General features: G+C 41.0%; 2 protein-coding genes across 5 annotated transcripts; both read left to right on the top strand.

The window, feature by feature from the left end:
- The first annotated feature begins 767 nt into the window (after positions 1–767).
- VPS36 (vacuolar protein sorting 36 homolog) lies at positions 768–30,739 on the top strand. Its single transcript, XM_044249648.1, has 14 exons — positions 768–904; positions 7,285–7,353; positions 8,945–9,015; positions 12,407–12,521; positions 13,574–13,663; positions 14,383–14,469; positions 21,080–21,112; positions 21,221–21,298; positions 21,930–22,064; positions 23,649–23,714; positions 25,266–25,330; positions 25,831–25,915; positions 27,234–27,310; positions 27,396–30,739. The coding sequence occupies exons 1-14, from the start codon at positions 809–811 to the stop codon at positions 27,487–27,489; spliced, it is 1,161 nt and encodes a 386-aa protein (XP_044105583.1). The 5' UTR covers positions 768–808; the 3' UTR covers positions 27,490–30,739.
- A 4,066-nt stretch (positions 30,740–34,805) lies between these two features.
- THSD1 (thrombospondin type 1 domain containing 1) lies at positions 34,806–62,243 on the top strand. Of its 4 annotated transcripts, XM_044249644.1 has the most exons (6): positions 34,816–34,830; positions 35,590–35,879; positions 37,663–37,801; positions 42,349–43,314; positions 53,850–54,008; positions 60,622–62,243. In XM_044249644.1, the coding sequence occupies exons 3-6, from the start codon at positions 37,744–37,746 to the stop codon at positions 61,989–61,991; spliced, it is 2,553 nt and encodes an 850-aa protein (XP_044105579.1). In that variant the 5' UTR covers positions 34,816–34,830; positions 35,590–35,879; positions 37,663–37,743; the 3' UTR covers positions 61,992–62,243. The 4 variants fall into 4 exon arrangements, with proteins under 4 accessions (XP_044105581.1, XP_044105582.1, XP_044105579.1 ...); XM_044249646.1 differs by lacking the exon at positions 35,590–35,879 and having other exon boundaries at positions 34,806–34,830; XM_044249647.1 differs by lacking the exon at positions 53,850–54,008 and having other exon boundaries at positions 34,815–34,830.
- Positions 62,244–71,646: the final 9,403 nt, after the last annotated feature.

Genomic DNA, 71,646 nt, shown 5'->3' with positions numbered 1-71,646 from the left:
GCACTGTGTCCTTGTTAAGAAAGTTCCCAGTATGCAACAAGCTGTCTAAAATGTGAGCAAACTCTTTAAAGCAGTAATTCTATTTCAGGAAGACACTCTTAAGAAAATAATTCCAAAGCCCCAAACTACATCAGTTGTGGGAGTACAAATATAGGTACTCGTTTATAACGTAAAGATGTAAATAGAATGAACAGGGACAGCGAAAGAAGCCCAGCCCATGCTACTGGCAGCCATGGATGGGTTTGTGGGAACAGCACACAGATAACTTATGGAAGATCCATAGATTAAAATAGTGTGTAGAGTAAATACGTGAGGTCCGTGTTGACGCTGAAAATGTTTAAACGAAAATGATCTTAATGGGGAAGAAAGAGGGGCACAAAATGGGGCTTTCATACTGATGGCAGTTGCATAAAAAACCGTTCAGGCCATAAATCCTTATTTGAAAAGAAAACAACCTTTTATGAACGTGGCAACACGCTGGGCCCTGACAAGGAAATGGCACAAATATACAAGAATAATGCACAATTAGAAAGTACGGGCTGTGGCCTGGCCTTTGTCAAAGTCTCTGTTAAACTCTGGGTCTGCGCCCCCAGAAGAGCTGGACAAAGGGGGGGGGGCGTTCCCGCCGGACCACAAGCCGTCCGCCCGCCAGGGGGCACTCCACGCACGACCCCACGGTCCCAGGCACCCTCCCCTCCCGGTCTCCGCCCCGCCCGCCGCCAGGGGGCGCCGCAGGCTGCCCAGCGCTCAGCTCGCCGCCCCCGAGCGTCGGCGCGGGCAAGCGGCAGAGGCCGGCCTTTCCGCGGCCATGGACCGCTTCTTGTGGACCAGCGGCCTCCTGGAGATCAACGAGACCCTGGTGATCCAGCAGCGCGGAGTGCGCATCTACGACGGCGAGGAGAAGGTGAGGGCTGCCTCCGGGACGGTGCGCGGTCTGGCGGGCCTGCGGGGCCTCCCCGCCCGGGCCCCGGGTCCCCACCCCGCGGCGCGCGGGGTGCGGCGGGGACGGTAGACGAGTGGCCGGGTGCCGGCGCCTCCGGCCCGGGCTCGGGCGTGGTGACGGCGGGCCGCACCGCGCCGGGCCGGACAAACCGGCCCGGCCCCCTGACCCGGGGTGCCTCCGTGACCGGGTGCGGCCGTTGCGCGTGGGGTCTGCCCCACAGAGCGGGCGGTAATGCCCTGCAGGGGTTTCCGAGAAGCGCGTCCGGGTCTCACCGGGACGCCTTTCTGAAGGCTCTTCCCCCCCGCCCCCTTTTTCCGGGAATGACTTTAGAAAGGAGTCTAGGGCGTTTGTTTGGGAAAGTGATGTGGTAGGCCGTGCCGTGTCATGCGGGCGGAAACCTCAGGAGATGATCTTGCGAATGCGGAGAAGTGTTCCCAGCGTGAGCGTTCGGGGCAGCCTTCCGTCCGGCTGTTAGCGCCGGGGAGCCGGGGCCCGCGCGGCTGGGGCTGGGGCTGCGACCTCCCCCCCCCCGGAAGAGCCGCACTCTAGAGACGAGCCTTCTGGAGAGGGCGAGGAAGGCTGCTTTCCCCGGGAAGACGGTGGACTAACGCCCCAGAGACCATCCTCCCGGTCCAGGCGAAGCCGGAAGGGCTTCAAGGGGAAGGCAGGGTGGGGGGACGGGGAGGCGGGGTACTCCGTGCAGGGGAAGCAGGTGCCGAGGCGGTTAGTCCGAGGGGGACATGACCCTGAACCGACTTGCTGGCATCAGCCGCAGCTGTTTCCCAGTGCGGTCAGCCTTTATTTTCAGGGCAAGTCTGGTCCACCCCTCAAGGCCAGGGGTCTGCAAGTCTCAAGGGAGGTAGGTTCGTCTCCTGCACACCAAGGGAGTTTGGCCAGCCCGCACGGAGCGCCGAAGCTTGAGGTTAGAGGGCTGTTGCGGAACTGCTAACCTCCCCTGGATGAGATGTATATAAGCTGGAATCAGAAAAATGTCAAAAACCCGTTTATTCAGCCACGTTTTTAGTTTCCAGAAGTTTTCACTTGCTCTCTCTTCTTCTTTGTGGTTTCGATCATGAAACTTCCTTCTCTACTTTTGCGTTTGTTCCTTGACTCACAGCTTTTCCTGGTCCGTGTCGGCAGAAGCTTGAGACTTCTGTCCTCCTAGGTCATGGAGGGCAGGGGTTACCCAGATATCTAGGGGCACAGTGGACACGGCATAGGACCCAGGTGTTCTGCCTCCCTGAGGGTATTTTCCGTGTACTTTGTTGCCTCCATTATCAAGTCCAGGTCTTTTTCTTAAAATAATTTGCTTGGATTTGCTTGATTTCCTGCCTTAGCACTTTTATTGACTTGATCTCAAATTGGGTTTACATCTTTTGGTTGAAGTGACGAAACTAAACGTTTTTAACAACAAGGTTGCCATCTCTGGAACATTTTTTATTTTCATTTATTCATTCTTAAATTTTACTTTATTTTTTCAGTGTTCCAAGATTCATTGTTTATGCACCACACCCAGTGCTCCATGCAATACATGCCTTCCTTAATACCCACCACCAGGGCAACACGCTGGGCCCTGAAAAGGTGGGTATTAAGCTCACCAAACCTTTCACCACCCGCCCCCCCCTTCAAAACCCTCAGGTTGTTTCTCAGATTCCACAGTCTCTCATGGTTCATCTCTGATTTCCCCCAGTTCGCTTTTCCTTTCCTTCTCCCAATGTCCTCCATGCTATTCCTTACGCTCCACAAGTAAGTGAAACCATATGATAATTGACTTTCTCTGCTTGACTTATTTCACTCAGCAAAACCTCCTCCAGTCTTTGGAGCTTTTTAAATGGGAAGCGTAATCAAATTCCCCTCCGTCAGCCGGTTTGATGATGCCTCCCTCTCAGTACTGAGTGACAATCGTAGATTGGTATTCAGAGACTCCACTAAAGACAGTCCGTGCTGGAAGTCACACTTTTGCAAAACATCACACCCTGTTCTGTGTAACTCCAGTATGCAAATTAGGAACATCTTGGCTGGCACCTAATAAAACTATGATCTTTTTACCTTTATTTAAGACAACAAAAAATCAAAACCATGAGTACCTGTATATGGAAGAACCATTGCTAAACCAGTGTATTCTAATGTTTCCTTTTAAGTTTTTGCTTCTTTTAGCAGACAAGTAGATATAGTTATCAGAGGATTAATAAAAAAGTATTGGAAAAAAATTAGTAAGACCCTTTGGTCTATTGAGGAATTCTTAACTGTTCTAAAAGCTGAAGATGGTGAGGGAGGGATGTAGGTGTCCTGAAACTGAAGCAGAGCTCTAAGACAAGCCTGCTCACCGCTGCAGTCCCCGAACTGCAAGGAATGAGTCACTGGCTGAGCCATACCCAGTGTGGCTGAGGGCTTAGGCTGATTCCTGGGGGAAAGTCCCGTGTCCTGGCTTCCTCCATCTGCTGGAAGGCTTCCAGACCTCATGTGGTCTGAAGACTCTAGGAAGCTCCCTATCGGCCTCCAGGAAACTTGAACTCTGGTTAAGTTCCCTTTCAGTATCTTGCACTGGCTCCCTTGGTCTAGGGCACTTGAGTCCAGTCAGTGTGGCCTTCATAGCTGTACATCCTCACACATTCTGGAGGCAGGTGTGCACATCCCAGGGCAGGGGTGTATTTGGCCGTCTACTAGATCAGGCGGTCGCTCCCGAGGGCAGAAAGCATGCCTTACTCATCCTTGCATCTTTTGGCTCATTGAGGGTATGAAGTACAAGTGGGGGGGAGAGAGACCTGAGTAATTAGAGCACCTACTGTGTGCCAGGAGCTTTACATATAATCTCATTTAATCTTCTCTGTGGGCATAGGAGGTGATATTTTATGGATGAGACAATGACTGTTAGAAAGGGGCCTGCCCACCCACACACAGTTAGTTAGCAGGAGACACCAGAGTGAGATCTCTTGATCAGACTCCCAAAGCCTGCACTCGGTTCACTTGGCTGCGATGCTTCATGAACACAGTAGCCACCAGCGTCAGACTCTGTAATGTTTAATATAGTCGATACTCCCAGAGATGAAGACATAGAGGCTCTTAGTTGATAGCTGAGGAAACTGTGACCTGTCTGAGGTCACACACTTAGTATTTGGTGGAGCCCCAGTAGACTGCTTTTCCCACCGCCCCAGCACCCAAGCACCTCTTGTGAATAAATGCATGCCTGCTTGTTTCTACAGGCATAGTTTTCATGGGCCCATTATGACGGGATAGTGTGTTGTTTTCTTAAGCAGCGTAGACAGGTCATTTGTTTAAATTCACACAAGCCTCTATAGCCTCAGCTAATTTAAAAATATAATGAAAGCAGGTTAGTAGTGTATAAAGAGGCAAGTTGGCAACATAAACTGGGAGACTTGGAAAATGTGTATTTTTTTTCAGCTAGGTATTTCACTTTTAGGAATTTACCCCTGGGAAATAATCAGAGATGCATAAAAATATAATGAATGAGGATGCTCATCTCAGCATTGTTATATATATTCTATATTATTACATGTATAGAAAATTGGAAGTAATCTGAATGTCCCCCAGAGTGTTTTGTTAATTAAATATGATATGCCCTAATCAACATGAGAAATTGTTAACGATAGGCCACCAGTTGAAAAAAGCAAGTTATAGAACTAAATATAACGGCTTCATTTTATTTAAAGATTATTCACACATGCACACACACACATATAATATACATATGTATACATGTGTGTATTCTTTGACTGGTGTGATTATGAGCGATTTCATTTTCTTTTTTAGACTTAAACCTTTTTTCCCCCAGATCTTCAATAGTATATTGCTTTTATAACAGAAAAATGTTAAATAATAAAACAGGGTAAGAGCTTATCCAGCTAATGCCCAAGTTAGATCAACCTTTAAGTAGTTAAAATTATTCTAGCTCTGAGTGGCAGGAGCAAGCCAGCCTAAACTTGTCTATCAGGTTTAGCTCATAATCTCTTGGAATCCCTGAAGGGAAGTATTACACAATTCTTCACTTAGAACAGCAGCATTTTACGTTTGCACATTGTTAATTGACATAGCAATGGAACAGACTCTGCCTTCAGCTTTATAATCACATCCTTATGCTTGAACTTCAGTAAGAGAAAGTGCATTTTCTTAATCAGAACTGTTAGGCTGTCATGTAGCATCGTGTACTCTCAAGTTGATAAAATACTTGTTTTTGGAAAAGGGAAATCTTACACATTGACAAAAAAGAAGTTTTTAAAATCTCTTAAACTCAGTTATTTGGTTTCGCATAAACATTTGGATCCAGACTGAATTAAGTGCCAGAAGTACATGTATTTAACTTCTGATTCAGTAGGAAATATGGAACTCATCAAGTTTTTTCTCTGAGGGGTTGAAGTGCCTTTGTGGAATGATAGATACCTCACAGAGTGTATTTAAACTAGATGGCTCAGTAGGTTTCTTACCATCAAAGCTTATTAACCATATTGATAATGACTAACATATTAGTAATATAGTCACACCTTACTCTTAGAAGACAGTTTTTAAAAATTGATATTAAAAAGAGGATTGGTTTTAATCCAAGAAGTTTTTTTTGACAGAGAAAGTGTTTCTGTATATGTTTGATTTAACAAAAAATAATTTATGTATATTTCAAACTACACAAAGTTATGTATGTCTCTAACAAATTTCTTATCTTTTTCATTAGGCAAATAATAAAGTGGTTAAATATGGGTAGGCCAAAAGAAGACACTTGACATAATTAGTAATCCTACTACCCATAAACAATTGCTTTTGGCACATTATCTGTCTGTTTGTGGCTGTTTGTGTGTGTGATCATGTTATGTATACCACTTTGAAACCTAGGTTTTCTTTGTTAATATCATGAGTATCTTGTAATATATTAAATGTCAATTTGCATACATAATTATGTATGCATCTTTATGATTATTTTTGCTTAATGATATATACATGTTCTAATCAGTTATTCATTGGCTTTTTAACCCGATTATTTTAAATTCAAAAGGATTGTTTGTAATAAACTGGACCCCAATGAAAATGCTTTCCTTTGAATTTTTTTTTAATTAAACAATTTTTTTTATTTGAGTACAGTTGACACATAATGTTATATTAGTTTGGGGTGTACAGCATTCATAGTGATTTGACAAGATTATACATTGTGCTGTGTTCCGCACAAGTGTAGTCACCATCTGTCTGAATGCAGTATCATCCTTCCCGCTCTGAGTTTGTCTTGTAAGGTGGCCTTGATATGGGACCAGCCTTACAACTTCAGAAATAACTAACTATTCCTCAAAAGGATATAAGCAAGTCCTACCTTATGACAAATTCTACTTACTAGTAATTAATTAGAAGCTTCCAATATATTTCTTAATTTTAACAGAAATGAAAGAATTTGATATATTATCTCTTGGATTCAGACTCTAAAATTTGCTTATTTGTATGATTTTCAATGCATAATAACAGAGGATGAGGATTAAGGGTTTGGTCCTAACGACACAGCAGGCGTTTTGTGTGTGTGCGATTGTATTACAGTTTTAAGAACTTTTTTACATTTATATTTTGTGTAGGTGACACAATGCCATGAGGGAGAGGGTGGTGGGGTTATGGACATTGGGGAAGGTATGTGCTATGGTGAGTGCTGGTGATTCACAGACTTGTACCCCTGGGGCTAATAATACATTATATGTTAATAAAAAATTTAAAAAAATTCAATTGATAGTGAAGTGGTTAGTTTTAAAAGGGGGTCTTTGCTTTTCTTCTTCCCATTTCCTCACACTTTTTTAGAGATAATCTTTGTTAACAGATCAGTGAGTATTCCTTTTATATCTTTTCCTACTACTTGGGGGTGTGTGTGTGTGTATGTGTGTGTGTACACACACAGACATATACATATATCTCACAATGTAGTTTGGGGAATATGGAGATTATCTCCATCTTCTATCTGATTACATTATATGTGATGTGCTGCAAGTTGCTTTCGCTCCCCACTAACTCTGTCACAGAATTCTGTGATAGTCCATGCAGTTCTACCTCATTCTTTTTAACCTCTCATGGATTCCAGAGTATGAATGTATCATACTTAACTACTACCCTATTGTTACACATCTAGGTTGTTTGTGATTTTTTCCTAATTTTATTAAGGCTGTATATATATATATAGAGAGAGAGAGAGAGAGAGAGTGAGCTTACAAAATGTGTAACATTGCTTCTCTTTAATTTGTGGTAAGCCTAATTCTTTAGTGTTTATATGATTAATTTAACTATTGTGCAACTTGTGAGGAGGAAAATCTGGACCACATTGAGTGATACATCATTAATGTTTTGTGATGATCTTGTCTTTCTAGATAAAATTTGATGCTGGGACCCTCCTTCTTAGTACACACCGACTAATTTGGAGAGATCAGAAAAATCATGTAAGATAAAGGGTTTTTAAAAAAATCTGTTTTAGGTTTTAAATCATTGAAGTCTTTCTTTCTTTTTGTCAAAACTAAAAAATGCAGTAAATTTCCATTTGCAGAATGTTTAAGAGTGTGTCTCATGTGATCTTTCTGAATGGAGTGCAGAGAAAGGAGTTAGGGGTTGTCCCTCATTCAGCTCCAGAAAAGTCTGTAATTGCTGAGTAGAGAGAGAATCATGGTCACTCCTGTTTTAAAACACCAGTCAGAACCTACCCCATACCCGAATGTTCTGTGTGTAATGAGAATATTTCTCCCAGTCATTGTCAGGGGTCTTCAGAACAACCTGTTCCTGAGACTCTGGGAGGAAAGGTCTGCTGGGAAGTACATGCTTTTACCTAGATACTGAGAAGAATGACCTCTAAGTCACTCAGCACGAGGAGAAACCTCCCTGTTGTTTCATTTCTAGGAAGAGAGAACAAGTTATGTGTATAAAGCTATTTTAACTCCAAAGAGCTTTAACTTGAAAGTGTATGTGTGTATTGTTGCCAGTAAAAGAAGTAATCTATGGTATTTTCATAATTGCTGCCCATTCCACCATGAAATTTGAATTTTACAGTCAAACTATATACTGAGGCTCTTTGAAAGGCCACAAACTGTTGCAAAATCTGACTCTTTTTGTCCCCCAAGAATCAGTATTTCCTCCCTTAGTGGTGACATCGCTATTGTTGGTAACGCATACCTTCCAACTGTTAATCACGTCTAATTCTTCTAAAAGAAGTATGTATTTAGGAAAAAGTCTTTTTGGAAGATAGATGTCCTTAAAACATATGTTTATAAACTAATCTTAGTATCATTTTTTGATTTTCTTATCAAGAGGCTAATTCAGAAACCCTTAGACCTATTGAATGCCATTTATAGTAACTTAAAATTAAATGTACTAATAAAGGGAACCTACGTCAGCATTTTCTGTTAAAAATGATGAGTGAAGTGTAGAAAAAAAGAAAAAAAGATCACCTGTGTAGCACTCCTTAAAGTTGTTTTGATTTACCTATTCTGTTTTTCTTTTTTTTTTTTTTTTGTTTTCCATAGAAGGATAGCTTACATGTAAAAAGTTTTCATATAAATACTACTTTTAAAAAGATGTACCTATGGTAAAAACGAAGATGGTTACAGCAGCTTTCTTTTTTTTTTTTTTTTTAAAGATTATTTACTTATTTATTTGTCAGACAGAGATTACAAGTAGGCAGAGAGGCAGGCAGAGAGAGAAGGGCGGAAGCAGGCTCCCTGCTGAGCAGAGAGCCCAATGTGGGGCTCGATCCCAGGACCCTGAGATCATGACCTGAGCCGAAGGCAGAAGCTTAACCCACTGAGCCACCCACACGCCCCCAGCTTTTAAAACTCTTACATTCTTCCATGTGGCAAAATGCCACCACGTTACTGTTTTCATTCCATTTTCCTTCAGTTTATTTAAGGAATAAAATCATTTTATTATTTTTTAAATTGTTTTTATTATTAAGTACAGGTGCATGACACTCTATTAAATACTATAAAACAAGGTTTTCTGATGAGGAGACTTTGAATCACATTTTGTATGGTTTCCTTCTAGGAGTGCTGCATGGCCATTCCTCTTTCCCAAATCGTGTTCATTGAAGAACAGGCAGCTGGAATTGGGAAAAGGTGAGGTCTCTGGTGCAGTCTTTTTTCACAAAAATGTCCCAGTCAAGCTATTATTACCAACTTAGTAGATTTATTGTTGTGCCATGGCTGCATATGTAGGAATGCATCTGATGATTGTTTTGGGGGGCTTTATAAAGAATAGTCGTTGGTCAGTAGCTCCCCTAGGAAGATACTACATTAAACTCATGGATAAATGGACAGATTAAGTACTACGATTTGCTGTAATATCCTTGGGTTAAAATAAGTGTCGGCCAGCTGTCATTGCATGTCTTTCCACAAGCATTTCGCTTTGACATGTCTGTAAATCTAGTACTTAAAATCAGAAGTGACTCATCCGAGAAAAATGACTGATTTTACTCCTATTTCTAGTTGATCATTAAGTTTCTTCACTTTGACATTTTTGGATATCAGTGTTAAATAGAGTTTCATAATATTTATTGTCCAAACTGGGACATTTATAAAAGTAATAGGCGGTGCTGTTTATTATATTTAATCATTTTTTAAAAAGATTTACTTATTTGAGAGCAAGAGAGCAAGTCAGGACGATGAGGGGAGTGGCAGAGGGAGAGAATCTTTCAAGCAGAAAGACATCTGCTGTCTTTAAGGACATCTATCTTCTCTCCATGGAGCACAGAGCCCAAAGAGGAGTTTGGATGAGGAGCTTGATCCCACAACCCATGAGATCATGACCTGACCTAAAACCAAGAGTCTGATGCTTAACTGACTGAGTCATCCAGGTGCCCTGGGGGTGCTGTTTATAATTGGATCAAGGGAACATAAAATGGGACAGTTTTAGGCAAATCAGGACATGTCATCACCCTGGTTTAAAGCTACACGTTAAAATGTTTCTTTTTAATCAAGTACAGAAAAATCTGGCTTTTATTTTAAGTGCATGTAATTGAGGGCAACTTATGAACAAGTATTGCTGATAAGAATTTTGTTTTCCTTGTGGGCCCATTTTGAGCTTTAGTATAGTTATTTCAGTAGAGGTGAAACAAATACAGAACTTCACTGAAAATGCAATGCATGCGTTAGTTGTAGTGTATAGCTAGCATGCAAGATTGTTTGTTTGACATAAAAGAAACTGACATTTTAGAAAGGTTAATAAAAGTACAGACTTTAGGTTATTTCTATAATTTTTATTTTTCTCTTTCTCACTTTTTTCCATCTGAGTTTTTTTTTTTTTTTAAAGATTTTACTTATTTATTTGACAGAGAGAGATCATAAGTAGGCAGAGAGGCAGGCAGAGAGAGAGGGGAAAGCAGGCTCCCTGCTGAGCAGAGAGCCTAATATGGGGCTCCATCTCAGGACCCTGAGATCATGACCTGAGCTGAAGGCAGAGGCTTAACCCACTGAGTCACCCAGGCACCCCCCTTCTTTTTTTAATGAAGGTACAATTGCATACAATATTGTATGAGTTTCGAGTGCACAACATAATGATTAGATATTTGTGTATATTGCTTTTCTTAAGTTCTACAAAGTAAAACTTGAAGGTGTTGCAAATCATTTGAATTTTCCTCTGCTGTGTTCCAAGAAAATTTAAACTGTATAACAAAAATTGTTTAAAATATTTATTTTCCTGGGTGCCTGGGTGGCTCAGTTGTTAAGTGTCTGCCTTCTTCTCAGGTCATGATCTCAGGGTCCTGGGATCCAGCCCCACATTGGGCTCCCTGTTCAGCAGGAAGCCTGCTTCTCCCTCTCCCACTCCCCCGCTTGTCTTCCCTCTCTCGCCATGTCTCTCTGTCAAATAAATGAAATCTTTTAAAAAAAAATATTTACCTTCCCATTAGTATCTTATTTTTTAAACATCTCCAGTGAGGAAGAATTTAATAATATGTCACGTAAACATTTCTCAGATATTCTCTTTATTCTTGGCCCCCTTGCCCCAAGCAATTACCATATTTCATTGATTCAAAATTGTCCATATAGTTTCACCTTTTAACCTGTCCCCTCCCAAGATCCTTCTCTGATTGGGTGGTTTTTAAACTTGAAATACGGTAATTGAATGACCTGCGAAATGAATATATCTAAAAACTGGCCTGGATCTTTTTTGCCGACTTGGAGATTTTTTAAACTTCACTTTGTCTTATAATCTTCAGTTCTTCACTGAGTTTCCTTTGACAAAATCTGATCGTGGGGCTCAGGTTTTTCTGTTTTAAAGATTATGTAATTCTTTGCTCAATTCCCTTAATCTGATTGTCGTATTTGGTTGCTCTACCTGACAGTTCATGTCAGACAGTCCTGTTACAGTGACTGCAGTTTATTTGCTCAGTCACTTAAAGAAGTTCACCACAAAGGAATAGGTGAAGAGTCCTTACAAGTCTGGCCCCAGTTTACTAACCAAAGCATTTATTACACTGAGGAGGCCCCACACACGGTATTTCAATTTCACAACGATATTTAGGAATCAAATGGGCCTAAAGGAAATGGAATAATAAATAAGCGGACCTGTAATGTGGTCATAAGGGAAAAGCTCTACGCTGCATATCCAAAGTATTTTGACTAAGTTTTTTGGTTTTGCTAATTTATGGAAGCAGACTGTTTATTGAGCAGGTTAGGGAAAAAGACTTATAAAACTGAACAAATATACCAGTGTTTTTAATAGCACAGGAGACAACGGTAGTCATAAAGATTATGGTAGTTTGTGTTTCTAGCACAGCAGCATTTTGAGACTTGTTTTTGCTGTTGGATTATCTTCTAGATCATGCTGTTGATTGAGTGGCATTTTCCAAAAATGATACTGTAGAATGTTAGTTTTGGATGGAGTTTTAATAAAATGTCAGCTGGCCAGTTTTACACAGATAAGTTTTCACATTTTGTTTTCAAATGACTAGGGTAGTATGCTTTGGCAGAAAGTATAGGCCCCCTGGTAACCTTTGGGTTTGACTTTGTACATGGAAAACCCTAACTGTAAACCAAAATAATGAACTGTCACACATTTGGCCAATTTATTTTGAACTTATTATTTTTGAAACCACATTTTTAATATATAGAGCTGGTAACTTGAACTTCTTGATTCAGAGCTTAAAAGCTGTAAGTAGAGGTGTTTTGTTTTTGTTTTGTTTTTGTTTTTATAGAGAGAGGGAGATCACAAGTAGGCAGAGAGACAGGCAGAGAGCGAGGGGGAAGCAGGCTCCCTACTGAGCAGAGAGCCCAGGGCCCTGGGATCATGACCCAAGCCAAAGGCACAGGCTTAACCCACTGGGCCACCCAGGCGACCCAGTAGAGGTGCTTTTGAAAGTTTCATTAATACTGAATTAATACACAGTTTATAAGGATTCCTTTCAGGATGTATATAAATTTTAAAAGTGAACTTAAATATATTAAAAATAATGAAAACAGAATTAGTGATTCTTAAAAGGTAATTAAATTCATTACATTTATTCTTTAGTGCCAAAATAGTGGTTCATCTTCACCCAGCTCCACCCAACAAAGAACCTGGTCCATTCCAGAGCAGTAAGAACTCCTACATCAAACTCTCCTTCAAAGAACATGGCCAGATTGAGGTAGGTTTTTATATGCGTAAAATTGGACTAGAAAGGTGCGCTTGTGTGTGTTTTTGTTGTTGTTAATATGATGTAAATTGTTACTGTTCAACATACCAGGTTTCACCATATTTTTACAATAAAATTTTTATATCTTAAGCCTTAGCAGTAGAAAATATGAGGTTTAGGTTTTGGTGGGAATGGGAGGCAGGAGTGTGTGGTTCCAAGGAAAAAGCAGAAGCTGGAACTATGCTAAGTCAATTCTATTAGGCTACTAGTAAAGTTTTCAGTGGTTTGGTTAAAGAGGCAGAGGATAAAGCAGTGAAATGTTGAACCCTCTCAGTATCTGATAGCTCACAGCCTTAAGGCAGGATCTCTTTCCTCCTGACTCCACACAGATCTAATCATGAAGTACTTACTCCATAGTATGGTAGTTTACATGTTCTGATTGGTAAGTCACTGGATAAGTATTCTTCAGACATTTACAAGTGTATATTTATCTCCTCATTGATACCCTAAATTATTTATGTGGTTTTCTATGGCACTTCACCCAGCCCTCCTCACACAGTAGGCACTAAGCAAATATAAGCGACTAACTGAAATTCTCACAGTAGTTAAACAATATAGTTGATTTTTTTGTGAGTGTAGGGATGTTTTGGCCCTAGTTTCTGGCTTCACATTTTACCTAGACAAATTATTCTCTACTTCCTTCATGGATAATGGTTGTATATTTTTCTTGGCACTATATCTGTTTCACTATAGATTGAAAACAATCCACATATGTGGGATTGTTTAAAGTAGGTCTATTTATTCATTGTCACTCATCTCTTTGTTGAGAATAGCTCACTTTATATAGCAGGTCAGTTTCTTTCTTTTCTTTTTTTTTCCTTTGTGCTTTATGAAGCTGATCCAAGAAGAGAACTTCCTTTGGTTTCCTTTGATGTTTCTGAGACTTCTAGGCTTGTTGTAAATGACTGAACAGGACTTTCAACTAAAGAAATGTTAAGTAATGATTTCTATGAGGATATTTTAACCTGACTGACTCACTTAAAGTGAATATATGTGTACAACAGTTTTACAGGCGTTTATCTGAGGAAATGACACAGAGAAGATGGGAGAATATGCCAGTTTCCCAGTCATTGCAAACAAATAGAGGACCCCAGGTATTGTTAAGACTATTTCTTAATCCAATAGTTTTGGTTCTGTACTTGCACCTTCATTAAAGGAAAAGATTTCTGTGATTATAGAACTTTGCCAGAAGCAAAATAATGATATTCTGATTAAAATCATTTGTATTCATAGAACCTAATTTAGTGCTCTGCAGACAGCAGACACTTAGCAAAAATAAACGACCAGTTACCAGAGTGATTCTTGGGGTGGTAGAAGTAAGATTCTGTTCATTACATTCTGTTCTTCATAATCAGTGTGGCATCTGAGAGAACGGACAATGTCTCTGGGTGATGTTTTTCAGCCAGTCTAAATTAACCACCAGCCATGCGCAGACATTTAAATGTGTGAAAGTAGTTTGTGTAATAACTGTCAAATACCAAAATTTTAACTATAATTTCTTGCCTGTTTGAGACCCTATAAAATACATACATAATAGCTTGCCAAAGAACAAACATGAATTTAATTTATATCTAAAATACAGGGTAAAATATGCCAGTTATTGTATGTTTAGTTTTTTTAATAATGATTTGAAAATCATTATGTATGACAAGAAACTGACAAATGTTTTGAAAGGAAACCAGATGTAATCGTGTGCTGGTTTTCTTTGGTTCTTTGTGGGTCCCTTCCCACCATTGAAAACTCATTGTGGTGGGTTATAAAAGAGTGGGTCCTTCCTATTTTGTATGTTTTATTTTCTACTTTTGTTTTTCAGCCAGGAAGAATAAGGGCTGTAGGAATTGTAGGCATTGAAAGGAAATTGGAAGAAAAAAGGAAAGAAACGGACAAAAACATTTCTGAGGTAACTAATATATAAGTTCCGGTCAGGTTTTTAGGTCATTTGTGTGTATTCTTTTGGATGTAGCTGTGACTAATTCCATTCTGTGTATTAGAATATGATTAGTTTGCCTGAAGCCACAGTCTCTTATTCCAAGTCTCCTTCAAGTTGGTATGATTTGGTTAAAACATGTTTTAGAAACCTTTTTTCAAAAAGAAAAATGAAACTCAAATTTGTTTTCTGTGATGTTAGAAAACATTGTGGGTTGCTGTGTGTAAATTTTAAAACCTAGATGGAATTGACCAGAAATGAGTTCTGGTCCTCTGTATAATTATTTGGACTTTTGGTTAACTTAGTTGAGGGGAAAATGCTGTTCTGTGGCTGTTAACCTTGCCGGACACCACACAGTTTTCTACCACTGATGCTCAGGGACCAGACACAGACACAATAAGAAAGGCACAGACCAGCCCATCCCTTCCACCAGGAGAACAGCCACGAGCATGTACTTTGCGGTGTTTCTGCAACTTCATCATATTTGAGGAAATGCAAGTGAAAGGGAAAGCAGTCTAGTTAAGCAGTTACACGTGCTGGATTCTGCGGTTAGCTACTACATCGCAGCATGTCATTGGTCTTCCTGTGTTTATATAAAACTGGTCTGGGATTTTTTATGAAATGACTCTATGAAATAATTCTTTAATTTTTAATACGAGTTTATAAGTAAAATCCCATTGACTAGTGCTGTTCATAGAATTTCAAAGGTGGTATATCAATCAAATAAAGTCTAAACTGCAAATAGTTATGGGATACCTGTATTAATCAAGAATTCAATATTCTCCAAAGAAACAACCAATAGTAGATATATAGATATTGATATATAGATGTAGATATCAATGTATCCCTCCCTCTATATATACACATACAATGCCATTTAATATAAGGAATTGACTCATGTGATTGTGGGGACTGAGGAGTCCACAATCTGCCACCTGCAAGCTGGTGACCCAGGAAAGCTGGTGATAGAAATCCTAAACTGAGTCCGAAGGCCAGAGAACCAGGAACGCTGGTGGTTTAGGTCCAGCCCAAGGGCAGTGTAAGACTACTGTCTTGGCTTAACCAGTCAGGCAGGGAAAGCATGAGTCATCCCTCCTCCAACCCTTTGTTCAGGCCTTCCGTGGATTGGATGATGCCCACCCCCAGTGAGGAGGGTAGTTCTGCTTCTGCCCACCAGTTCACATGCTAACCTTATGTGGCAGTACCCTCACAGACCCATCAGCAATGTTTGATCAAGAACCTGGGCACCCCATGATCTAGTCAAGTCAACATATAAAATTAACGACTATATTACCAGTTCTGGGCCCACTAGCTTGAAAATACAGATCCTTGAGAAATCAAGGTCATTTGACCTATTAAGTGCCCTTGGTCTAGGTTTTGCTGGCCTCATATATATGGTAAAGTTGTATGTGTTCCCCCTGAGTATTTCCTGCAAAATGGCAACTGGATCCAGAGGCCTGGTCAGATGCATGTTTGATCTCTTTGCTGAGACTAGCGGTGATGCTGTATTCTTTCCTAAGGAGGCACACCATGTCTTTGTGAACAATGGCAGCAGCTGTTTGTGTTCATTGCCTGCTTTGGCTGGTCCACCGGTGGTTACAAATGGTGATATTCTAGGATTTATTTTTTATTATTTAGAATACATTTTGAAGAGATGCTTCCCTTCATCTACTGTTTGAATACTCAGTGATGTAGCTCATATAGGGAAGCAGAGTAATTGCCTTTTTCTTTATCATTAGGGTAATAAATTGGTTCCTTATCATCCTTTAATGGCAACTCATTAGAGGTCTTTTTACATAGTAGTATGAATTTACAAATCTTAACATATTTGATGGGTTTCAATCAGTTGCAGTTATTATCCTGTTTAAAGCTCATACTGTCCCATCTTTGGCCAGTGGGAGCCTCTTTAGGTTGGCTCCTGAGTGCTTTTGATGTGACTTGGTGGACTTTGGTAGCTTCCTTACTATCTAGGGTGGCAAAAGTTCCAGGACCAGCTTGTGTATTTCCTGCCCCAGATTTGGAATCAGCCATTACCTGAAAAGTCACTGTTTTCCCTAGATGCCCAGAGGCTTTTTCCCCCTTCTCCGTTTTATAAAGCCCAGTAATTTTGCTAGAATGTGTTGATGTGTTAGTCATTCTGGATTGTTATTCTCAGGTATACAATATGCTCGTAGTATTTGGTTCTAGAAATTGTTTCTTTTAATTTCAGGGAATTTTTAAAAATTTTATAAGTTTTGATAATTGTTTCTTATTTTTCCTCTCTGAGACTATTAGCTGTATGTTACAGTTCTACTTCCCAGCTTTACCTTTTGTGACTTTCTATTTTTTTGGATTTTACTTATTTATTTGTCAGAGAGAGAGCACGCAAAGCAGGGGGTGCAGCAGGCAGAGGGAGAAGCAGGCTCCCTGCTGAGCAAGGAGTCTAGTGTCAGACTCGATCCCAGGACCCTGGGATCATGAGCTGAGCCAAAGGCAGACGCTTAACCAACAGAGCCACCCAGGTGTCTCCCCCCACTTGGTGACTTTCAAGCCCTTTTTTATCTCTTTCATTTCTTTTTTTATCAGGAAATTTCCTTCTTTCTAACCTGTTGTTTCTCTGAAGATTCTACCTGTTGTGTTTATTCATTCTTATGTTCCAATACAGTCTTTATTTCTGAAATGATCTTTCAAAAATTCTTTCCTGAATCATGGCACTTCATTTCTGATTTATTTTATCCATTCACGGCTTATGTCATTTTATTAACATCTTTTAGCTCATGTTGAAAATAAAAGGTTAAATTTTTATCTGATCTGTGAGCATGTTTTTCCAGCTTGCTTTTGTTGTCTGTAATATTATTCTACTCCTTATTTTCTTTTTTCTATAATAACTTTGTGTGGCATTTGACCTTGATACTTTGTTATTTTTCATGTGAAGTTAGTTTTCCTGCACTTTGAGAAGAAGGCCTGGTAGCTTGTCTCTTCTACAGAACTCTCTCTTCTCGTGTATTCACGCAGCGTAAAAAAAGGTGATGGCTTGCTCTCTGATTTCCTGGCCCTATATTCTCTTCCCCTATTTTTATCTGGACCTTTATTTTGCCCTTCCTCTCTTATTCTTATCTTGCTCAGTTTTTGAATCCTCTGTTAGCGGTTTCTCCCTGGTGTAGGATCCCCTCCTGGAAGGGAAGCCTGGAGGGCCAGCCCTTCCTTGAGAACCCCTCATACCCACCCATTATCAAAGTGGGCGAAACCCTCCTAGTTTCAGTTCCTGTCCTCACATTCGCTAGATTCTCTTTCTAGTGACACCTGTGGACTCCTTTGGGGTTCTCTTGTTGTGGAAGCCATCACTTGCCCTGTTGCTTCCCTTTTCTTTCTCCTTCCTAGAGGCGAAGAGCATGCCGATCTTGTGGCTCTTTGTGGTTTGTCCCTACCTCCTTGTATCTTGAGGTTTTTTTTTTTTTTTAATGCTATCTTGTCACTTAGTTTTACAGTATATGCTGCCTGTGGATTTTTGGTTTTGAGATCTAGTTGCCCTGTCTGTCTTTATATTGGGATTTGGAGAGATTCAAAAACTTTGCTGCCATAGCCACCATTTTCCCAGAATCTTTAAATTCATAAAGTTCAGCATTTTGGCATTACAGGGGTTCTTACTATCCAGAGAAGTAAACATCTCAGAGCTAATGACTAGGTTCGGAAGCAGGGTGTGAGAATTCAGGTCTCCTGATTTGCAGACAAGTGTGGTCCTCCTATGTTATGGCCCCTCTCTTTGCCATTTGGAAGGTACTATCATCACTGTCCTAGTTTGGTGACATTTGTTGTCATCTTTTTGTGTGACACTTTTGGAGATGGCATAGAGCAGTGAACTGATTTTGAATTACTAGTATTTTTCTGAGTGGTGCCATGCTAATGTGGTGTTCAAATCACGTTTTTCCTAATTTGTGAAATGCTATTCCATTTCAATCTAATCTTCACACAGTTGTGTAGCTCAAAGGATTTAACACAATCATCATGTTCTCTCACCCAGGTCAGTGATTTATTCACCAGGTGGTCCTTGCTCTCTACTTTGTGCAAGTAGTACCTTGTGCAAAGGTACTTCATCAGGTAGATGTTCTAGATATGACAGTGCAAGACAGGCAGGCAAACAGGTGTTCTCTACAGTTGGAAAAATGCCATGGTAGAGAAAACAGTGGGTGCAACAGGAACATATTACATGGCCTCTTACTTCTTTGGGTGTCAGAAAGGCCTTGTTAGCAAATGTAATGGAAGCCAAGGCCTGAAAGTTTAGCAGTCACTGGCAGATGACTAGTAGGGGTAAAAGGATCCAGGTAGAGGGAACAGAATAAGTAAAGGTAAAGAATCAAGAAAATTTTATTTTCTTGGGGCGGGGGCGGCGCCTGGGTGTCTCCGTCGGTTTAGCATCCAACTCTTGATTTTTTGCTCAGGTCATGATCTCAGGGTCCTGGGATTGAGCCCTGCACTGGCTCAGGGCTGAGCGTGGAGTCTGCTTAGGATTCTCTTTCTCTCCCTCTCTCTCTGCCCCTCCCGAGCATATGCACCCAAATATACAGTCTTTTAAAAAACAAACAATAAAACTGAAACAGAAAATTCAAGAATATATTGATGGTTACTAAAGCTAATAACCAAAATAATGACTGAAAGCAAGAAATAATGCAATAAATCAACTTATAAGGCTACTTTTAAAGCAGATGCCCCCCCGCTTTTTTTTTTAAATTGGAGTGGAGATTTGACTGTGACTATGGCAGAGGGATAGATGGTTCAATAAAGAGGCAGTTAAAATGATAGAATGGGCAAATGCATCTATCTTGCATTTGTGTGTATGTTGCTTTAATTTCATTATGGATAGTTTCTCTATTTTTTAGATAATTGGCAAATTCCAAATTTTAGAACAATAATATAGATAGAAGTAAGGAAACTTTTGTGTTGTTTTTTTTTTTTAAGATTTTATTTATTATTTATCAGAGAGAGAGTGTACAGGCAGGCAGAGTGGCAGGGAGAGGCAGAGAGAGAAGCAGGCTCCCTGCTGAGCGAGGAGCCTGATGTGGAACTCGATCCCAAGACCCCAGGATCATGACCTGAGCTGAAGGCAGTGGCTTAACCCACTGAGCCACCCAGGCACCCAAATTTTTGTGTTTTATGATTACTTAAAATATAGGTATTCTAACATACTAAAATATTTGTATTTATTTTTTACCGACTGTAAGAAATAGCGCTAATTTATGTATTCTATATTTAGTGTAGAGTCACTGTTATTTTTAGCATATTCTTTATATGAAAATGTAACACAGTAAATAAAGAGATCTACCATAAAATTTTAAAAAGTGTTCTCTTACTAGTTTTCTTTACATAGGTAAGAGAAGTCTATCAATATTTTGTATATTCGAAGTAAGAATCTAAGTGTATAAAGTGTGTGTGTGTTTTATTTTTGAAAACTAGGTTGGTGTGTGATTTGCCTTCCATTTAAATGTTAGAACTGACTTAGCTTCAGAGCTGGTGCCCAGAATTTCCCACAAAAGGTTTCCTGCATCTGCTGGCTGTTGCTGATAAGAATCCAGTGTTTCAGCCTTTTGTTTATCTGAGGAAATTCCTGTTAGGTGTGTGCACATTCCCCTTTGTTTTCAGCATTAGTCTTAGTAAGTCTGGCCATAAGAATCTCACACAGCACTCTATTCTTCTAGCAAAATCCTTTTGCAGATGGGGGATACTTTTCTGCCTGTAATTAAGATGGGCATGAGCTAATCAGAATCTGTGGACCACTATTCTGTATGGCCCAAAAGATTTTTCATTTAATGATAAGCTGCTTAATTGGTTTAAAAAATAACGTCTGTGCACATCGTTTGGAAGACGTTTGTTACTGGAAGTATCGTTTTGGCCACATGAAATAAATTTATTATAAATATGTCTGATTAAGTTTGAGGAAGACTTTGAAGTGGATCTTCATTGTAGGAAATCAAACTACCGATGAGTTTTATAAGTATGTTTGGGTGGTATTTGAATGTTTTTCTTTTGTGATAGCCACTATATCCAAGGCTACAAGTATAATCTGTTCAATATTTAGAGGCTGAGGTTTTCACTCTCAGTTAAATCACACCTGCTATGAAAGCCAAAATTGTTGTGCCCAAGGAAGTATTCCGGCAGCTGCACATTGCCGTTTTCCACCGGGAAAGCATCACAAAGCCTTTGATTCTTGACCTCCCGTCAGGAAATGGTTTGGGGAAAAACCAGTGACAAATTTTCTTACTTGTGTGAAAGAACAGTAAATAATATTTTTCTCAACAATGTATTACTTATGTCACCCTTTGTTTGTTTAATCAATAATAACTGTTTTCTCTTGGAAAATGTAAAAAGTCTTTTTTTGCAGTTTGTTTTTGGAAAATGTATGGTTTCTTAGCTAAATCGAATTCTTAGAATAAGATGGGTTTATTACTTATGTAAATATTTATATAAATTTTTAAAAAATTGTATAAATTGATATTTGTAGGACATTTTCAAAAATGTTTGTCTAAGGGAAGAAAATAGAGTATTCTGTTGCTTTAAAACATTTTAGTTCTTTAGAGAGATTCCAACAAAAACTCATTTCTCATTTCAGGCCTTTGAAGACCTCAGCAAGCTAATGGTCAAGGTATGTATAATTTATACCTGTTGGACTCCTACCAGTTATGATAGGAGTTTTGTAAGCAGACACTTTGGGGACATGATTTTTTTCAGTCTTTTACTGTTCTCTTGACAGGCTAAGGAAATGGTGGAGTTATCAAAATCAATTGCTAATAAGATCAAAGACAAGCAAGGTGACATCACAGAAGATGAGGTAAATAGGTTGCCTTTTTAAGGCATTAGAAACCAGATTGGATAAATAATGCAGTGATGTTTTGGTGGGTCAGCAGTTTCTTTCTTAATGTAGTGATTTCTGTTAGGGCTTGTGGATATATGCAAGTATTAAAGAAAAAGTCAGCCAGTAGGATTAAAAGATACTTCAACTCTTGGAGTACCTTCTCTTGGAGTGTGGAAAAGCGAGATAGTGAAATGTATAAGGGGTGGTTGTTTTATACATAACCATATGTTTGATATTTGTTTCATTAAATTTGTCTCCAGACTGATCCCAGCCACGTTCCTTTCTAAGTTTTTGGCTCTGTCATTTGGTTGGCATTAAATACAGCACAGTTGTTTCCTAACCCTCTTCTCACTCCAGACCTGTGAGGTCAGTGAAGTATGAAATATCAAGACAGGAGAAGGAAGAAGACTAATTAATTAGCTTTATGCAGGGAACTCCTAGAAATCCAGTTTCTTCGAGTTTATACTATAGGAACAAGGTGGAAGAAATGGGTGGATATAGAAATAACTAGTAGAATGGAGTTTACAGTGGAAAGATTTCAAATGTTGGGGTGGAGAGATGAATGCCACGTATTTGTTTTTTTGTGCATTTTCTTCTCTACTTATAGACCATCAGGTTTAAGTCCTATTTGCTGAGCATGGGAATAGCCAACCCAGTTACCAGGGAAACCTACGGCTCGGGCACACAGTACCACATGCAGCTGGCCAAGCAGCTGGCTGGGATGCTGCAGGCACCGCTAGAGGTAAAAACAGAATGCAGGCAGGCTCTCGGTTGTGTTAAGTAACTGCCAAGTCATCGGAAAGCTAAACACCAGCTTTATGTTCCTTTCCCAGTGCTGCTACTATTCAACCCACATGTTATTTTTCCTTTTAGGAATATTAAATCAGTTTGGTGTACTTATTTGTGGATTTGTTGTCAAAATCTAGATTGTTTTCAATTTCCATCTCAGGTATCTGTAACTTCTTCAGTCTCTTTGATAGAAAGCTTTTCTTATCTCTGATTTTCAAAAGGAAATATATGATCTCGAGATGTTTAGAGACATTTAGATGTTTGGATTTTTTTTTTTTTAAAGATTTTATTTATTTATTTGACAGAGAGAGATCACAAGTAGGCAGAGAGAGAGGAGGAAGCAGGCTCCCTGCTGAGCAGAGAGCCCAATGCAGGACTCAATCCCAGGACCCTGAGATCATGACCTGAGCCGAAGGCAGCGGCTTAACCCACTGAGCCACCCAGGCGCCCCTAGATGTTTGGATGTTAATACAAGTGTGCTGTTAATCATTTCATAATACAGATTTATCTTCTGACATTACTCAGGCAATCAAAACTCCATTCATTAAAATGCTTATGTTAAAAAGTATTTCCATCGTGACAAAATAGAATAGTATAATGAATCCCTGTGTGCCTGTCATCCAGGCTCGTGTGTAAGCAGCCTTCACTCAACATCACTTTAAAGTAATCCCAGACATCGCATCACTTTGTAAACTTTTCAGTATGTAAGTACAATGATAAACATGCTTTATATGTAATTATAATCCCATTTCACACAGGAAAAGTGAAAAATAATTTTTTAGTATTTCAGATATCTAGTTAGTATTCACATTTTCTCTTACAGTTAGTTTGTTCAAATCAGGATACCCTGCAATCGGTTCATTTTTCTCTCAATGCCTTTTTTTTTTAAAAATTCCATGTTTCCCCTTCTCTTATCTCTTTTTTCTATCCCACATAATGTATTTATTAAGGAAACTAGTGGTTTATTTTATAGAGTGTCTCAGGTTTTATTGATTTTATTTTGACATACTTCCCTGCCCCTTGTATTCCTTATAGACTGGAATTTACAGCTAGAAGTTCTTTTTTCTTTTTTTTCTGTTGAATATTTCATAGAGGGTGCTGTGCATTTTCATCAAGGGGTACATAATGCCTGTTTGTCTTTTTTTTTGTGATGTAGCAGCAGCCCCTAATAGTCAATAGCTAGATCTGTTTACTTCATTTGGGGTTACAGTGGTGATATTCCTGTTTAATTTCATAGTTTACTCATTTATTAGTTGTAATAATTTAAAACATTTCAATACACTTTTTGAAACGTGGTGTAGAGGCCCTCTTCTCATTGAAGTAAATGTTAAAACAGTAATAATGATATTAAAATCCACATACTGAATTTGAAATGCTTCATGTATCTGACTAGGTTTTCCTGTGTGTATATTTAGTTTTTAAAGACTTCTTAGGAAGTTCTATGATTCCTGATTTCACTCTGATTATGATTTTTGTTAAGAAATGCCAACTGGTGCTAATTATAACCTAATACTTGCTAAATTCCATATTTTAACAGGAACGAGGGGGAATAATGTCACTCACGGAGGTGTACTGTTTAGTAAACCGAGCTCGAGGAATGGAAGTAAGAATAGAACATTTAGATATTCTTTAACTAAATATAGACTTTCTTAATATAACACAAATTCCCCAAAGTGAATACAATTTGAGGAAGGGTTGAGAACACCAGAACTATCCGAGAAGCGGTGTGGTGTAGTACAAGAGTGCTCTACTGCCTTGGGATCTGAGAGGAAGACTGTCCCTTGTTTTGCCAGTGTTGTGCTGAGTGACCTGGAGTAGCTCACTGACCCTCACTGAGACTCGGTTTCCCTACCTTTGAAATGGGAATTTGGGTTGACTGATACCTTCTGGCTTTACTATTCCGTGTCCATACTGTGATTAATAAGCCTGTGTATGATGTCTTTTCTCTGGGGTTGTCGACTGTTTTTAGATTCACTGGGTTGGAGACAGGTGGTCTGTGGAGAAGCCGGGGGAAAGCTGCCCTCCTCCCCGGGCTCTGAATCAGCAGTGGCTGTTCTTTAACCCTCATTGTCTCTTCACACCCATGTGTCCTCGGCCCCCCGCCATGTTCTGTCCGTGCACTCTTCGTGCCCTTTAGTCAAACACAGTTTTGTGGTGTCGGTAGTCACCTCTGTGCGAATAGCTTATAGACCTGTCCCTCCAGCGCTTACTGCAGCACCGTATATTTGAGCCTCTGCTGTGTCTTCATCTGACTGGTCACCGTGAGTGCTATCAGTGAGTACTGACTATGAACCACCAGTGCGTGCAGGCGCTCTGCACGCACTGCCCCATTTCTTCTCGTGGTACCCCAGAGAGGTAGCCTCTCTCACTCTCCCCATCAAGGGCATGGTATGAAGATGAGGAAGTTGAGGCTCACAAAGATTCACTTATTTGACCAAGGCTGTGCCTTGGAGACAGTGGTGTGACAGGCATGTGGCCCCAGGCCGGGCTGCCTCTGGAGCCGTTCTGGGTGACTCAAAGCTGTACTTGTCAGCCACCATGCTGGGCTGATTCTTTAAGGTTGTGTGGTCTGGAAGGGTGGCCTCTAGCTAGCTACATGTGACAACTGTGACCTTGCAATACAATTAATCCAAATGGAGCTATGCTAGAAGTGTCAATGATATACCACATGTAGGAGGCTTTGTACCAAATAAGTTAAATATCTCATTAATAATTTTTATATTGATTATATATTGATGTTTTAGATTTCTTGGGTTAAATGAAACACATGTGTTAAAATTAATTTCACCTGTTCCTTTTTATTTTATTAATGACTACTAATATTTTATTAATATTAAAATTACACACATGGCTTGTGCTGTTTTCTCTAAGATAGCGCTGCTTTGCTTCTTTGTTAATTCTTTTTGCCTTAGAGTGATGAAGCCACCTAAAATCCCTGATAAATGATAATTTTTATGTTTTTATTTAAAAAAATTTTTTTTTTTAACTAGACTCCATGGGCCAGCATGGAGCTTGACTCATGACCCTGAGATTAAGTCACAGATAGATGATAATTGTTAAGTTTCCTCTTGTGTTTTAGTGATCCTTATAATTATATAACATCACTCTATTAATTTGCAGTGTAAACTGGATTTTTTTCTTTTTTTCCTATTAGTTGCTCTCACCAGAAGATTTAGTGAATGCTTGCAAGATGCTGGAAGCGCTAAAATTACCTCTCAGGTAAAAGAACCTCTGTGGGAAGCTTGCCAACTAGAGCCACTGTTCCATGCAGAGTAGACAGGAAGGGCCTGCTGGGCCTGCCGGGCCTGCCATCTGCGTGGTGAGCCAACATATTGCCCCTCTTGGAATGAAATGAACAGAATTCACTTATCCTGGCTTCCCTCCTTATCAGGGCTAGTGGTCCAAGTCTTGTTGACTTGGGGGCAGTGACAGAGGAATGTGGGCTCTTCCTAGGAGGTCAGAATTACCAGCCCCTCTGCTAGACATCTTGTGTTAGTTTCTGGAGATTTAAAAGTACAGATGTTCAGCTGTGCATTATATTTTCCTCTCCCCAGGTTCAGTAAAGAGAGCCAGACATATTTTCTTCAGCATGTGGATTATAGTTCATACTTTCATTAAGTGCTTATTCGTGAGCTTTTTAGTTATGCTGTAGCTACACCTCCTTAGTGGGTGAAGATCCTAGATATTCACAGCTTTGTTCTCCCATCTGTGGTTTTTAGGCTCCGAGTTTTTGACAGTGGCGTCATGGTAATTGAGCTTCAGAGCCATAAGGAAGAGGAAATGGTGGCCTCAGCCTTGGAGACAGTATGTGAACCCTGTTTCCTCCTCATCAGTCTGCCCACCAAGACCTGAATGCCTAGCAACTTGAGAAACAGGATTTCCTTTGAATTTAACTTTACTAAAAAGTAATGTTTGTAGACCCAATTAAAAACACCTATTTATTTATTTATTTATTTATTTATTTTTTACTAGTCAAGTACGGTAGTGAGAAGGGGGAAAGAGTAGAACAAGGAGTTCGATCTGTAACTGTAACTGTTCGATCAATAACTGCTATCTCAACTGAATAATCAGTTGAGATAACTCACCACCTTCGGACTAGCCAAAAACACCTATTATTAACAGTGAATAAATATTAATCAAAATTACATTGTTCAAGTTTTTGAAACTTAACCAAGGAAAACTGGAATTTGTGAGGTGCTGTCTTTTTGTTTGAAGCTCAGTCTCACAGACAGGTTTTTAACTTTCTTGATCAGAATGTGACCCCTGACAGAATTTTTTCTTTGAGTAACACCTACGTAAGCAGTATTATAAAACATCACAAGTTGTTTTACAGAATAATTGCTTCAAAAAATATGAAAAGCAGGGGTGCCTGGGTGGCTCAGTAGGTTAAGCGATTGCCTTCGGCTCAGGTCATGATCCTGGAGTCCTGGGATCGAGTCCCGCATCGGACTCCTAGCTCCACAGGGAGTCTGCTTCTCCCTCTGACCTTCTCCTTGCTCATGCTCTCTCTCACTGTCTGTATCTTAAATAAATAAATAAAATATTAAGAAAATACATGAAAAGCAGCTGTAGTTTAGATGGATTTTACTGGCCAGACTACTCCTATTACTTATTAGGAGACTTGAAATATTACTGCCTTTATAGCCTCTGTGGTAAGCCTGTTTAATTTGAATAATTCGTATTTATTACACTTATTTTAAGCTAGGTGAGGATGAGAAAGTTGAGGCTTAAGACTTGATATTTCTACCATATATTTTAAAGCTTAACCTATATATAAGTTTCCTTTACTGGAGCATGAAATATGCACTCATTTAGAATTTGTTACATGTTCCTTTTTAGAATCTCAAAGAGTTCTTCTTCAGTTCAGCGTAGAGCCTTCGTTACATTGTAGAGGGCTTCACCATATTTTGGTATTTTCTGCTCTACTGTGTTTCTCTCGGTCCCTCGGCATTTGTAGAATTAAACACTAGTGAAGAGGATTTAGTTCTATAATGAATATTCTTTGGATTTGAGTAAGAAATTCAGTAAATTACTTCCTGAGTATTCTGGTAGACACTCTCCCTAGGTGAGTACTTAGTTGGACTAAATTAACACATTTTTGTCTCTGCTGTGTTTCTGGTAGGTTTCAGAAAAGGGATCCCTGACATCAGAAGAGTTTGCTAAGCTGGTGGGAATGTCTGTCCTCCTGGCTAAGGAAAGGTAAGTGCAGTCCTTGCTCTTCCTTACCACTGTATTTGTGTTTCTGAATGGACAAATGATTGTGGTGTCTCCCCTTGATTCCTAGGTTACTTCTTGCAGAGAAGATGGGCCATCTTTGCCGAGATGATTCAGTGGAAGGCTTGCGTTTTTACCCAAATTTATTTATGACACAGAGCTAAGGGCTTTTTGTATTTCAAATCCTTCTTGTTCATGTACTTGTATCGTGTAGACGTTGTAGGACATTGAGCTCAGAGTAAACCCTGATAAACTGAGAATTTCTGGAACTTTATACTATACTATACTATAAAACCCTTTTAATTTCTCCCTAAATATTATGGTCCAGGAAGTTTACTTGGGATAAATATAGGAAAATACAGAAAACTGAAGGCTGCTATGAATTTGAAATCATGTTACCCTCAGAGTTTAACCTGAAATCTGGTGGATTTTAACTTGACCCTCCAATCTGACCTTTTCTTTTTTTTTAAAGAAGGGAGTTTAGTTAATGGGGGAAGAAAGAAGTTGCATGTTTGGACAGGTTAGATCATTTTTCTGGTGTGACTAAAATTCACTGAGTTATAAACAAAGTTTTTCTCTGCATCCAATGTGCCCATTTGGGGAGGTGGCGTTCATGACGCAAGTCATAGCTAGAGTGTAGCTTAAGAACTGACAGCACAGGGACAGAGCATCAGACTGTGGGACACAGTATGGGGCTCCTTCCTTAAGGCCTTTTCTTTAGAAACACTCTTAAACATGTCTTCCACATACACCTTAAAAAAAGGAGAAAATTGTATTCAACTTACGTGTATATAATCTAACTTGTTCTTTTTTTCACATGATGATTTCATGGCTGGCATTTAAAGAATGTAACTATCTCATTTTGTTGAAAAAAATGCTGTGGATTTTGAAACTGAATTAATGAGCTGTATAGACATAACCAGGGATATGATTACAAATTTGGAAAGTAGAGGGCCGAGGAATTCCCTAGGATTGTGTGGGTGGAGGGGCCGGGAGAACCTTTAAGTAACTTAACAGGAACCTTGTGCTCTTTGACCTCGAAAGCCAAGGACAGGAACCAAGAAGGTGAACAAGTAATCGGTTTCCTTTTCCTTCCTTTAATGAGTTTCAACAAGACACTTTAAGAAATCTTTCATTTTCCAGCAATACTTTTTTTTCTTTATCCCATACGTTAGAAGTTGTGTAGAGAAACTATTTCACTGAGAAATATTACTGCGATAACAAAAACTGGCTCATATTGAATGTCGATTGCTTGAGTTCTAAAGTGGACTGCCTGACTTCCTACGTCATTGCTCTCCAATGTATGGTGTGTTGGCATTACCTCAAACTCAGGGACCCCACAGGGACAGAAGGAGCCTCCCCTTCTAAAACTGTGTTGAAAATGGAAAGTAGGGATGGTTTTCGGCCAAGCCTCCAGAAGGGATAGTGTCTGTATTGAGCTAACTGTTGTGACCAGCAGGAGGGGATACCCCAGCTCACAAGCTGGGATCCCATAGAGGTCACTGGGTGAGGTGGAGGCCACTGCCAGAGGCCACGACAGATGCCCTTTGGGGAAGGAAGTTGCAGGGATCCTCGGCTGCAGACCCAGGGAATCCCTACCACTGCAGCCAGATTCGGTCCCCTGATCCCTGCCTGCAAAAGTGGCTGTCGCTGCTTCTCGTCCTCCAGCGTCACGGGAACGTCTTGGCCAAGGCCTCCTGCCTGTCTTCATTTTCCAGACCTGTTGTTAATTCTGCAATATGATGACACATCCCCTCATTTCCTCATTGCTCAGCCTCAGGTTTGTTTGGAGGGGTATTCAGTGTCCGGCTGCCCGTGTCGTGCAGGCCGTTGTGTAGACTCGTGTGTATGGCACTGCGGTTTCTGGGTTGTACTCACACTGCTCTGGCACATGCATACACGCACGTTCATATATGCGCACACACATACGATATCTCATCTGGCTAAGGCTTTTAAAAAATCACAAAGGTAAATAATAATCTGTCTCAGTAGTTGGAGTGAGTTGCAACTAAGATTGTTTGAGCTATTGGATCTAGCTCTTAACGATTTGGATTCATTACAGCAGACTCCCATGGTTCAGTGTATTTATTTATATTAGTGTGACAACACGTTAAAAAAAGTGGAGCAATCTAAATTGTATAAAGTGAATTAAAGACGAAGAAAAGTGACATGAATATATTTTGTAAATGTCACATTAATTAAAAAAGTATGATTTTACTGTTTTATTTTTAAAGTGGGCATTCTTCACTATTTCCAGACCTCTGTATGTATACTTTTTATCACCCCCACCTTTTTTTTTTTTTTTTTGCCAAATGAAGTGTTGCAGAGGTTATGTTTAAATATAACCAATCAGGCCCTAAATGCAAAAAAAAATTCATCTTGGTGCTTATCACTAGTATAATTATTATTTTTGCTTTATTACCTTTGCTCTTAGGAGCATAAATTTGTTTGTAGCTTTACAGTAATGGAATTTTTCTAGTCACTGTCACAAATATTTTTACATTGTACAAGTAAAGATTGTTTTCAGGGTTAAATGATTAGAATTAATGTATATAGAGTAAAATTACTGGAAAACTTTTAAGTGATTTTTTTCTTAATGTGTTCTTTTTAAAATACTCTTTGAAAAATATATGAAAGTGATAAACCTTTAATGAGAATAAGCCAGTATGTTAAGATTTTTTTCTTTATTTATGACCTCAAGATCTTACTGTTTTAGTTTTTTAAAAAGAAAACAATGGGAAATGGCTCATGAACTGTTTTGGGGTTTTTTGTTTTGTTTTGTTTTGTTTTAATTCTTGATGTGAAGTCCATTGTTGACTGACTTTGTGTATTCACATGAATGTACTGTCTCTTGTTCCCTTTAACCAGACTAGCCTGAGCAGACATGGATTTGTCATGTCCTCATTCTCATGCTCTGCCCAGTAATCTCAGTGTTTTCCTTTTGGTATGGTAGAGTCACGATTCACAAGCTGTTTAGATTTTTAGACTGTGCGTCAGAAGTAAATCAAGCATGCTCAAAATGATCCCTGAAAATTTCTTAAATTGCCAATGAAGTTCTTGTATAGTCTTAAAATTAGAATCCCTGTGATACATAGATATGAATATATTATGAACATAGTAAATATATTATATACAATATGCAATAAAAATTACATAGCATCAGTAGACTTTTATAACATTAGTAACTGAACTATTTAAATGTGTGTCCTTTTTGTTTTTGTTTTTGTTTTTTGGCCACTAGGTATGCTTGAATTTATATAAATTTATGGTAATCCCACCCCTCATGATAGATCTCTTGTGAACTCCACAAGGGGAGAGAGTTTTATCTGGTTTGTTCATGGATATATCCTCAGAGCCCTAGAATAGGGCCTGGCACACAGTAAGCATTCAATAAATATTAACTGAATGAGTGAACTCTGATGTATATACCTCTTTATAACCTGGCTCCATTTATCCTACCTTACCTCCCATTCAATTAAATAAAGAGAAAAAATTTTTTAAAGTACATATTGGCTACGTGAGGAACTGTTTGGCCACTGGTGGTGGGGGGGGGGTTAAATAGGATACAACCCCTGCCTTTAGGAGGGTGGCCTAGTTGGGTAAATAGACACGTGAACAGTGTTATCAGAAGATGGAAGGATGTGCTTGTCACAGAAGCAGCATGGGCACTGTGCTGGGGAAGGCAGGAGGAGGGCCCTGTAGTTTTTTTTTTTTTTTTTTAAGATTTTATTTATTTATTTGTCAGAGAGAGAGAGAGAGAGAGCGAGCACAGGCAGGCAGAATGGCAGGCAGAGGCATAGGGAGAAGCAGGCTCCCTGCCGAGCAAGGAGCCCGATGTGGGACTCGATCCCAGGACGCTGGGATCATGACCTAAGCTGAAGGCAGCTGCTTAACCAACTGAGCCACCCAGGCGTCCCGGGCCCTGTAGTTCTGATGGAGGGATCCGGAAAGGCCATGTGGGAGAGGAAGGGCCTTATAAACTAGGCTCAGGAGGACCAGCAGATTGTCAGTAGGTGGAAGGCGCTGGATAGGGGAACAACATGAGGCGTGCCCCTTCCTATTCCTGGGGCCTATTTCCTTACACTGTGCAGACTTGCCTTTCTTTACTTTCCCCATTGACTTATCACCTCCAGCCCAATAACCAGAATCAGACTTTGCTCATTTCCACCTGCTTTAGAAAAATCTGTTTCCAGTATGTAACTCTACTATTTCTAAACTCTGTAATAGTTATATTATCTGTCTCATTTATGGAACTATATTTTGTCTTAATGCCATAAGAAAAGAGAGGAATTGGGCTTCTTTAAAGTACAAGGATTGTCACATAACCGAATCTTTTAAATCTCTTCTGGCCTAGGTCAGTGATTGTACATGGTAGATTCCTAGTTGAGTATTAATACTTGAGTGATTTTTGGATTATAATGTGTCGTGAACTGACTCACAAACTTAAATCTGTCCTTTACCATCCACCCAAAGAGGCTTTTCATCCAGACCTGTCAGGGCTCAGCCTGTCTGAGATACTCTGTCTTATTCAAATTCCATGACATGGGGCATATCCACGATGTGGGAAGCACTCCAGAAAAGTCAGGTTGAAACACATGTAAGATCTTGTTACTACAGTGTGAAAAGTGGGTCGTCTGTGTTGTTCCTAGAGTCCTGATAATCATGAGTAAGTTGAAGCTTTTCTCTCAGAGCATTATCTAAGGAAGTAAAGGATCTCTCCATGCATATAAAGGATACCAGCAAGATAGTAAATATGTTTACAGTTTGCGCAAGATTACTAGACCAGTTGCTGACCCAGAAAGAATTAAAGCTACCTTGACAGAAGCTTGTTTAGTTAATCCCAAGACCATGGAAGCTTTTCCCCCCCTTCATGTCTACACCGCCTTCTTTTGGAAAAGATTATGCCTTAAGTGTGCAATAAAGACAGAAACACAGTTTGGCAAGAATTCTAATTAAGGGGAAAAAATGACCAAGTATTGAAATTACAGCTGTTATTTAAAAAATGTCCCAGCACATTGATCCAACCCCTTCTACCAACCTAGGTCCTCCCAAGTCCCAAAGGTGGATTTCCAGGGAGAGCATGTCTGAAAGGTTAATGCAGAGCAGGTTGTTTTCTATGTTTCATTTAATCATCATAAAATTTCCATACGACTGTTTTATGCCTTTTATAGTGGAGGAAAGAAGCAATTAAGTATTTGCCAAGGTTACTGAAGTAGGGCAAGAATTAATCTTAGCTTTCTCTAACTCCAAAGCCCCATTCTTTTTTTTTTCTTCACTTTTTAATTAATATGTGATGTATTGTTTCAGGGGTACAGTCCTATGAATCATCAGTCTTAACACAATTCACAACAGTCACCATGGCACATACCCTCCCTAATGTCCATCACCCAGCCACCCTATCCTTTCCCTCCACCGCCCAGCAACCCTCAGTTTGTTTCCTGAGATTAACAGTTTCTTTTTTAAAAATTTTGTTTATTTGTTTGACAGACAGATTACAAGTAGGCAGAGAGGCAGGCAGATAGGAGGAAGCAGGCTCCCTGCTGAGCAGGGAGCCCAATGCGGGGCTCGATCCCAGGACCCTGGGACCATGACCTGAGCTGAAGGTAGCAGCTTTAACCCACTGAGCCACCCAGGTGCCCCAGATTGAGAATTTCTTATGGTTTGTCTCCTTCCCTGGTGCCCTTTCCTCCCTACTCCCCGACCCCTCACCCTCCACACTGCCTCTCAGATTCCTCATATCAGAGAGATCATATAATTGTCTTTCTATGATTGACTTATTTCACCAAAGCCCCATTCTTTACATTGAGCTCTTGCTTTCAAAAATGCCAAGGATTGTAGCATATATTTGAAAAGATATCTCAACTTGGACTGATGAATGGACGTTGGAGTAGATACTTTCTGTCAGTAAAGCCTTAGATGGATTTAATTAATACTGCTAGTATAAATTATTGGACAGGATAAGTGCTTAGCAAATTCATTATCTCAGCCAACCTCTGATAACTGATAGTTGAGTAATTGCATTACCTTTTTTTTTTCAATTTATTTATTTTCAGAAAAACAGTATTCATTATTTTTTCACCACACCCAGTGCTCCATGCAAGCCGTGCCCTCTATAATACCCGCCACCTGGTACCCCCAACCTCCCACCCCCCCACCCCCACCCCCACCCCCGCCCCTTCAAACCCCTCAGATTGTTTTTCAGAGTCCATAGTCTCTCATGGTTCACCTCCCCTTCCAATATACCCAAATTCCCTGCATTACCTTTTAAAAGATTAAGTGATAGATTCAAAAACCTGCAAATGCTTTACTTTTAAGTTTTAAAAATTGAGGTAATATTTACAGTGAAGTGTACATATCTTAAGTTGGAGGCATTTTAACAAATGCATACTAAATCCATGTAACTCAGCACCCCAGCCTAAAACATATCTGCTGCCATCCCCCTGGGGCCTCTTTCCAGTCACCTGCTCTCTGGAGGCCACTCCTGTTCTGATTTCTATTACTGCACACTAGTGGTGTCCGTTAAATGGGCTGTTTTGTATAGAAGAAAAGCAAATGGTAAACTGTATTTACAGGACAGTGGACCGAAAAGCACGGCTGTGAAGGTGGAACTCTTATCCTCCAGTATTCTTGTAAAAAGACAACTGTAGTTTGAAGTGGCGAGGGGGGGGGGTGGGAGGTTGGGGTACCAGGTGGTGGGTATTATAGAGGGCACGGCTTGCATGGAGCACTGGGTGTGGTGAAAAAATAATGAATACTGTTTTTCTGAAAATAAATAAATTGAGAAAAAAAATGTACCCAAAAGATGAAAATAAATAAATAAATAAAATAAAATGGTTAGGTTGATTAAAAAAAAAAAAAAAGACAACTGTAACACTTGAGAATTAAGGTGTCATTTTTTAAATTTAGCCAGCTCTGGCTGCGGGGAAAGAAAAACCTAAACGAAGATGCGCTTTGCCTGAACTGTTCTCTTTTAAGACTCTTCAAGGCCATTTGGGGAACCCAGTTTACAGCCCACCAGTGAGGCCACTCAGATGGCTCACTTTTGTGGTTCCCCAGAAGAAAGGACCCCGGGCGGAGAAGTGGTGGATCGGAACGCTGGGAGACTGGGGCTCGCCCTGGGCCCAGGCCCGGGCCGTGGGTGTACGTCGGGGCTGTACCCGGCTCCCCGAGGGCCCCCCCCAACCCGCAACTCCCCAACCCGCAACTCCCGACTCCGCGGCCCTGGCAGCGCGCGGGAGGAAAGATGCACTGCCCAGAGCGGGCGGGGCTGATTTCGCCAGCCGGCCGGGCCCCCGCCCTCCGGGGCCGTCCTCCCCGCGCCGTCGGGGGCGGGCCCGGGTGGGGCCGCGGCCGAGCCGAGCGCCGCCGGCCTGGGCCAGCAGTCCCGGGACGCGGGATGCTCCGCACGCTACCTCGCGGCCCCTGAGGCCTCCCGCCTGCCCGCCTTGTCGCCTCGCCGCCTCGCTGACCCCGGCTCCGGCCCCGGCGCCCGCCAGTCCCGAGAGGTAGGAAAGAGCCTGCCGCCCCACCCCGCCCCCTCGGGCACTGCTGTGCGGCGCGGATCCCCCGCGGCTCCGCTGGGTCGGACCTTGCCCCCCGGCCCCTGCCGGCCCCACTCTCCCGGCAGGCTGAGAGTGCAGGGTGGCGCTGCACCCAGTTCCTCGCCGTTGGGGGCTCAGCCTTCGCCCCCAGGGAAGCGCTTTAGAAAGCGTCCGTCTGCGCGTCTCGGTGTCCCGGCTCCGCAGGTGTTGCCGAGAGACAGGCTGCCCGCAGACGGGCGGGGAGCCCGAACGGTGGGGACCCTTGAAGGACAGCGTCCTAGGGTACTCCGCGTTTCAGAACAAATTTGTCCCTTTCCAAAGAGAAATCCTTTCTGGGGTACAAACTATGAGGTTTAAGCAGTTCAAAACGGTCCTCATTTTATGAGAGCTTTGGGCAGGGCCAGATTTCCAGGCATGAACTTGACTCGTGGGCCTTTGGGGAGCTGTAGAAGTGGGCAGCCTACAGCCTCTCTAGGGAAGCTGCATCCAATCCCTGGGACCAGGGCAGAGCCCACTGCACTGAATATATAAATAAAGCCTGTTTACACGAGCTGCTTTGGAACTAGGGATTTCCTGCTAATAAATATTAGTAGTAGATAGATACGCACGAGCTTGTGTTTGTCAGAAGGGACAAAATCACTTTGCTTCCTTTTGTTTTCCCTTTTATTTGATAAATCAGTTGTCCCAAGAGACTTTAGCTTTATTCCTTTTCTTTTTCTGCAGCAATGAAGACATTGCAGAGATTTATCTTAGCCGGTTTCAGCAAAAACATAGGAACTGAGCCTGGCGTGATGCCATTAGCCACTGAGAATATTGACTGCCTCTTACCCTCTAACTGATGCATTTGGAATCTTTCTGCAAATGTTTATGTGTGACTGCTATATAGGAGTATTTCTAAATGTGCATAAAAGAGACCTAAGTTTTTATCTTCTCAAATGATTCTCAAGCCAAACATTGTAAGTAGCCAGTCCTGGTATTGGGAACAACGTGTTGGAAGAAAATAAGCAAACAAGGTAAAAAGAAAGAGAGAGGGGAAGGGAGGAAGAAAATGAGTTTTTTTTTTTTTTTTTAACTTTCCCCAAATATAGTGCTTTTTATCCAGCATTCCATTGTGGGTTACTCTGTTCAGGTCTTTAAATTAGTAATTGAGCTAGTAAAAATTAAGCATTTATTTTCAAAAGCTTAAGAATATTTTTAAAAAGACATATTGTGATTTTTAGGGAGTCTGGTTTATTTTATATTTCTACTCAGTTCTAAATACAGATTATCACACTATTCTGTGTTTTATTGGTAGAAGAAAAATGTGTTACAATCACAAAATCAGTAGTGATTTGGGTCTTCTTTGAAAAATGATTGTCAGGGAAAAGCAAACAATCCTGGAGGAGCCAGTTCAACTTTTGGGAGCTGGGGAATGCTTACTTCTCCTTACTGTGATTACTGAGATCAGAAACTCAAAAGGAAACATTTTATTGCCTTAAGTGCCTAGGCTTGCCTGGGAGATACTCACCTGCTGTGTTTGGCCACATTTCCCATCCCAAGTTCAAGGAAAGGATTGGATCAAGTCTATGCCTAATCCCAGAAAAATGGAATTTTCTTTTTTGTTAGGGAGCAGAGGGGAGGGACCCGCTAATCATCTGCCTAATTACACTTCAAATCTCTGTTTCCCTTTGAGGAAATACAGTATTTCCTTTGTTCAACCAACTCCCATTGAAAAAAAGCTAATAGAGACACATCAGTTTTCTTTCCATTGAATTTTTTATTATTTCATCAGTCCTTTTAATTCCAGTAATTTCTGTCTTTTCTGAAGAGATGTAACATACGTATTTGAAGTATAGTATCTTGTTAAAATATATTAACTGTAGGTAATGGGGTATGTAAAATGTATATTAAGAAAATATATAGTTGGTTATGTTTATTAGCTCCTCACTTATTAGACTAGTATGAAAAATTGGCAAGTGCCTTTGACTCTTATTCTACAATCTAATAGTCCATTCATATCAAATTAAGTACCTCCTCCCACAAATCATTCTGAAGCACAGGCCAACAAGGTCTTTCCTGCCCTCTTAGGTGGTCTGGGACGATAGCTGCACGAAATCATCAATGTCCCAATGCATACTGATTTTAGCAACAAGTATTGGGAAACTGACTGAAGATGATAATTGTTATTTATCTGTTTTCTCTTTGGAGTCCCCTAAAAGAGGAAAGACAGTATCACATGGAGTTCACATTTAATTGCAATACACTGGGTATCTTTTTGAAAGGCTTGCTAGTTTTGATACAGCTCCGAAGCATTAAGAATGAAGGGATCCAGATAACATACCACTTGTGCAAGAAAGACAGTGGTTGTTAAGTCCATTGGTAGAAGAGAGCCTGGTCTGTACAGCAGGATGCGAAATGAAAATCTGGCAGAATTTTAGCAAATTGATAGGTATGAAATGCTAAGGAATTAAACAGGTGAATATGTATTATCCAGATTGGCTCTTAGCTTTGATGAAATTCAGCAAATAGCAATCTCTCCACTTAAGCATGTGTTATGAAGATAAGAGGCTTGGTGTTTTGCAAAGATAATTTCAGTGTTGAACACACTTGAATATTCCTAACAGGTGCATTGTAATGTAACAAAAGGGACACGTACAATTACAAATCATTTCCCCAGGGAAAATTAGAGTGCTCCTTATTTTCTTTTCAGTAGCACCTATGAAATTTGACTTCTTAGAATGGTTTTGCCATAGCATGATTACTATTTTATAAATCACATTGAACAGAGGCATCATTTCTTTGGGATTCTAATTTCAGGTGTTTATGAAAAAAAATTTCACAGTTTGGATGTGAGAAAGGACATGAGGAGACCAAAGACCTGGGATTTTGCTAATCAGAATGAAACAAATGTTGAAAGACTTTTCAAATCTATTGTTGGTGGTACTCTGTGACTATGGTGAGTATCGTAAGTACGCTTCATGCTCTCAGTATCGATGAAGAAATGTAAATGTGAGGTTTATATAAATGCATGGATGTTGATGACTCTGGGTGGCGGGTGCAGTGGCTACAGTGCGGTACTTTTTAAACTGGGTTCTCTTAAAATTCTGTATTTATTGATTGAAATTTCCCTTTAAATATATTTTAAGTCTTAAAAAGAATAAAAAACAAGTCGCTTTCATTTAAACAAACTGGAGACAACATGTTGTGTTCTCGTTGACTGATTTCCTAGTATTTCAGTATTATACATTTTTTTTTTTTTTTACAATTTTGAAGATTTTATTTATTTATTTGACAGAGATCACAAGTAGGCAGAGAGGCAGGCAGAGAGAGAGAGGAGGAAGCAGGCTCCCTGCTGAGCAGAGAGCCCGATGCGGGACTCGATCCCAGGACCCTGAGATCATGACCTGAGCCGAAGGCAGCGGCTTAACCCACTGAGCCACCCAGGTGCCCCCAGTATTATACATTTAAACTCCACTCACACACATGAAATTTTGTTTTTTAAATTGGGATTCTCTGTAAGATTCCACGCTCCTGGAGAGTTTTGCTGTTAGAATATCGTTGGAGCCAGTCCAAATTTCAGTCCTTGCCAGTTGTATACCTTAGACGAGGTTCTTGTTGGCATCATGGGGTCGCTGTGAAGATAAAATAAGAAAGGCGAGACACCTTGACTGTCTGAGCAAATAGCAGGTGCTCGCCATTACTCTTCTTCATTCAATTTGTTTCAACTAAAAATCCAGTTCATTATTCAGAGAGTTTTACACAACTGCTGAATGAGCAGATTTGATATTATAAAACTTGCTACTTTTCTTTTGATGATTGCCAAGTATTTCAAAGACTTCTAGGCAGTCCATTGTTTAAGAGTGGAAATTGTTTTCAAATTGATCAAGAAATTTGATCCAAGGGATAGAGAATCCTGGCTTGTGTGGTATCAGGGGAGCATCCATTTAAAAGGACCAGTGTGAGGGGTACCTGGGTGCCTCAGCCGGTTAAGCGTCTGTCTTTGGCTCAGGTCATGATCTTGGGGTCCTGGGATCGAGCCCCGCATCAGGTTCCCTGCTGATCAGGGAGCCTGCTTCTCCCCCTGCTTGTGTTCTCTCTCTGCCAAATAAATAAATAAAAATCATAAAAATTTTTTTAAAAAAGGACCAGAGTGTATACTGTTCATTTTGTCCAGTGACTCTTCTCCCTCAACCTTTTCTTTTTAAAAAGTTTATTTAAGCAAGAAGATACTTGATTTGCTGAAAATCAATCTGAGAGTCAATGATCTTAATATCATTTATCCCTCCTTAAAAACAGATCACTCTGTGTATAAGAGCCTCATACAAAAAATTATAAAAAGGTCCTGGATTTCGTAATGATAAAGACTTCAGAATTTGCCATTTTCACAAAGTCTGCAAGGATGTTTGTCATTGTGGAAAGCAAGTATCTTACTGGAGTATAAGAATAAAAGTTCAACAAGCATAAAACAGAGCATAGAAGTTGAGTGTACATGCTATGCTGCTAATAGAAAAGGAAATATTTTCCTAGACCTGGGTTTTTCCCACTTCTCCATTTGATATTGATCAAAATATACCATTAGCAGTTGTTTTTTAAGCAACATGCTTATATCGAGATATCAGTTACTTAAATATAATAAAGGAAAGGGGAGAACGGAATTGAAAGAGTAGAGAAAACTATACTGTAGGAGCCAGAATGTGGTACACCCACATTGCTGTTTTCTAAATGAGGATTTATTCTCGTCTATAAAATCAGGAGTTCTGTAGTGAAGTAGCAAATTCTCTCTTCAGTACACACCTGCTTTCTGAGCTGCTGAACCCCATCAATTGTATCTTTTTTCTCCACTACTGACTGGGCATGTGTGTCTTTTTCATTGATTGGCTGCCCATCAAATCGGAGTCTGAGCTGCCTCCCCCTCCATTATCCCTATCATCGACCATAGGCTTTGTCAGTTAACTAAGTGATGTGTGGTCTCCATCTTAAAGTACATCAAAAACCATCCTGCCCCATGAGATTCAAATTAACCTGACTTTGGTTCTCAGTCTTAACTCCTTCCTTGGGCTGCAGTGACTGTTAGAGTCTCTTTGGTTGCTGTTTACAAACAGGTGCTGAGTGGGCTGTGAACCAGGCACAGGCTCCCCCAGAATCAGCTACCTTCCTCAACCTTAACTCATCTCCTCTGAAACAGACTATCTTGTAGCTTCTGTTTTGACTAAAGGAAAAAAAAAAAAAAGAAAAAGAACTTTATTCTATTATGGTTTTCAAGCAGGTGATCAAACATTTCAGGTCCTTCCAAGTTTCATGTATTTTATTTCATGTCTTCTTAAATAAGAAATGGGTGATGTGATGAGCTATTTAAACACAAAACAATACCTCTATGTGCCAGTATATCCACATGCTGATTCTAATGATCATTAACTGAATACATGCAAGGGTATATTTAAAGATGACCAGCCCAAGTAATACCCTGAGGCTCTTTGGACATATATATGATGTAGTATGATATGTGTATATTATGTAAGATAATAATAAATTAATACTTACACATGTTATTTTTCAAGCCAAAAGAGCCCTGCAGTGTCTTAAATCTAGAAATGTTTCTTACCCTAGCCATGGGCCAGCTGATTGTTGCACTGCCAAATTCTGTCTCCTTTGATATGTATTTGGATCAGGTTCAAAATAGAAACAAGGATTCCTGTGTGTCTGTGTTTTTTCCACTCTTTACTTCAGCTGCTCTGATGGGTCTCTTTTTTAAAAAGAGTGGATTGATGTTAACTGAGTGATGCTTGTGGGCTAGAAGTCATCTATTGCATCTAGGCTGGTCTGGGATTCAGTGTAATTAAAGCTGGCAAGGACAAGCCTGGGTATGTCATAAACATTCACTTTGTCCCTTGGGTGACCTGTGCAGAATAAAGTGTCAACATTTCTCATCCATCTACAAATTTCTGCTTTGTACAAACCAATGGCACTGGTTCCATTACTGGCGAAAATGCTTAAGTACTTGTCTTGAATATCAGAAAATGATGACTTTGAAGATACTTAGGGTCTTCCATTTTAAGGAATCAAGAGCAGTTTGTACGGCATCATTTAAATCAAGTTTTCTCATGTTACTATGTATCCATTTCCTCCAAATTATCTAAACACCAGAATGTGATTTTTTTTTTAATTTGAGATAGAGAGTAAGAGGGAGAGCACAAAGGCGGGGGGCAGAGGGAGAGGGAGAAGCAGGATCCCCCCTGAGCAGGGAGCCTGATATAGGACTCTATCCCAGGACCTGACCCGAAGGCAGATGCTTAACCAACTGAGCCACACGTGTCCCCAGGATATGATTTTTTTTTTAAAGATTTCATTTATTTATTTGACAGAGATCACAAGTAGGAAGAAAGGCAGGTAGAGAGAGAGAGAGAGAGGGAAGCAGACTCCCTGCTGAGCAGAAAACCCTGATGCAGGGCTTGATCCAGGACCCTGAGATCATGACCTGAGCCAAAGGCAGAAGCTTTAACCCACTGAGCCACCCAGGCACCCCCAAAATATGATTTAAAAAAAAAGATTTTATTTATTTATTTGACACAGAGAGCACAAGCAGGGGGAGGGGGCAGCAGGCAGAGGGAGAGGGAGAAACAGGCTCCCTGCTGAGCAGAGAGCTCCAGGTGATACAGGGCCCAGAGCCAAAGGCAGACTCAGCCACCCAGGGGCCCCTAGAATATGCTTTATTTAAAAAGGGGGGGGGGAAAAAAAGCTCACTTGAGTGAATTTGAAGATCTAACTTAATTGACTTAATTAAGCAATTCATGAATCGGGCAGCATCCCATCTAGCAAGCATAGATGGCCCGAGGAGCTGTACAAAATGGAAGGTTTTTATAGGAAGGAGGGTGGGGCAAGAAGTTAGTAGCAAAAGAACAGAAAGGAATGTTTCATGCCAGGATGTCTTCTTTCTGTGTGTTGGGGTTGGGGGGGTGTTGGGAGGTGGCAGTCAGGTTTTCTTTATCAAGGAGGTAGCCTCACCAGTGCAGATCAGGAAATTTGAGATGGACTGTGGCAATGCCACAGTCTGGGGTTAGGTTGAAGCTATAATTAAGTCCTGGTTCTCTGTCCTGGGGGGCTTGTTTTCTTTTTAACAGATTAAAATGAGAGAAGTGGGGTACAGATTTCCATCTTGAGACCCGTCTGTTGTTGTTCCTGCTGTATAGACTGTTCACTGCCAAGGTGTTATACTGTTACATTGCCAAGGTGTGACATTGTTGAGGGGGGTGCGTTCAGGGTATTGCTTGTGAGATATTGCTTTCAACATAACCACGATAGCTGAAGACCAAGGCCCAGAGCCGCTTTAGAATGGGAACCGCACGGGGCCCCGCTCCCGGGATTGGCTCACAGCATCATTGCACCTCCTCTCTGGCCGAGGTCAAACTCCTTCTCCTTATGAGCAGAGTGCTGTTTTCGTCAGTGTCACGGGTGGTGCTGCTCAGAGATCTCTTTGTAAAATCGACTCTGACCATTTTGTTTCAGTTCTTGGAGAAGCTGAGCATCTCCTGTTGGAAAAGCCAGGCCATGTAGCGCTAAGCAACAACACGGTGTCTGTGGATTTCCAGCGTTTCGGTGGTGCCAACGGGACACTGCGCAATGTGTCTGTCCTGTTGCTGGAGGCCAGCACCAATCAGACGGTGACCGCCAAATACCTCCTGACCAACCAGTCCCAGGGCACACTGGAGTTTGAATGCTTCTACTTCAAGGAGGCTGGAGACTACTGGTTCACGATGGCTCCGGAGGCGGCCCACAATGGCACTCAAGTCGGCCACTGGGAGCAAAGAGCCTTTCTCAAGGTCGAATGGCCCGTCTTTCACATTGACTTGAATAGGACGTCCAAGGCGGCGGAAGGCACCTTCCAGGTGGGCCTTTTCACCCATCAGCCACTGTGCTCCTTCCCTGCGGACCAGCCTGACATCTTGGTGGACGTCATCTTTACCAACAGTCTGCCTGAGGCAAGAACAAGTCCAGGTCAGCCGCTGGAGATCAGAACCAGCAAGAGGACAGAACTCTCTCAACGTCAGTGGCTTCAGTTTGGCTGTGCGCCCGTGGGGCCGGAAGCCTACGTCACGGTGGTGCTGAAGCTGTTTGGCCGAGACTCGGTCATTACCTCCACAGGACCCATTGACCTGGCCCAGAAATTTGGATACAAATTGGTGATGGCACCAGAACTCACGTGTGAGTCCGGGGTGGAGGTGACAGTCTTGCCCCCACCGTGCATCTTCGTCCAAGGAGTGATCACGGTCTTCAAGGAGGCCCCCAGACGCCCTGGGGAAAGGACCATTCAGCTAGCTGAAAACAGCCTGACTTTGGGAGAGAGGAGAACCATATTCAACTGCACTTTGTTTGACATGGGGAGGAATAAATACTGCTTTGACTTTGGCGTTCCAAGCAGAAGCCATTTTTCCACAAAGGAGAGGGAGTGCATGCTAATTCAGAGAAACATAGGTTGGTATTGAAATTTTGAAACTTTTTAAAGCAAACTGGTGCCTCCATGCAATCAGAATTATTCTTTTGAGTTTCATTGAACTTAAGTTTCTGTGAACTGTACCATCATCTTTCTGGTTCACTCCTCATAATATCCTACATGGCCTTACTCTTACCTGAAAAATTAGGACTCATGGGAAGCTGACCCAGCTCACCGCTTACTTCCCTAGGTCTCAGTTTCCCTGCTAGTAAAACAGGGATCATAGGAGCATCTACCTCTGCGAGTTGTGAGAATTGAATGAAATACGTGTGCACAGTTCTCAGCATAACGCCTGGCATAGAGGAGGCACCAATAACTTTAGCCTCTATTGCATTTTATCTTAAAAAGTTATATTATTACATTATATGGCAAGTCTATGGTAGGTATGAGCAGAATTCAAAGCTAAATCTCAAATTGTATTTGGTTGACTTCTGGCTTCTTCTCGCTGAGCGTGTCTCTTTCCCGTTATATCCTTCTTTGCTGGAATGAGTCTCTGTAGAAGTGAGATTTCAAAGCAAGATTTCTACAAACTTTACACTCTACGTTCTTTGTGTAATGCCCTATCTAATCACAAAGAAGTGGGGTTATTACAATTCCATCCATGCCCCGGGCCCCTTGTTGTAGTTCTTTTCCTTTTCCTGGGTGCAAGCCTGGTCTTGGCAAGAGATTCATCTGGCAGAAATTGTCTGGTTTGCTTATAGCTTCATCCCTGCTAAGCCCCAGGCCCCCCGAGGGCCCAAGCCTCTGACTGTGTCTGGAACTCCAAGTGTTTCTTGCTTCAAATTCACCCATCTCCTCACCTTAGAAGTCCATTTTCTTTGGCTCTCTCCGCACCCCCCTAGTCATCTCCTGGCTTGCATTTACCTCTCCATCCAGTCTAAATCCCATGGCCCATCCCTATCACATGTCTCCTCTCAAGAGCCTAAACTCCTCTGCCCTCTTTTCCTTCTGATGCATGAATTCGGCCATCTCCTGGCCGCCTTTGGCACACAAGCTGCATGGACGGTCACATCCAGGTGGGTTATGCCTCCCCCCTCAGCGGGACCCTCCATGCTGCCCGACCAGCTCTGTCCCCGTTCTCTAGGACAGCTCCCCTCAGACCTCAGCCCCTCCCCCATCTTGACTCTCAGAGCTGAGTTCGTCTCCTGCCACCCAGGGCACCTGGCCATCAAGAACAAGCTCCTTCAACCTCCCACCAAAATGTCTGTAAGCCTACATCCATTGGTCTCCTTTATTGTCACCGTGGAAGGAGTGTCACCCCTCCAATGCAAGGCCAGCCTTCTCCACTGTGGATACCAGTCCCTCGGCTCCTGTCAGGAATCCTCTGTTAATCATCATCCCCTCTCTCTCCTCTGTCTGTCCTTTTACTGGCTCATGGCCAACAGCCTTGAAATACCTAAAAATATCTCAGTCCTGTGACCTCACCCTGGACCCTTACCTCGCTTCCCTCCCACTTCCTTGACTGTTCTTCATGGTCTCCCTTGCCAGCCAATTCCACCACCTGGGCTCATCTGTTAACTGCTCACTTCACATCTTAAACTAGCTCCTGTTTTTTCACTTTTTTTTTTTTAAGATTTTATTTATTTATCAGAGAGAGCGCGCGTATGAGAGGGGGCAGGGTCAGAGGGGGAATCAGGCTCCCACTGAGCAAGGAGCCTGATGCAGGACTTGGTCCGGGGACTCCAGGATCATGACCTGAGCTGAAGGCAGTCGCTTAACCAACCGAGCCACCCAGACGCCCCTCTTTCTTCACTCTTCATGCACGTGTTAGGTGAGCACCATTCTGAGACTGACCACTCCATGTGGGTGTCTCTTCCCAGCATCTAAGTGCTGCTGCATAGCTGCCCCCCTCACATGTCTCTTGGGCATCTCGGAGGAATTAGACTCATCATCTTACCCCCACAACCTGCCCCTCAGTACAGGCCTTAGCCACCATTTCATTTCAAAGCAGAAGCCCAGCGGTCTTCCTCTTCTTCCTTACCTCCTATAAATAATAAATCACCAAGTCCCATGGGTTTTGGCTCCTTGGTGTCTGAATCTTGGTTTCAACCTCCGTCATCCCTTAGCTAACCTACGGCAACAGATTTCTCATTGATTCAGATCCTGCCACTGTCCGCCTCACTGTGTCACTGCAGGCAGAGGGATTATTTAAAATTCAGGCCAGCTGAGGCTGTACCCTGCTTAATACTTGTCGGCCTGGGTGGCTTAATGGGTTAAGCCTCTGCCTTCAGCTCAGGTTGTGGTCTCAGGGTCCTGGGATCGAGCCCCATGTCAGGCTCTCTGCTCAGTGGGGAGCCTGCTTCCCCCTCTCCTTCTGTCTACTTGCGTGTCTCTCTGTCAAATAAATAAAATCTTTTTTTAAAAAAGATTTTATTTATTTTTTTGACAGACAGAGATTACAAGTAGGCAGAGAGGCAGGCAGAGAGAGGAGGAAGCAGGCTCCATGCTGAGCAGAGAACCCAATGTGAGGCTCAATCCCAGGACCCTGGGATTATGACCTGAGCTGAAGGCAGAGGCTTTAACCCACTGAGCCACCCAGGTGCCCCTAAATAAATAAAATCTTAAAAAGAAAATACTTGCCAGTTACCTCACTTGACAGGAGGATGAGAATCCACAGGACCCCTATGGCCAGGCTACCCAACCAATAGTCGCCATCTCTGGGCTGGGGTCTCCACCCACCTTTGCCTGGTTGACATTAACCTGTCCCCCAAGTCTCCGCTTGGGTTACTCTTCCTTGACCCCACACTAGTTAAATTCCCTTGCTGTAAGCCAGCCCAGCATCCTTCATGCCTCTGCATGGCATCAGTCGTTTCTGTCATGGCTTGTTCCAAGTCTTTCTCCCCATGCCCCCCACCCTCAAGCCCACCATCCTCCTGACAGCGGGGGTTGGGGGGGAGCTCTTTTGGTGTGAAAAGGCTGCTTGTGCTACCATGAAGCTATTTATGATATTTATTTGACCCACTTAGCCTACCTGCACATGAATAGGTGCTCAATACAGGTTTTATTAAAGTGAAAATCGAACGCAAATTTGGCTGCTGCTGGTAGTAGTAAGAGAACTTGTATTAAAGTAATGTAATCATTCAAGATAGATTTGCCTTTTCAAAAGACGTTACTTGCTAGGAGAAGAAAATCTAACCAAATTTAGTGGAAGCAAACCTAGGGAAATAAAGATATCGGGGTCATTGGTTTGAAGACATTGGGAGCAGGAGGTCTGCTTTGTGGTTCTCCCAGCTATTGGGGTTTCCACAGATTCTTCTACTTGTCTAAGGACTTGAGTCCCCCCCGCCCCAGCAGCAGGGACAAGACATGAGAGAGAGGCAGAGCAGAGTGGTTCTTTGTGTTTCTGGGCTGAGGGTGGTGAGGGGTTCCCTATGGCCTGCAGCAACTCAACACAACTGAACATCAGGGCTGGAAGCAGTGCCTGGAGGGGCTAATGCTCTTGGAGACCCCAGGAGTGTGACCCATGGCTCTGACTCCAGCTATCCAGCAACATTTATGCTAGCAACAGGGACCTCAAGGCCTTCTTGTGTTCTAGTCTAAGCATTTCTAACTAAATCTTATTCTCTTCTTTTCATTTTCCACTTAAATTGACAGTTGACTTTTTTTGGCAGATGGTATCATTCAGGGACCCCAGTGAACCCACCATGACTTGTGTGAACCACTGCCCCACTGATTTATTAGTTCCTTTCAAAAATGGAGTATGTGTTTGATATGTGTGTCTCTTTTTCCAAATATGTCTTCAGACCTTGAGAGAGTATGTAAATAACAACTTAATATATAAATATATAATAAGTTTTATATAATATATATAAAATAGAAAAAATATATATTATATATAATAGATGATATATAATAGATGTTGCCACAAATGATTTTTTATGATCTTCATTTATCCTACTTAGTGTGAATGTTTCTACTTTTCTCTGCAGAAATATTAATGTGTTTGGTAATGGGATGCTGCCTGAGATCCTTCCAGGGGAGTGTTAGTAATACAGGACGGTAATATAGGACACAGCACTTAGTATCTTATAAAAATAAATTAAGAAATCCTAAATTCTGAACACATCTGCCCAAGGGTTTCAGACAGGAGAGTAATTAAATTTAGGATAAAACTTGATAATTAATGATAGAGGGTATAAAGTCATAGTCACATAGTTTTATTTTTAACTTAGTTTTTTTTGATAAATGGAAAGTGTATATATTTAATATATAGTTTCCTTGATAATTTAAATTTTTAGACTATCTTGTTTCTATACTTAGATGGTCTTATTTTTCCTTCAAAATGACTGACAAGAGCTTTTTACTAAGAACAAGAGAACTATGAACCCTGTTGTTTCCTTTCTATTCACAGATTGTGTGTTATCTTTAATTGTCTGCCAGAATCTTTTTAAGCTACTCGTCCACTTTGTGAGTTACTTTAACCTAAAACTGGAAAACATAATTTTAAAAATTCATATAAGCAGACCCTCAGATGCTTCAATACTCCACGGTTTTCTGAAAGTGAAACAGTAAACCCTTCTGAAAGTTAACTCTTCTTTTGGCATTCCTTAGGAATGTCCTTTCAGGATATGTGACATAATGGGTGTGATCCTCTGACATAATAAAGCTAATGTTTATTTAGTGGATTACATTGCACCAGGTGCTGCTCTAAGTGATCTATAAATATTAATCTGTTTAATCTTCATAACAACCTTTTGGTTTAGATTTATTATTTTGTCACTTTCATGGGTGAAGAAATGAAGGCACAAAATTATGTAATTTGCCCGAAGTCGATGGTAGTTAAGTGGCTAAACCACTACTGGTGCTTGATTGGCTTTTTCCATTATTCTGTACTGCCTCCTGTACAGTCAACCGTCAACTCATGTATTACACAATATAGAGCTTTTAGAGTGAAAGAAATTATAGTATTTCCTCCTCATCTCACTGGTTTATCTCGTGCTGTCCACCCCTCTTGATAGACACATAACACACTTTGGAATCCACTGGCTCAGGCATAAGCATGAGTCAGCCATTATAAGGGAGCCTTTTTTTGTGCACAGAAAATCCGAACTGCTTATCCAGGTGACTGCTCCATTTGCTGCTTTTAGTTACTCACTCTTGCCTATAGAAACTTTCTTATAAGCATGTTTTACTTAGTTGCTTTAGTTTTTGAGCAAAATGTCTTCCAGGTGTGAGTATTTCAGGGGCAGTATTCTTTCAGATAATCTTTTTTTTTTTTAAGATTTTATTATTATTATTACTATTATTTTTAGCAGAAAGGGAGAGATCACAAATAGGCGGAGAGGCAGGCAGAGAGGGGGAAGCAGGCTCCCCGCTGAGCAGAGAGCCCGATGCGGGGCTCAATCCCAGGACCCTGAGATCACGACCAGAGCCAAAGGCAGAGACTTAACCCACTGAACCACACAGGTGCCCCCCCTCAACTTTTTTTTTTTTTTAAGATTTTATTTATGTATTTGACAGACAGAGATCACAAGTAGGCAGAGAGGCAGGCAGAGAGAGAGAAGAGGAATCAGGCTCCCTGTTGAGCAGAGAGCCTGATGTGGGGCTTGATTCCAGGACCCTGAGATCATGACCTGAGCCGAAGCCAGAGGCTTAACCCACTGAGCCACCCAGGCGCCCCCTTTCAGATAGTCTTGAGGCATGTAAACAAATCTGCCTTTTCCTATTCCAGACAAATTTTGCTCATTCAGAATTATTATCCTCTATAGTAGCTGAAAGGTATTTATCCTGGCCAAACAGGTTTGTTATGCAGTGTGAGTGCTTGTACGGACATTTAACCAGGGCAAAACAAAACAGCTTTCATTCATGAAGTAAGAGTATTTGGAATATTGGTCATTTGCTCTTCATTTCTAAAAAAGGATGACTACGTACCATTAGCATTGACATGGTTGGAACTGGAGGAGATTATGCTAAATGATTATTTCAAGCAGAGAAAGAAAATTATCATATAGTTTCACTTATATGTGGAACCTAAGGAATAGCATGGAAGACATTAGGAGAAGGAAAGGAAAAAAGAAGGGGGTGGAATCAGAGAGGGATACAAGCTGTGAGAGACTATGGGCTCTGGGAAACAAACATGGTTTGGGGGGTTTGGGGGATGGTTTAGCCTGATGACGGGTATTAAGGTGGGCCCGTATTTCAAGGAGCACTCGGTGTTATACTCAAACAATGAATTATGGAACACTACGTTAAAAACTAATGAAATACTGTTTGGTAACTAATATAATTAAATAAATAGATAATAATAATAGTAAAATAAAAAATGAACTACAGTTATCTAATGACCTTCCATTTGCTTAGTTTTTACCTCAAAGTTATTTGTAGAAAGCTTCAGGGAACAGATAGAATTACTGAAGGTATTTTTAAAAAATTGCCTTATTAAATTAGTTAATTGCTTTGAGTGATTTCCTTTGTTTCCTGTTCAGTTAATTTCATTTAGAAATAAAAGGGCATAAGGTGTAGCTTAAATGTTTCTTTATTTTTTATTACTGATTGTCCTACAAGTCATGATTTTACTTCCAAGGGAAAAGGGCACAGCATTTCAAAATGTAAATTTTGACATTAAGATTCATGCTTTTACTAAAACTTGTTTTTTTTTCTGGCCACTACTAATTGGAATTTTTGTTTTTCGGTTGACAACTAACTCTATATATTTATGTAGATTATATTTATGTGAAGTAAACAAGAGTTAAGAAAGAATAACAAAGATTCTTAGTATTTACAGTTCTGCCTTTTGTGGTCTTAATATGAACATAAGGATAAACTATGCATTGGCTTAACTTTAAATTGAGATTTCCAGTGGTAGAATTTCCAGTAGATTTTTCAAAAATCAATCACTAAACTTTAACTCAGAGAGGCTTTAATATGAGTGTCCCAGAGCTTTGCAAGCATGGGGGGCTTAGTGTCTGAATAGCTCTGAAGCGTAAGGACAAAACGGGCCCATTGTTCTTCCATCTGAGGAGTTGTAGTGTGATCTGAAGACACAGAACCAATATTGTGTTCAGTTGGACCTCTGGATGGAACATAATTACCACACCTCAGTTGATGTTGGTCCAGCATGGTGGTTTGTAATGCTCACACTCCTGTGAAAATCCCAGAGACCTTTAATTGCTATGAAGAACTCATATTCCATGACTCACTCCAAAGATTGCACCACTTGGATTACCTGAGAATGTATTTACCCTATGTGCTCTCCTTATGTCTTTGTAGTGCTTTCTATACCTTTGACTGTATCGAGTTTTTGTCCATAAAGCATGAAGACAGACTTTTATACAGAGGGTGTTTTTGTGCCTAGGAGTGCAATGACTTGAGCCTTGAGGTTGGATGGGTACTGATAGAGAAGGGTCTTAAGATGATTTTTTTATAGGGAATTGTTTAATTATGCAATCTGGCAGTGATTCAGTATATTCTTGGAAGAGCTGTTTGCATGTGTCAGTCAGTAATAACTGTTCTGGGAGTATTTTGTTTGTATTTTGAAGCTCTGATGTTAGGTGCATCACCATTTAGCGTTGTCAAACTCCTTGCTTAATTGATCATTTTATCATTATGTAATGTCTCTCTTTATCCCTGGTAGTATTTCTTCTTCTGCAGTTTACCCTGTCTGATATTAATATAGCTACTCCAGGTTTCTTTTAATTCATGTTCACAGGTATAACTTCTCTCATCTGCTTACTTTTAACTTATTTATATATTATATTTAAAGTAAGTTTTTTTATTAAAATTTTTTTTAATTGGATATAGTCAACACACAATGTTACATTCATTTCAGGTGATTTAACTTCTCTATGTATTACGCTAGGCTCACCACAAGTGCACTTACCGTCTGTCACCATACAATCCTATTACAATATATCATTGACTATCTGGGTAGTTTTATGTCTATTTCATCTGTTCTTTGTTTCTTTTTCCTCTTGTTTCTGCCTTCTTTTGTATTAATTGAATATTCAATTTGAAGGTTTATACCTTATATATATATTTTTAGTGGCTTATACCTTAAAATATTTTTAGGTGGTTGTCCTAGAGTTTGCAGTATATATCTTTGAATTTTCTTGATCTGCCTTTGAATAATCTACCTTTTTTTGATCTATCTAAGCAATAATATTTTGCTTCACATGTCATATAAAGACCTTATTAACAGTATATTTCTAACTCATTAATCCCATTCTTTGTGTGATTGTTCTCATAAATTTTACTTTATATATGCTGTGAACACATAATACTAGTTTTCTTTAGCAATTCTATTTTAGAGCATTTAAAAATAAGAAAAAAATGAATTTTACCTTTACCTTTATAAATGCCATTTCCAGCACTTTTCAATTCTTTATGCAGGGTTTTTGTTCTGGTATCATCTTCACTTTGCCTGAAGGATTTTCTTTTAACATTTCTTCTGGTGAACATCTCCAGTAATTAATTTTATTCATTTTTGTTTCTCTAAAAAGTCAATTTCTCCTTAATTTTTGGAAGATACTTTCACTAGATATAGAATTCTGGTTTGGTCATTATTTTCTTTCATTACTTTAGAGTTGTTACTCCATCATCGTTGGCTTGCATGACAAGAAGCCTACTGTATTTCTAATCTTTATTCTTTTGTATGCAATGTATTTCCACCTTCCACCTTCCTTCCCTGCCACAGCCTTCAAAGTTTTCTGGTTTTGGCTTTTAACTATTTAAATATAGTATGTTTAATTTTTTGTTTATTTGTTTTTTTTTAATTTATCCTACCCAATGTTTTGTGAGCATCTTGATTTAACTTACTATCTTTCATTAATTTAGGAGAATTCTTGGTCATTATTTGATTCTCTTTTTTTCTTCTGGGATTCTAATAACATGGATGATAGCCTCTTTGATATTGCCCTTCAGCTCTTGGGTATTCTTTTTTATTCACTCTTTCTTTTTGATCTTTGTGTGTCTGTCTGAGTGATTTCTACTGATCTATATTCAAATTTACTCTTTATTTCCTCAGCTGCATTGAGTCTACTGATGAGCATTCTCTGAGAAAGCATTCTTCATCCTTGTTACCATGTTTTTCACTTCTAGCATTCCATTTCCTCTTCTCAATTTACAAATCTCTAGTGAAATTTTTCATCTGTTCATCTTGCCAACCTTTTCCACTAAAGTCTTTAATATTAATCATAGCTATTAGAACTTCTCTCTCTGATAGTTCCAATATCTGGGTCACATTAGAGCCAGGTTTCTTGATTACTTTATCTCTTGATAGTTTTTTTTTTCTTGCTTTTTGTCTCATAATTTTTGGTTGAAATTGGACGTTTTAATTTAGAACTGTAGACACCAATAAATAGTATTTGTGTGAGGAAATGGGCATACCCTGTTTTTGCTAGGCATTTAGTGTGGGGATTGGGTCAATGTACTAAGGAATTAAGCTGTGTTTGGGGTTTTGCTGTTGCTATGGCCATCCTTGGGGAATGACAGAGTTTAGAATTTTCTAATGTTACTTTGCAGTTAGAGTAGGAGTTGGCTTACCACAGGATTTTCCTCCATGCTTCTGTTGCACCCTCAGTTTAGGCTTAAGCCTGCACATAAGAGAGGTTTTCACCTGTCACTCTTGCCCTTGCCCTAGCAGTAGATTGTTGTTATTGATACTTGGAAATTACTAGCATGCTGCAGGATAGGGGTTGGGTGATGGGAGCTAGAGAGCTTTTTCTTGTTCCACTTCATCCTTAGTCTTAGACAAATGCTTTGCCCCTGAGTCTCAGAGATGGGACCTTCTTGATGATCTTGCCCCTCTCCAATGATAGAAGATCTCTAATAGTCTGGCCCCAGTATATTTTTTTGCTCCTTCCAGGGGTGAAGGATTTCCTTCTTTTTCCATTCCTTAGAGTACTATATCTCAACTGGTGCTCTCAGAATGACGGGGCTTCTGCTTTGTTCCCAGTGGTTGAGGCTCTTGTTGGGAGAGCAGATGGGGAGAAGGATCCAGGTAAGGTTTGTGTGTTTTCCACAGTGCCACTCCTTCCAGCCTCAGACCTCCACCACAGGGAGGCTTTCTTTGGTCTTGCACCTACCCTCAGTCCTTCTTGTGAGCATTTGGAGAGATCCATGAAGAAGAGCCTGCAAGTGGGTACAAATTCCCATTGGGTTTGTGGCTCCCAGGGCTTTTGTATTCTCATGCTAGCCCACACCGGGCTTCTAGCAGTTCATTATATTTTTAGATGACTTCTCACCAGCTTGTATGAGGCCTGGTGTCTACCCAAAGAAGCTGGGTTTGCATCCTGTCTTTCCTTAGAGGAGCCTGACTTTCCTAACATTTCAGGCCATTTGGTTGCCCTGTGAGCTTTACTCTAGGATAGGTTCCAAAAAGGTTAACATTTTGTAAATTATACAGCTTTCTTTTGTTTTAAGGCTTATTAAACACTCTTTCCAGCTTTCCACATCTTTGGGCATGTTTTTATTTACTGACTTCAAGGCCTGAGATTTGAGTTTGCTGCTTCATTTGGGTGCAGTTAAATTCTGATTCTCAAATGAACTAGCATTAAAAGCATGGCTAATGTCCTTGCAGAAACTTGGGGACTGTGGCAGCCGTGGAGCCAGTGTAGTACCACGTGTGGGGATGGTGTCAGAGAGCGACGCCGTGTGTGCCTGACTTCCTTCCCCTCCCGACCTGGCTGCCCTGGAATGTCCTCGGAGACCTCCCTGTGTTCCCTGGAGGAGTGTGCTGGTAGGTACCTTCTTTCTTTGGGAATCTTTCCCCAGAGGGACTGTTAAACCTATGCCCGCCTGAAAATCAGCAACCTGAATTCACTGACACTCCGTTAGTACTGCTGGCTTTACTAAGACTGTGTTCAGTAGTGTGTCTCTGACTGGGAGTATCTCGTCAGTGAGATGACAGGGGATTGACCAATGTGGAAAATAAGGCAATGAGAGGCAAATTATCTAAATTAAAGATTCAGACATCTGAAAACATTTTTAAAAATACAAGCAGGGGGATGATCATTTCTTCCTAAGATATTTTTGGTGTTCTTTTTGTTTTCTTATTTATCCTTCCTTTACTTCTCCCCACCAAAATTGCAGAAGAACATATCATCTCAGAGAAGCCTGAGGGGACTACGTAGACCGTTATTTGTCAAAAGGGGCAAGTCACCCCATCTTATCTTCTGAAGGCCCTATGTTTACTACCCCTACCTAAGGAGGAGAAGGTGGAGAGATTTCTTCTTGTCATCACGTAGAAAGTGGCCTTTCCTTCATCCATTCAACATCTTGAAGGCACTCAGTAGGTGCTCCATGAGTATTTGATGTAAATGGCTTATAGATGTGATGCTGACATGGCTTAGTTTGGTTTGCTTCAGCTTATGGAGTTGAATTCCATTCATCTGCTGTAGGTCACAGTAATAAGAATCCTTGCTCTTCCCACATACCATCTCACCAACTGATCTATAGCCAGTCCCCGCAGTTAATTTGCCGGCCTTTGTTCTGTTCCTGACCCTGAGATAAAGTCCTCTGTCACTTCTTCTGCTCTCCAATTCGAGGTTAGAAAACCGTCCCTAGTTCCTTGTCCGTTGGGGTCTGGAGGAGTCAGATGTTTTTTTGTGTTTGGATCTCAGAGCATCTTTTAGCCAAAACTACCTGGCAGCAACATCTTGGTCAGTGTCCCTGCCTGTGACCTAAGAAATTCATTCTCTCTAGCTCATTTTCCCAGCCAGTGCTGTAGGCCTTGTTCCCTTCATTCCAGCATCCTGAGGGTGTTCCTTCTTCTGTTTTTCATCAGACCGTCCCGCTTCTTTCATAATCCCTTGGCCACACCCTGAATCTCTTCTTCCTCTGGTTATATGTCATATTATTTTCTAAGGCTCTTTTCTCCATCTACTCTTTGTTCATAAGTCTCCCTCACTTTCACAGCTCCTTGGGTATAACTACCTTCAAATACACCCATTCCTCTCGATTCTGGGATGTCATGTTGTGTTAAGATATTCCATCTAGGGCACTTGGGTGGCTCAGTTGGTTAACCGTCTGCCTTCAGCTCCGGTTCTGATCTCAGGGTCCTAGGATCGAGTCCCACATCGGGCTCCCTGATCAGCAGGGAGTTTGCTTCTCCCTCTGTATCCCCTGCCCCCATTCGAGCTCTCTGTCTCTCAAAAATAAATAAAATCTTTTTTAAAAGATAGTCTATCTAGAGTTCCATTATGAATGAATGAATGAATGCAATTGAATTTGGTCAATTGTCACTGACTTCTACTGTATCTTTAGAAATGACAACAATATCAACCTTTTACTGACCATCTGCTATGTGCTAGCACCTTAAATACATTATCTCACTTATTTGGGACACCGTAGCATAGAGAGGGTAACTGATCTGCCCAATATCAACAAGCTAGAAAGCAGAGGACTGATCTGATCCATACTAAGCTACCTATCTTAAATATCTTGCCTTTCTACACCGGCCAGTTTAATTTTCTAGAAGCATCCACACCCTAGAATTAATAATCATTTTTGAGGATATGTGAAATTATTTCATGTTCTGATGTCCTAATTCTTTAATACCCAATGGGAACTAGAAAGTTATATATTATAAATTAGCAAAAGGTTAAGTGCTATAGGCATGCCTACTTCTAATGTAAGTGGTCCTTAGAGTTATGTTTACGTGGCTAAAAATGATCATTTCTTCCAAGTGTTCTTCTCCCTATTTAATCTATTTCACACTCTTTGGAAATGTTAAAATCTGTTCTCAGGCTGCTTAGCATCAAGAAATCTCCTTTACTTCAGGTGAAGGAGGGAGTCAATGAAGCTGAGAGGGCTAAGGTCAGCAGCTCTCGGGCTCCAGCCATGTTTTTGAGGAGCCAGCCACAATGAAGGCTAACAGCTAAGTAAAGAGGTCCATCATGCACAGGTACATTGCTGCTTCCCATGGACATAAGCCACCACTGCACATGGAAGAAGTGACAAATCAGGAAACAAATCTTTCACCATCCAATGGTGTTCACTTGGTTGCACGTTGGTAGTTTTGTTTGTCTTTGAAAGAATGTCTGCGTCAAGTTCTATGTTAGTTTGACCGTCTTATTCAAACAGGAGTGGGAGAATCCATCGCCTTTACACCCACGTTCCATCCAGTGGGATATTGATCATTTTGCTATTCCCTTTTTGAATGAATTAACATAGCATTTATCAGATACCAACTGTGTGTAAGTTATTGGGACTGGGGCTAGGAATATTTAGATAAGACATGTTCCTGTCTGGAAGGTGCTTATGACATAGTTGCTCAGCAGGCATGTAAAAAGGCATAATATACAGTACAATGTAGAGCCTGCAGTGAGAAAGGTATCCACAGCTTGCTCGGGAAACTTGCAGGGGTGAAAATTCATGCTGGGAACACTTCCTTTCTTTGAGATGGTGATATTTGAGCTAAAGTGTGAAAGCAGAATAGGTGCCACCTAGGTGAGCTAAGTGAGAAAGGGAACTTCAGCAAAGGGAGCCATGGATAAAAGCACAGAAGAAGATGGCACATTAAGAGACCCAGAGAACTGAAATTAATGTGTCTAGAGCATAGTGTGCCAGGAGGTAGCGGTAAGAAATGAACTCCTGCAGGTGGCAGGAGTCAGATCCTGAGGGGCCTTGAAGGTTTGGCCTGTATTTCAGAGGGATGTCTCTCAGGGGTAGTGTGGAGAATACATCGGAAGGGCTAGGAGTGGCAGCAGCAAGGCCATTAAGTTTTTCAGCAACCCAGGTGAAAAACGAATGGCCATAGGGATGCAGAGGAGACAAGGACTCAAAGATTCTGGATATGTTGAGTGATGAAGAGGGAAGAATTAAAGGTGAAAACCAGGATTCTAGTACTGGCAACTGCATGGACACTTGTGCCATTTCCTTGAGATTGGATATATTGGATGAGGCACAGATTCTGGGGGAAAATTGATGAGTCTTGGGCATGCAGAGGTGAAGGTGTTCGTAGGACATCAGTGGAGAGAGCAGAGCTAATGGACCCAGGTTGAGATCTAGATCTCCTTGCTCCAAAATTCCTGTTCTTCTCTCCGAAAGAGTACTATCATTGAAACCAAGAAGAGAAAAGGTCAGAGGAAGTGTTGGGCAGTAGCCTATATTGCAGAGGTCAAGGAATATCCAGACAAAACTTCTTTGAATTTAGCTATTAGGTGATTACTGACATTGGCAGAAGCCATTTCACTGGAATCCTGGAGGCAGGTTGCAGGAATCAGAGGTGATGTGGAAGCAGTAAGTCAGCAAATGCAGACTCCTTTTTCTGTAAGCTTGGCTAGGAAGACCAGGAACAAGATATGAGAGTTCTAGAAAGTTCTTTTTAAAGTAAGAAGAGCTTGAACATGTTCCTCTGGAGCTGCATAGAGGAGAAGCTGGAGATAGTTGGTACAGAGCATTGATCCCCCGGAGAAGGGTGACCTAGAGAGCACTTGGTAGACTTGCCTTTGTAGGAAGATACTTCTCCCACTAATTCCATAGGGAAAGAAGTGAATAGAAGTGTGGCTGATCCTAAGTTTATTGGGGAGAAGATAGCAGAAGGAGCTGGGAGAGGGGTACACTTGCCTGATAGCTTCTGATTTTTTTGTGATCCAGTGGAATTCTGAGGAAGAGGGTAGGTAGAGTGCTTGGGGAAAGTGGTGAAACCTGTAGGGGATGGAAGTGAGTTGCTTAGGAACCCATTTAAAGATTTGCAGGTGGTCAGGTTTGGGGGTTGTCAGTATATAGAGGTCCTGGCCTGCATGGGTATATTATTTTCTCCACCAGGTCTCAGGGCCTGGGTGCAGCAGCTAATAATTCACATGTCTTGTTAATCTAGGGATGGACTTTTGGTGTAGAGCAGGGAAAGTGGTATGTCTCAGTGCTAGAGATCAGACAGTTGAGCTTATTGGCAGGAGAATGGTTTGTGTGATGGATCGTGAGTGTGGGGTGAGTGTAAGAAGGATGAGTAATTGAGAGAGGAGGATACTGCTCAAAAGTGAGCTATGAAGTTTAAGATTTTGGAAGAGGAGCAGTTGCAGACAATGGGAAGGTATGATATGTTGGATGGACAGTGATGTTGCCCAGGTAGGCCTGGCTAGGGGATGATGAGGAAGACTGAGACCCAGGTGCTAGAGACTGATGGCTGCCATGAGGTTGGGAGATGACAGTATTGAGAGGGGGGTAGGTGGATGGTTTGAGTAGGTGGCATGGGTATCAAAAGAGTAGAAGACACCTTGGATATTATCCTTAGTGACATATTTATGGATATATTTTTCCTCAGGCAAGGGAAACGAATGTAAAAATAAACAATTGGGACTGCACCCAAATAAAAAGTTTTTGCATAGCAGAGGAAACCTCCAACAACACAAAAGGGCAACCTACTGATTGGAAGAAGATACTTGCAAATGATATGTCCAGTAAGGGGTTAATATCCAAAAAATATAAAGAGCTTTTCCAACTCAACACCACACAAGCAATCCAATTAAAAATGGGTGGAGGATATGAATAGACAGTTTTCCAGAGAAGACACAGAGATGGCCAACAGGCCGATGCAAAGGTGTTCAGCATCACTAACCATCAGGGAAGTGCAAATAAAAATGGCGATGAGATATCAACCTCACAGTAGTCAGAATGGCTAGTATGAAAAAGACAGGAAATTCTAAGTGTTGGTGAGGATGTAGAGAAAAGAGAACCCTTGTGCACTGTTGGTGGGAATGTAAATTGGTGCAACCACTGCAGAAAATAGTATGGAAGTTCTTCAAAAAGTTAAAAATGGAAATACCATATGATCTAGTAATCTGCAACTGGGTGTTTACCTCCAAAATGAAAACACTAATCCTAAAAGATATATGCGCCCCTATGCTTACTGCAGCATCATTTACAATAGCCAAGATATGGAAACAACCCAAGTGCCCATCAATAGCTGAATGGATAAAGAAGAGATGGTGTAAATAGACAATGGAATATTGCCCAGCCATAGAAAGGATGAGACCTTATCATATGCAACAACATAGATGGACCTAGAGGGTATTATGCAGAGTGAAGTAAGTCAGAAAGAGAAAGACAAATACCATATAATTTCATTTATTTGTAAAATCTAAAAACAAAGCAAAACAAATAAGAAACAGACTCTTAAACACAGAGAATAAACTGGTGATTGCCTGAATGAAGGGGGTGGGTTGGATGGGCAAAATAAAGGAGATTAGGAAGGACAAACTTATAGTTACAAAATAAGTAAGTTATGGAGATGCAGTCAGTATATATAGACAGATAGATTTTTAAAGAATTAATTAAAATAAAGAGTGATTAATTAAAAGAGTTTTTATATGGAGGTAAAAGAGTTAGTTGAAAATGGCAATCAGGACTGGGGAGAGTGAGGAACTGTCCCTGCTGCTGGTCCTGTTTGCTTAGAAACAAAGTATGTGTCACAGCTTCCAACCAAGAGGGTAGGCAATGGGAGGTCATGGTCATGGACATGACACAGAGAACTGGTGCTGGTAAAACTGTGCAGGCAGGTGACTGGAAGGGCTTGCAAGGTGGACAGTGACAAGGAGGAAAGAGGGGAGGGTGGTAGCATCAGCAGGTCTCAGGTTCCCAGGTGTTTCAGTGGCAGGACAGGCTGGATCCCGGGTGGCATCTTGAGGCTTAATGAGACATTAATGAGGCTTAATGAGACAAGCCAGTTGGAGAAAGCAGGGAAGAAAAAAAACAAATCAACGGTCCCATGGAAGGAAGTTGGAGAAAGCAGGGAAGAAAAAAAACAAATCAACGGTCCCATGGAAGGAAGCAAGGGGACTGGACAGCTGGAAACAGACTGAGAAACAGAGGCTTCAACCCTCAGGAAATACAGTTCCTGGTTATTAAATGTGAGTTGCATTACATTACCTAAAGACTGATTTTCACCTATTAATTTCCCAAGATATAAAATTTAGGTACGACCTATCTGAATTACTTTGCATGTCAAGTTTTATACTTGGTAGAATTTCCTGCTGTGCATCTCAAAGTACATTGAACTAAAGCTATCCAGGGTTTACCTTATCTTAGGCGAAAACCTTGATTTTACCAGGAAACTTTCCTTATGTTGCTGCTTCGTGGAACCTTTGAGACACGTTGTCAGCAAGAGCTGGTGAGCCCAGGCGCCCCCCCCCGCCCCCGATCGTGGTTTACCTGCTCACCTCCTCTCTGTGGGTCCTGTGTTCTGGTCTGCTTTAAGCTGCCAGCAGGGACGCGTGCATAATGCCAGAAATCCCAGTCCCTGTTTATTCTTTCTAGAACTGCCAGAGCATCAGAGCCAGCCTCTCCCAGCCATAAAGCCACACAGGGGAGCCCTACTAGAGAATACCCATCTGTTCTTTCTTTCCTCGCAGCTCTCCAGCCATCCAGCGCGTCTCCTCTTCAGCCCCAGGGCCCCGGGAAGTCCAACAACGTCGTGACGGTCACGGGCATTTCCCTGTGCTTGTTCATCATCGTCGCCACGGTGCTCATCACGCTGTGGCGGAAGTTCGGCCGCGCCCCCAAATGCAGCACCCCGGCTCGCCACAGCTCCATCCACTCCCCCAGCTTCCGGAAGAACTCGGACGAGGAGAACATCTGCGAGCTGAGCGAGCAGCGCGGGAGCTTCTCGGACGGGGGCGACGGGCCGGCGGGGGGCCCCGGGGACGCGGGCATCCCCCTGACCTACAGGCGCGGCGGGCCGCTGACCGCGGAGGACGACGCCTCGGGCAGTGAGAGCGTGCAGTCCAACGCGCAGAAGATCATCCCGCCGCTGTTCAGCTACCGCCTCGCCCAGCAGCAGCTCAAGGAGATGAAGAAGAAGGGCCTGACGGAAACCACCAAGGTGTACCACGTGTCTCAGAGTCCCCTGACCGACACGGCCATCGACGCGGCCACCGGCCCCCCTTTGGACCTGGAGGGCCCCGAGGAGGCCGCGGCCAACAAGTTCCGGCTCAAATCCCCGTTTGTGGAGCAGCCGGTGGCGGCCAGGCCCCCCTCCAGGCTGGACCTCCCGGTCTGTGCCGCCAGCTGCGCGGTCAGCCCCAGCCAGACCGTGATCCGCAAGTCGGCCCTGAGGCACGCGGGTGGCAGAGGGGCGCTGCCCGAGAGGAGCCACCCCAGGGGCTCCCACTTCAGGAGGACCGCGAGCTTCCACGAAGCCAGGCAGGCCCGGCCGTTCCGGGAGCGGAGCATGTCCACCCTGACCCCCCGGCAGGCCCCGGCCTACGGTTCCAGGACGCGGACCTGGGACCAGGCGGAGGAGCGATCTCGGCCTCAGAGTCGAGGAGCTGCCCCGTCCCCTGAGAAACCGGACCATTTCCACGGGGCAGGTGCAACCAGAAGTCCATTAAGTCCTCCCCCTAAATCCTACAGCCTGGGGCAGCCCGCGAGGAAACCAGACCTGGGGGATTGCCAGGCAGGATTCACAGCCAGCGGTGAGAGAACGGAGCCGCACAGAGCCCGGAGGGGCCCGTCCCCCAGTCACAGGAGTGTCTCGAGGAAGCAGTCTTCTCCCACGGCCCCCAAAGAGAGCTACCAGAGGGTGAGACCTCTGAGCCCTTCTCAGTGTAGGAAAGACAAGTGTCAGAGCTTCCCAGCCCAGCCTGAGTTCGCCTTCTATGACAATACGTCATTCGGCCTCACCGAGGCAGAGCAGAGGATGCTGGACCTCCCAGGCTATTTTGGGTCGAATGAAGAGGATGAAACCACAAGTACACTCAGCGTGGAGAAGCTGGTCATCTAGACCCAGATCAGCCTGAGACTTCACACAACTGGGGTCCTTTGCCTGGCTCCTGATATCAGTGGCTCACAGTGTTCTATGGACTATATTATGTAGCTATTTGTACCTTAGGAGTGGGGGCGGGTAACTCAAGTGTGCATATGTGTTTTAATTCATAAAGAAGAAGTTACTTAGCCTGAACTTTTCCCTTTGTTATCCCAGTTCCCTTGGTTTATTACTAATAAGTACAATAATAAAATTTAAACAAGAGTGAAATAGGGCTCGGTCTCTCATGTGGATATGAAAGAGGGCAAATGTGACTTTAAGCATGAAGTGCTTTGAACACTTTCTTGGCAGTGTCCAACATGAAGTAAATTTGGGAGTCTCCACAACAGTAAGGGCTGGAACAAAGTTAACTTGCCAACAGGGCTCTGGATTATAATTTACTAAATTATAAATACTTAAGAATTTGACTCCTACAGGGGCAGTACTGAATGGCTTTCATGTTTAGCTGAAAAGCTGATGATATTCCAGGAGAACTTTTATGCCAGAGTTGGGTGATATCTTCTAATTTTTTTTATGCAACAAAGAGTTCTGGTGCCTTGACACAAAATTATGTGAGTTAATTCAGTTTTGGAGAAATAATAAGAAGCTGATTGTTCAGGTAGTGAGTCAACTGAAGACCTAGCCATATACTCATCATTGTTTGGTGCAAAAAGTGTACATTTTAGAAAGGAAAGTATTATCTCCTGAGAGAATCAAATAGAACATGGGCAGTGGATGCTGGCAAAGACACTGCCTGGTATTAGGATGCTGACTATGCGTTCCTGGATCAGACTGGCAGCCAAGACCCTAGATGGTGTCATCTTGAAACCAGTGTGTTTATGTTTCTAAAGATGACTTTATCATGTTACTCAGACAGTATGGAAAGCAGGTAGACCAGATTGTGATTTTAGAGCTAAGTTTTTAAATTGGAAGAATGAAGTAAAGAAGGAACAGAGAAAATAATTCCTTTAGAAACAAATCTTTTGCTTTCCTGTGTGCCTACCACATTTTCCAGGTGAAAAATTTAACACTCAGGGAGGGGAATTAACTCCTGCAGGGATATCTGGATGAACATGGACTCACATTTTTATTCTAATAACCTCTTCCTTTGTACAATGCCAGCCTTTACAAGTCTTCTCTAACAGCAGGGACTTCAGGAGAAAGCTGGCCCTTTTAGTAAGAAGTCACAGAAAGATGCCTTTACTGGATTTTCCTGAAGGAAGGAAGCTTTCTGCTGCTGGATGTTAGGACTGGTCTCACAACTTGCTTTATTTGGAAGTGAGGACTAAACAGGACCTAAAGGCTGGGCTCTTTGCTTGCAGTCTGGCATCAGGTACCCTGTGAGCACTCTTCAATCTGGTGTACTTCCTTTCGGCTCTTGAACCTAATGCCTTATCTGCCTACGCTTGGGTAGCTGCCCTTTCCGTCTTTGTTCACCATGACCTCTCTAGCTGCCACACCCACCTTGCCTTTTACATTGTTTTTCCTCTTCCTTTTAGAATTTATCAGGATGTGAGCCTGCTGGTGAGGTTTCAGGGACCGATGGAGAGAGTGGAATTAAGCAGGACAAAAAAGAATCATAAATGCAAATACTATACCTTTTAAAGTTTCTCTTACATTGTTGTATTACCACTTCATTTGTGCCATTGTTCAAAATTAAAACATACTTCCTTTGGGAAATGCCTTAATTATAACTATCTACCTTTCAGGAACAGGAGGAGTAGATTATTCAGTGGTATCTGACAGCTGTTATGTGCTGATGCGAAGAAGAGGAAACCAGACTTCTTAATCTACACTTTCTTGGTTTACCATATTAGAAAGCTTTGTTCTCTTTCCAAGTTCACAGGCTTGCATGCCAGCTTTGGAGGACAGAGGATACATGCTCACTTGTTCCACACTTCACAGTGAATTTCCCTACAGTGTCAGACTAAGACCAAAACAGCTGCAAGGAAGGTGAAAATTAGAGAAAAATGCTACGAATGGAAAGATTTTCTATTAAATCATGTTCTTCCCCAGTATACCATGCATCTAAATTAGTATAACAGTGAATTAATATCAGTGTACAACCTGTTCACCATCTACCTAGCAGTTTTCTGTGGCTCTCATCAAGAGGCAATCACTACAATTCAGTTAATCTAATTTGTCTCTGAGAACAAGCAAAGTAGATGCTCCAGCATTCTCCTTGGTGGATAAGTGATAAGCTTCATTAGAAATAATATCCTACAGAGGAAAATGTTCCAAATGAAAGAACAAGAAAAAACCTCAGGAAAGACCTTAATGAAATGGATATAAGTAATCACCTGATAAAGATTTCAAAGTAAGAGTCATAAAGATGCTATCTGAAAATGGGATAAACATGGATGAACACGGTGTTCATGAAAATACCAAACAGACTTCAGGGAAGGTGGTAGAGTAGAAGGGTCCTGAGTTCACCTCATCCCACAGAAACACCTAGATAACAGTCATATCAGTGCAACTAACCTAGAAAATAACCCCAAAGACTGGTAGAATAGACTTTCCATGGTTAATGGTAGAGGGGAGTCCACACTGAAAAGAGTGAGAGAGGCGGAGATGTGGTTGGGAACAAAACTCCCGGCAAGACCACAAATGGGAGGGACACAACAAGCATCAAGAAGGGAGAGGAGCAGATCCCACAACAGGCAACCTAGACAAGGCGGACCTGCACTGGGAAGATGAAGTCCCATAATATTTGGCTTTGAAAACCAGTGGGACTTAATTACATGACCTTTTATACCAGAAGGGTTTAACACCCGGTTCTTTAAAAATCAGGAGCCAAAAAAACCCAAAAGTTTAAAAATCAGTAGGCTTAGCTCTTTGAGAGCGAGAGGGCCACAAGAAACTGAGTCCCTGTCCTTTAAGCGCCAGAATAACAATCTCACTGAGATAAGCATAGAAGCAAGAGTTTGAAAGTATCTAGGGTATATCTGAGGATTTTTTTTTACTCATCTCAGAATGTGTGCTGGGAAGCAGGGATCTTTAGGCAACTTCTCCCAGAACAAATGTCTAGTAGACAAACGTTTCTTTCCTCTGCACCCCAGCATAGATACCTGGATACCTGCAGACACCAGTGTGAGCATTCCGCCTACTCTGCGAACACCACATTTCCCACGCCCACATTCTCCTGATGATCTCCTGAAGCCAACCTGCTGCACTCAGCAAAAGTCCCACCAAAATCCCTCTGCCTCATCTTATCCTGCAAACAGCTATGGGAGGAATTGGTGGCACTCCAAAGTGCCACTCCTGCCCTGCGGAGTGCACTCACAGTCCCAGCAGTCAGACCTTTTACCTGGCAGTGTAGAGTGTCCTGCTGATCTGTGTGTCTGCAGCCCCAGCAGTACACAGAAGAAGTCCTGCAGTTTGGGCCTCTGCAGCCCTGGCAGAGTGGGGACAGGCATCTGGTCTGTCTATCGGCTCCATCCACCAATAAAATCCTCTCAGAGGATTAGGCAGGGAGAACATCCTACAGATTGGTGCTACTGCAGCCCCAACAGACAGATGGGAGCAGGCATCTGGCTTGAGAGCAGGCCCTATTCAACAAGGAAAGCCATTCAAAGATGAGGAGGGGAGAGTGCTCTGTGGCTTGGTGTGACAGCAGTGACAGCAAATGTGCTGAGGGCAGTCATCCTGTCTGACTACTGACACTGCCCAACTACAAACCCATGGCAACCCCAAACTGGCTCCCTAACAGTATAGGGTCCAAACCAACAGGCAAAATGGGTCACTGCAGATGACTAGACTGAAGGCAAACTAGGTTCAGCCACAACAATTAGGTGCACACAACCCATACAAGAAACACCAGGATTTTCTGGCTCTGGTGAGCAGGGGCATTGTACTACAGGGCACCACAGGACCTCTTTTTCATAAGGATACTACTTTCCAAATTAGGAGACATAACTGGCTTTTCTAATACATAGACACAAACACAGAAAGTTAGAAAAATGAGACAGGGCGCCTGGGTGGCTCAGTGGGTTAAGCCGCTGCCTTCGGCTCAGGTCATGATCTCAGGGTCCTGGGATCCAGTCCCGCATCGGGCTCTCTGCTCAGCAGGGAGCCTGCTTCCTCCTCTCTCTCTGCCTGCCTCTCTGCCTACTCGTGATCTCTCTCTGTCAAATAAATAAATAAAATCTTTAAAAAAAAAAGAAAGAAAAGAAAAATGAGACAGAAGAAAATGTCCCAAGTGAAAAAATAGGACAAAACCACAACAAAAGAGCTAAATGAAAGATAAGCAATATGCCTGATACAGAATATAAAGTAATGGTCATAAATATACTTATTGGATTTGGAAAAAGAGAGTGGAGGACCTCAGGGAGATGTTAAAAAGAGATAGAAAATATTAAAAAGAATCAAATAGAGATGAAGAACTGAATAACTGAAATTGAAAAAATACACTAGAGGGACTCATTAGCAGATTAGAGGAGGCAGAAGAATAGATCAGTGAGCTGGAACAGAGTAATGGAAAACAATCAAACTGAATAGCAAGAGGTAAAAAGAATAAAAAAGAGAATAGGTTAGGGGAATTCAGTGGCATCATCAAGCATAATATTTGTATTATAGGGCTATCAGGACAAGCGAGAGAAAAGGGGGCAAAAAATTTACTTGAAAAAATAATAGCTGAAAACTCCCCAAATATGGGGAAGGAAACAGACATCCAAATCCAGGAGAAAAAAAGAATCCCCCAAAAAATCAACCCAAGGAGTTTCATACCAAGACATAGTAATTAAAATTACAAAAAGTAGTCTTAAAGACAAAATTTTAAAAGCAGCAAGAGAAAAGAAAATAGTTACATATAAGGGAAACCCCACAAGCCTATTAGCTGATTTTTCCTCAGAAACTCTTTAGGCCAGAAGAGAGTAGCATGATATATTCAAAGCACTGAAATGCTAAACCTGCAGTCAGAATATTATACCCACAAAGGCTATCATTCAGAATAGAAGGAGACATCTTGAGTTTCCCAGACAAACAAAAGTTAGAGGTGTTCATCACCAATGAGCCAGACTCACAAGCAACATAAAAGGGAATCCTTTGAGGAAAAGAGAAGGCAATTATCAAGAGTAAGAAAATTATGAAAGGAAAAAATTTCACAGGCAAACATAAACATAATAAAGTAAATAAAAAGTAGATTAACACTTAACAAGTCAGTACAAAGGTTAAAGCACAAAAGCAGTAAAATCAATTATAGCTATAAAAATCAGTCAAGGAACTCACAAAATAAAAGGATATAGAGTATGACATCATGTACATAAAATATTGGTGAGGATTGAGAAAATAATTAGTTCTTCTAGAAAGAGATCAAACTTCAGTGACCATCAACTTAATATAGACTGCTATATGCATAAAATATTACAAGTGAACCTAATGGTAACCACAAATCAAAAACCTAAATAAGGGCACCTGGGTGGCTCAGTCATTTAAGCATCTAACTCTTGATTTCAGCTTAGATCATATTCTCAGGGTTGTGAAATTGAGCCCCACATCAGGCTTAAGCTGATGTGGAGCCTGCTTAAGATTCTCTCTCTTTCTCCCTCTGCCCCTTCACCCCCTCATCCCTTTATAAAATAAAAATAAACCTATAATATATATGCAGAAAATAAAAAGAATCCAAGAATATCACTAAATAAGCTATCACCACAAGGGAAGAGAGAAAGAGAAGAAAGGAACAGAAAAGAAGTATAAAAAAAACCTATGAAACAAATAACAAAATGTCAGTAATTACCTACCTATCAATAATTACTTTGGATATAAATGGACTAAATGCTCAATTCAAAAGATATAAAATGATTGAATGGATAAGAAAGCAAGACCCATCTATATGCTGTCTACAGGAGACTCTCTGCAGACCTAAATACACATTGCAAGTGAGGGGATAGAAATCCATTTGCATGGATTTACCATGCAAATGAAAGTGAAAAGAAAGCAGGGGTAACAATACTTATATTGGAGGAAAGAGACTTACAAAAAAAGACTGTAACAAAAGACAATGGACACTACATAATGATAAAGAGAGCAAACCAACCAGAAGATGAAACAATGGTAAATATTTATGAACCCAACCTGGGAACACCTAAATACATAAAGCAACTATTAGACCTGTACCTCTGGGGCTAATAATACATTATATGTTAATAAAAAAATAAAAAAAATTATAAAATTTTTTAGAAAAGCAACCATTAACAGACATAAGGGAAGAAATGGTTAGTAATGCAATAATAGTAGGAAACTTTTTAGCACGCCACTTACATCAATAAATAGATCATCTGGACAGGATCAGCAACAAAAGAGTAGCTTTGAATAACACATTGGACAAGATGGGCCCAACTGATATATTCAGAACATTCCATTGAAAAACAGCAGAATACACATTATTCTCAAGTGCACATGGAATATTCTCCAAATAGTTCATGTTTTAGGCCACAAAACAAGACTCAATAAAATTTAAAAAGATTACCATATCATCTATCTTTTTGACCACAATAGTATGAAACTAGTTACCAGTCACAAGACAGGATCTGGGGGTGCCTGGGTGGCTCAGTGGGTTAAGCCGCTGCCTTCGGCTCAGGTCATGATCTCAGGGTCCTGGGATCGGGTCCCGCATCGGGCTCTCTGCTCAGCAGGGAGCCTGCTTCCCTTCCTCTCTCTCTGCCTGTCTCTCTGCCTACTTGTGATCTCTCTCTGTCAAATAAATAAATAAAATCTTTAAAAAAAAAAAAGACAGGATCTGGAAAGAACACAAATACATGGAAGCTAAATAACATGCTACTAGAAAATGAATGAGTCAGCCAAGAAATAAGAGAGGTAGTTTAAAAAATGGAGACAAGAGAAAATTTAAACACAGTGGTCTAAAATTTTGGGGATGCAACAAAAACTGTTCTAAGAGGAAAGTTCTTAACAATATAGGTCTACATCAAGATGCAAAAAAACTTGCAAATAAACAACTTAACCTTATACCTAAAGGAGCTAGAAAAGAAGAACAAAGGCCAAAGCCAGCAGAATGAAGGAAATAATAAAGATGAGAACAGAAATAAATGAAATAGAGACCCCCCCAAAAAAACCCCAAAACAACCAAATAGAACAGATCAATGAAACCAGCAGCTGGTTCTCTGAAAGGATCAACAAAATTGATAAACTTTTAGCCAGACACATGAAAAAAGAAGAACAAGAAATCAAATAAATAAAATCAGAAATTAACAGAAGAAATAATAGACCTCACAGAAATACAAAAGATTGTAGAAGAATATTATGAAAAACTATGTATCAACACATTAGACAACCTAGAAAAAAGGATATATTCCTAGGAACATATAACCTTCCAAAACCGAATAAGGGAAAACTAGGAAATTTGAACAGATTGATTGCCAGCAAAAAAAGTTCAATCAGTTATCAAAAAACTCCCAATATACAGAAGACTAGGAGCAGATAGATGAACAGGTGAATACTACCAAACATTTAAAGAAAAGTTAATCTCTGTTCTTCTCAATCTATTCCAAAAAATAGAGGAAGGAAGCTCCAAATTCATTCCCTAAGTTCACTATTACCCTGATACCAAAATTAGATAAAGACATTACAAAAAAAAAAGGAGAGAGATGCCAATAGTTCTGATAAACTCAGATGCAAAAATCCTCAGCAAAATATTAGTAAATCAAACCCAATAATACATTAAAAAAATCACTCCTAATAATCAAGTAGGATTTATTGCAGGGAAGCAAGGATACTTAAATTTTTTTTTTGAATTTATTTATTTGACAGAGAAAGATCACAAGTAGGCAGAGAGGCAGGCAGAGAGAGAGAGAGGAGGAAGCAGGCTCTCTGCTGAGCAGAGAGCCGGATGTGGGACTCGATCCCAGGACCCTGAGATCATGACCTGAGCCGAAGGCAGCGGCTTAACCCACTGAGCCACCCAGGCGCCCCAGGATACTTAAATATTCACAGATCCATCAGTGTGATGCATCACCCTAATAAAAGAAAGGACAATCTCATGATCATCTCAATAGATGCCAAAAAAAAAAGCATTAGTCAAAGTACAACATCCATTCATAATAAAAACTCTCAAAAACGGTTTAGAAGGAACATACCTCAACATAATAAAGGCCATATATAAAAAATTCACAACTAACATCATACCCAATAGTGAAAAACTAAGAGTTTTTACTCTAAGATCAGGAAAAAAATAAGGTTGTCCACTCTGACCACATTTCTTCATAATAGTATTGGAAGTCCTAGTCGCAGTGATCAGACAAGAAAAAGATATACAAAACAACCAAATTGTCAAGGCTGAAGTAAAATTTCACTATTGGCAGGTGCTACAATACTATATATACAAAACACTTATGATCTCACCAAATAATTACTAGAACTGATAAATGAATTCAGTAACATTGCAGGATACAAAATTAATATACAGAAATCTATTTCACTTCTATGCACTAATAATGAGGTAGCAGAAAGAGAAATTAAGAAAACACTCCTGTTTACAATTCCACTAAAAATGAAAAATACATATAGGCCTAAACATATCCAAAGAGGTGAAATACCTGTTCTTTGAAAACTTTAAGAGAAATTAAAGACACAAATGGAAAGATAAAACAATGTTATACTCATGAATTGAAAGAATTAATCTTGTAAAAATATCCACACTACCCAAAGCCATCAACAGATTCAATGCAATTTCTATCAAAATACCAAGTGTTTTTCACTAAACTGGAGCAAATAATCCTAAAATTTGCATGGAACCATAAAAGACTCCGAATAGCCAAAGCAATCTTGAGAAAGAAGAATCAAGCTGGAGTTATCACAATCCCAGATGTCAAGATATACTACAAAGCTGTAGTAATGAAAGAAGTATGGTACAGGCACAAAAATGGATATATAGATCAATGGAAAAAAGTAAAGAATTAAAAAATAAACTTACACTTGTATGGTCACTTAATCTATAATAAAGGAGGCATGAATATCCAATGGGAAAAAGAGTCTTTTCAACAAATGCTGATGGAAAAACTGGACAGCTACATATAAAAGAATAGAAGTGGACCACTTTCTTACACCTTATACACAAATAAAATCACAATGGACTGAAGACCTAATGTGAGACATAAAACCATAAAATTCCTAGAAGACAACATTGGAGGTAATTTCTTTGACATTGGCTGGAGAAACATTTTACTAGATACATCTCTTCTGGCAAGGGAAACAAAAACAACAATAAATCATTAGGAGTATACAAAAATGAAGATTTTGCCCAGTGAAGGAAACCATCAACAGAACAAAAAGGCAACCTACTGAATAGGAAAAGATATTTGCAAATGATATCTGATAAGGGGTTAATATCCAAAATGTATAAAGAACTTATACAAATAAATACTACCCCCACAATAATCCAATTAAAAATGGGCAAAGGACTTGAGTAGACATTTTTCCAAAGAGACATATAAATTGTCAACAGATGCTCTTCATCACTAATCATGAGGGAAATGCAAATGGAAACCACAATGGGATATCACTTTACATCTATCAGAATGTCTAAAGTCAAATAGACAAGAAATAAGTGTTAGTGGATGTAGAGAAAAAGAAACCCTCAGTCTCTGCTGGTCATAATGCAAATTAGTGAAGCCATTGTGGG

This window comes from Neovison vison, chromosome 5 (assembly GCF_020171115.1).
Source record: "Neovison vison isolate M4711 chromosome 5, ASM_NN_V1, whole genome shotgun sequence".
In the NCBI taxonomy this organism is placed as follows: Eukaryota; Metazoa; Chordata; class Mammalia; order Carnivora; family Mustelidae; genus Neogale; species Neogale vison.
This window is presented reverse-complemented; position numbering and strand designations above follow the sequence as displayed.

Excerpts from the sequence above, each read along its gene's own strand:
- VPS36 (XM_044249648.1), top strand. The coding sequence starts at position 809 with ATGGACCGCTTCTTGTGGACCAGCGGCCTCCTGGAGATCAACGAGACC. Across the intron at positions 21,113-21,220 it reads TCAGCAAGCTAATGGTCAAG|GCTAAGGAAATGGTGGAGTT; the intron begins GTATGTATAATT and ends TTCTCTTGACAG. Across the intron at positions 23,715-25,265 it reads ACCGAGCTCGAGGAATGGAA|TTGCTCTCACCAGAAGATTT; the intron begins GTAAGAATAGAA and ends TTTTCCTATTAG.
- THSD1 (XM_044249646.1), top strand. The coding sequence starts at position 37,744 with ATGAAACAAATGTTGAAAGACTTTTCAAATCTATTGTTGGTGGTACTC. Across the intron at positions 43,315-53,849 it reads GCTAATTCAGAGAAACATAG|AAACTTGGGGACTGTGGCAG; the intron begins GTTGGTATTGAA and ends ATGTCCTTGCAG. Across the intron at positions 54,009-60,621 it reads TTCCCTGGAGGAGTGTGCTG|CTCTCCAGCCATCCAGCGCG; the intron begins GTAGGTACCTTC and ends CTTTCCTCGCAG.